Source organism: Carica papaya, chromosome 7, assembly GCF_054855325.1.
Source record: "Carica papaya isolate Zhongbai chromosome 7, ASM5485532v1, whole genome shotgun sequence".
Lineage (NCBI taxonomy): Eukaryota > Viridiplantae > Streptophyta > Magnoliopsida > Brassicales > Caricaceae > Carica > Carica papaya.
Window position 1 is genome coordinate 1,723,463 of NC_142315.1, and position 60,948 is coordinate 1,784,410.

General features: G+C 33.2%; 7 protein-coding genes and 2 pseudogenes across 43 annotated transcripts in view; 8 read left to right on the forward strand and 1 right to left on the reverse strand.

Moving 5' to 3' along the window:
* The window catches only part of LOC110817928 (SMAD/FHA domain-containing protein), a 3,407-nt gene extending 1,278 nt beyond the window's left edge, over positions 1 to 2,129 (forward strand). For both annotated transcript variants that reach the window (XM_022046649.2, XM_088208092.1), the window contains exon 3: positions 1,013 to 2,129. In XM_022046649.2, the coding sequence (XP_021902341.2) occupies positions 1,013 to 1,835 (823 nt within the window). In that variant the 3' untranslated portion in view covers positions 1,836 to 2,129. The remainder of the gene's footprint in view (positions 1 to 1,012) is intronic.
* A 10,833-nt stretch (positions 2,130 to 12,962) lies between these two features.
* Positions 12,963 to 20,647, forward strand: LOC110817883 (Phototropic-responsive NPH3 family protein). Of its 16 annotated transcripts, none has more exons than XM_088207626.1 (8): positions 12,963 to 13,073; positions 13,423 to 13,504; positions 16,716 to 16,809; positions 17,334 to 17,468; positions 17,554 to 17,623; positions 18,284 to 18,688; positions 18,820 to 19,560; positions 19,960 to 20,647. In XM_088207626.1, exons 4-8 carry the CDS (start codon positions 17,410 to 17,412, stop codon positions 20,500 to 20,502), a joined length of 1,818 nt encoding a protein of 605 aa, XP_088063752.1. In that variant the 5' UTR covers positions 12,963 to 13,073; positions 13,423 to 13,504; positions 16,716 to 16,809; positions 17,334 to 17,409; the 3' UTR covers positions 20,503 to 20,647. The 16 variants fall into 16 exon arrangements, with proteins under 16 accessions (XP_088063752.1, XP_088063751.1, XP_088063748.1 ...); XM_088207625.1 differs by having other exon boundaries at positions 16,744 to 16,809; XM_088207622.1 differs by lacking the exon at positions 16,716 to 16,809.
* A 1,000-nt stretch (positions 20,648 to 21,647) lies between these two features.
* LOC110817931 (calcineurin B-like protein 3) lies at positions 21,648 to 27,842 on the forward strand. Its single transcript, XM_088208415.1, has 9 exons — positions 21,648 to 21,875; positions 23,893 to 24,047; positions 24,343 to 24,425; positions 25,212 to 25,271; positions 25,462 to 25,570; positions 25,883 to 25,935; positions 26,185 to 26,265; positions 27,151 to 27,263; positions 27,465 to 27,842. The coding sequence occupies exons 2-9, from the start codon at positions 23,924 to 23,926 to the stop codon at positions 27,520 to 27,522; spliced, it is 681 nt and encodes a 226-aa protein (XP_088064541.1). The 5' UTR covers positions 21,648 to 21,875; positions 23,893 to 23,923; the 3' UTR covers positions 27,523 to 27,842.
* Positions 27,843 to 29,732: 1,890 nt separating this feature from the next.
* LOC110817786 (DNA-directed RNA polymerases IV and V subunit 4-like) lies at positions 29,733 to 38,225 on the forward strand. Of its 12 annotated transcripts, XM_088208408.1 has the most exons (11): positions 29,744 to 29,844; positions 30,119 to 30,269; positions 31,817 to 31,888; positions 32,031 to 32,099; positions 32,186 to 32,284; positions 33,319 to 33,430; positions 33,511 to 33,588; positions 33,718 to 33,751; positions 33,827 to 33,895; positions 34,727 to 34,826; positions 35,754 to 35,906. In XM_088208408.1, the coding sequence occupies exons 2-10, from the start codon at positions 30,218 to 30,220 to the stop codon at positions 34,799 to 34,801; spliced, it is 660 nt and encodes a 219-aa protein (XP_088064534.1). In that variant the 5' UTR covers positions 29,744 to 29,844; positions 30,119 to 30,217; the 3' UTR covers positions 34,802 to 34,826; positions 35,754 to 35,906. The 12 variants fall into 12 exon arrangements, with proteins under 12 accessions (XP_088064535.1, XP_088064534.1, XP_021902159.1 ...); XM_088208409.1 differs by lacking the exon at positions 35,754 to 35,906 and having other exon boundaries at positions 29,733 to 29,844; positions 30,195 to 30,269; positions 34,727 to 35,213; XM_022046467.2 differs by lacking the exon at positions 35,754 to 35,906 and having other exon boundaries at positions 30,116 to 30,269; positions 34,727 to 35,213.
* A 454-nt stretch (positions 38,226 to 38,679) lies between these two features.
* On the forward strand, positions 38,680 to 44,540 carry LOC110817921 (E3 ubiquitin-protein ligase RGLG2-like). 4 transcript variants are annotated; one of them, XM_088207767.1, is made up of 13 exons: positions 38,680 to 38,813; positions 38,972 to 39,048; positions 39,734 to 39,972; positions 40,236 to 40,461; positions 40,547 to 40,660; positions 40,746 to 40,843; positions 41,015 to 41,091; positions 41,184 to 41,289; positions 41,373 to 41,500; positions 41,597 to 41,762; positions 41,889 to 41,945; positions 42,042 to 42,135; positions 44,011 to 44,540. In XM_088207767.1, exons 3-13 carry the CDS (start codon positions 39,802 to 39,804, stop codon positions 44,043 to 44,045), a joined length of 1,272 nt encoding a protein of 423 aa, XP_088063893.1. In that variant the 5' UTR covers positions 38,680 to 38,813; positions 38,972 to 39,048; positions 39,734 to 39,801; the 3' UTR covers positions 44,046 to 44,540. The 4 variants fall into 4 exon arrangements, with proteins under 4 accessions (XP_088063893.1, XP_021902333.1, XP_021902331.1 ...); XM_022046641.2 differs by having other exon boundaries at positions 38,758 to 39,048; XM_022046639.2 differs by lacking the exons at positions 38,680 to 38,813; positions 38,972 to 39,048 and adding an exon at positions 39,108 to 39,289.
* Positions 44,541 to 45,185: 645 nt separating this feature from the next.
* LOC148252869 (uncharacterized protein At4g26485-like) lies at positions 45,186 to 46,682 on the forward strand (annotated as a pseudogene). The gene is made up of 5 exons (XR_015813379.1): positions 45,186 to 45,234; positions 45,280 to 45,444; positions 45,531 to 45,534; positions 45,895 to 46,119; positions 46,249 to 46,682. The product of XR_015813379.1 is annotated as an uncharacterized protein At4g26485-like (transcript).
* Positions 46,683 to 48,054: 1,372 nt separating this feature from the next.
* On the forward strand, positions 48,055 to 49,620 carry LOC110817882 (uncharacterized protein At4g26485-like). Its single transcript, XM_088207752.1, has 4 exons — positions 48,055 to 48,103; positions 48,161 to 48,309; positions 49,032 to 49,264; positions 49,350 to 49,620. The coding sequence occupies exons 1-4, from the start codon at positions 48,055 to 48,057 to the stop codon at positions 49,618 to 49,620; spliced, it is 702 nt and encodes a 233-aa protein (XP_088063878.1).
* A 1,656-nt stretch (positions 49,621 to 51,276) lies between these two features.
* LOC148252870 (uncharacterized protein At4g26485 pseudogene) lies at positions 51,277 to 53,244 on the forward strand (annotated as a pseudogene). Its single transcript, XR_015813389.1, has 3 exons — positions 51,277 to 51,916; positions 52,622 to 52,820; positions 52,965 to 53,244. The product of XR_015813389.1 is annotated as an uncharacterized protein At4g26485 pseudogene (transcript).
* A 229-nt stretch (positions 53,245 to 53,473) lies between these two features.
* Positions 53,474 to 60,623, reverse strand: LOC110817740 (O-Glycosyl hydrolases family 17 protein). Of its 5 annotated transcripts, XR_015813308.1 has the most exons (4): positions 60,108 to 60,623; positions 58,422 to 59,374; positions 55,232 to 55,382; positions 53,474 to 53,972 (listed from the first exon to the last, which is right to left on the reverse strand). XR_015813308.1 is itself a non-coding variant. In XM_088207565.1 (3 exons), exons 1-3 carry the CDS (start codon positions 60,458 to 60,460, stop codon positions 53,968 to 53,970), a joined length of 1,311 nt encoding a protein of 436 aa, XP_088063691.1. In that variant the 5' UTR covers positions 60,461 to 60,623; the 3' UTR covers positions 53,474 to 53,967. The 5 variants fall into 5 exon arrangements, 4 of the variants coding, with proteins under 4 accessions (XP_088063691.1, XP_088063690.1, XP_088063693.1 ...); XM_088207565.1 differs by lacking the exon at positions 55,232 to 55,382; XM_088207564.1 differs by lacking the exons at positions 53,474 to 53,972; positions 55,232 to 55,382 and having other exon boundaries at positions 58,069 to 59,374.
* Positions 60,624 to 60,948: the final 325 nt, after the last annotated feature.

Genomic DNA, 60,948 nt, shown 5'->3' on the forward strand with positions numbered 1-60,948 from the left:
TATGTATCAAAGTGATAAGAAGATGAATCGAAATAGCAAGCTTGTGTGCAGTTTAATGATCTAGATGTACTTGTTGATGATCTCATAGTATTTTAGAAATATAACAGAATTTTAGAAACCACTTCCATAATTCAACCCCCTTACTATATTCCATCCCTCGGCAGTCATATTAGGGTTGGTGATTCTATGGCCCCTTGGTGATCATATGGCCAAGTTGTGTAAGGTGATCTCATAGAAAAAGGGAGAAATGAAAAGAACAAAAATGCATCATAAGTCTCTTTCATATTGTAGTTCCCTTCTGTTGAATTTGTCTCAAATTATAGTTCTATATAATTGAAATAGGAATATAATACAAATATGATAGAAATTTAAATGAAAATAGTAGTCTAATTTTGAGGCAATTTCATATCCAATTTAAACTATGTGTTCCTGTGGCTCATTTTTTTTTTACTAGTGAGAATGTAAAATCCATGGTTATGGAATTGAAGATAAGACTGAATTTGTTCTAATTTATATATCAAATATGTGAATTATGACTAACTTCTGCAGAACAAATTACTAAGATATAGGAGTTTAAAAGGATAATAGATTTGAACAAAAATGCACCGTTATTACTTTCTATGCCTAAGACTAGAAATTTTTTGGATATAGTCAATGTTGACTAAGAAACTTGTTGAATGGTTAGGATGAGTGATCATATCTGCCAGTTGTGTTATGTGATCTCATAGAAGTACGAAGGAATGAAATGAAAAGTAGAGATGAGAAATGACTTCCATATTGTCAGGACCTTGTTATTTTCTATGACTCCAGAGTGGGGTTTCTCCCCTTGTAATCAGTGCTGATGAAGACACTAGGTTAATGGTTAGATTATCAGCTTAAGAAGTGACCTAATCGTGCTGCTTGGCAAAAACATATATATTATTTTTTTTGTAACACATGATTTGGCTGTTTTAGTTTTAGGAGCTCTTTGATAAACCACGTGTAATTTACAACCTTTTAATCATTTCCACAGCATATATGTGATTGATTTGGGATCGGCACATGGAACATTTGTTGCAAATGAGCGTTTGACCAAAGACACCCCTGTTGAGCTTGAAGTAGGGCAGTCTCTGCGGTTTGCTGCATCAACAAGAACTTACATCTTAAGAAAGAACAATGCAGCTCTCTTCCCTCGTACCCCTCCACCCACAGAGATTGATATACCCTCACCTCCTGATCCTTCTGATGAGGAAGCTGTCGTGAACTATAACACACTTCTCAATCGTTATGGTCTGACCATGCCAGACCTACTGGGAAAATCCACTGCATCTAGGGGTTCGTCAGATCACAAAGTCGATGACCAGCAATCAGAGAGAGCTGCTAAGAGGATAAGGAAACAAAGAGTTACCTTCAAGGATCAAGCTGGGGGAGAACTGGTTGAAGTTGTTGGATTTTCAGACGGGGCTGATGTAGAAACAGAACCTGGTCCATTAGGCGTGAAAGAAGGGAGTCTTGTTGGAAAATATGAATCTCTTGTGCAAGTCACAATAATACCCAAAGGTAAGGAACAAGCCTCAACAAAGGATGAAAATGCTCCACAAAGAGGTGTGACTGATAAACTACAACAGGTCCTGAATAAGGTTAAATCTACTCCAACAAAAAGTGGGATCTACGATGATCTTTATGGAGAACCACTTTCTGGCCAAGTGGGTTCTTCGTGGGCATATCATACCGTTGGTTCTGAGGGCAAACCGGCTTCACCAACGAAAGATGGAGAAGGAAAGAATGATGATGCCTCAGGTGAAAATAACACCAGGTCTTATGATGAAGACGATGATGATTTATTTGGTGACTAGTTGAAGCAAGCCGAAATACTTGTGCCAAAACTACACTCTGAATGTGCAGGGGGGGGGGGGGGGGGGATGAGTGGAATAGAAACAGTGAGAAGCCGCAATATTGTGGGTGCAGCAAACTTTTGTTTCCTTTGTAAATGAGATTTTTTTTTTTTTGGTTGTATTTTACTGGCATTCGTTTTTTTTGTAATGACTTACCCAATTAGGGGTTTTTAACCTCAACCAAAATGAGGATTGGCTTGAAAATCCTGTGTTACCCTGGAGGAAATTGGAACAAGTAGCCAAGATTTTGTTTAACTGGTTATTGGATTATCAAACTCTGGTTGTCAACTGCTCTGGGAGCCAATGAATATGAAGTTAATCACCAAGCTTCTACTTAAAATTTCTTTTAAATAAATAAATAACTCTTTTCCACCCTTAAACAAAGTTAATTACTTGAAGTAAAATCATGAACAAATCATATGTTTAACATGAATTGAATATATAGGTTTGTATATTTTGAAATGTTATGCTTAAAAATGTATTTATATATGTAATGTTTTATATGGTAAACAATTCTCAGTCAAAACCTCTCTCTTTTTTAAGCGTGCTTGGAATGACATTATTATTATTATTAGTATTATTATTGCTTAAAAACTTGGCTTTTGACTTTAATCTACTTTTAAGTTTATTGTACATTAAGTAATAAGAGTGTCTGCATACACACATATATACATACCTATTATTTGAAAACTTTAAATCAAAGGGACTGTAAGTGAGCTGTAAAATCAGATCATTTGATATATATATATATATATATATTACATATGTAAATAAAACTTGTTCTAAATATTTTCAGAAGAAGAAGAAAAGAGATGATTCAGTAGCTAGCTGAGTAAGATTCAACTATGGCTGAAATGAAATCTGCTGGGAATCATGAACAGTTTCATGTCCAATTTGAAGCCAGCTCAGGTGGCCCTTTGAATTCAACACCTTGCAAAACATGAACAGACATTAGTACCTTTTCTTTCTCCATTACTCACTCATTCAACAAAACATGCTCAAATTTTCTCCTCCAATCATTCATTTTGATGACTTCTTCATCCCATCACCAAAACCATCTATTAGATATACACCCCTATATATATATATATATGCATATATGAGGATTCATAATTATCTATGTACTAATATAACATAATCTAACATGTTACACAAATATGATCCTGTTTCTCTGCTTCATGCTTCGGTCATGTCTGATATGAGAATCTGCAGTCATTTATATGATGTATGTGATGTTTAAAGTAGAAATTCATGCAAATTATTAAATTAAGTTACACATACACGTCAGTCACAACATAAAGTTTTAACAAATACATACAGAAATATAAAGTCCGACTCAAATCTACAATTTCTTATAAAAAAAATTAAATACTAACAATCGGAATAATTTGTTATCTTCTTAGTCATACCATAAAATTTTAACGGATACATACAAAAACATTCAAGTAAACTCAAGTCTACGTACATATCTATCACAAAATAAATTTTTAAAAAATATGTACAAAAACACATAATCCGATTCAAACTCACAATTTTTTATAAAAAGAGAAAAATATCAACCATCAAATCGATAAATAATTTATTATATTCTCAATTTTAATGCTATTGATTTTGTTACTTTTTGCTCCTAACCTTATAGCTCAAGATAATCTGTAACTAAGAAACCTGTTTTCTTGGCAATTGGTTTCACAGCAGCCTCGCGGTTCTTGATTCCGGAATCTCTCATTTCTGCAAGCAACTTCTGCAGAATCCTTTTTACTATCTTTATTCTTCTTGTCACCCATCTGTTGACACTCTCTCCAAACATTCCTCAAAACATTCATTAGGATATAAGAATACACCACCCCTCCATTCTCAGCTGACATTTCTTTGACTTCCAATTTCGCAATTGAGTATTTTAAGAACGATGTTACCATTGATTGATACTATCATCATCATTATCGCAAATTTCTTGAAACACTCAATTGCGAAATGGAAATCGAAGAATCTCTCAATCTCCCTTACCACAATCTCCTGACTCCTCAACTTTTGCTTCCTTTGATTTGATTATTTCATGGCCCAAGAATTTATCCAGGTTGATTGGTGTCAATCAAGTTTGTCACTCAGACAAACTCCAAGAGTGTTTCAATGTAAGAACATCTCTTTTAATTATTAAAATCTTGCCTCAGTATGAATTGTGAATTCGACAGTCGAAAGACTAAGCATGAAATTCAATCTAAAATTTTCAATTAGTTACATAGATTTCTTAAATAGAAAACCATTTAGAAGATTGATTGGATCACTTATATTTTAGTGATCTTGTGGTTAATAATTATATATTTATAGTCAGTGTTCTAATAATGAGATATCGAATTCAACAATTAGTCGAGAGAGTTTTCTTATTCTTTTTAACTACAACTTTTTTAAATAAAATTTTTACTTCGAGAAATTACACCACTCACATTTCAGCAGAATTACAACGGCGAATTCAATAAAAAAGTTATGAATTAACTTTTTTTTTTTGCAAATACACCTACTCAGGCCATAAGATTTTTTGAAGTTTGATTAGATAGAGGAATCTTTCCTGTTTGAAAAGCTATATGTTTGTCACACACAAAACAGCAAGGAGAGAATTTCCAAATTAGTTCTTTCTCTTTTACTAATTTATGGTTTTTATTTGGTTTCGCTCATTTACCATTTTAGATGAAACTGTATTATTCAAAAATTAGGTATAATATTTTATATATGAAGTAAGTTACTCTTAAATCGAATTCAATACAACTTTTTTCGTCAAAATAAGAGTTTAGGGTTGAGTTTAATCTTTCAAAATTGGTTAGATCTGGTACATTTAATAGATTGTTACTGTAATACTCAAATTTTACATTACAAAATATGTATTTATTGAGTTTTATAGAATGTCGTTACTATTAACTTGAATTTTGAGAGTCAGTGATTCGACCAAAAAAAAAAAGGTTTAGTAAATGATGTTTAGATTCAAGATATCGAAGTTAATAAAAAAAAAAAAAAAATCCTCCCAAATAGGAAAAGAGTGGAAAAAGAGAAATAGGGTAGGAATGGGTCCATAAGGGAAGTGGAAAGGGAGGTGGTGGGACAAAATGAAAATCCTACTCAAGAAGTGGACCATTTGGCAATTGCAGCATATTATACTCACAAAAGCAAAACATCTCCTTTTTATGCAGAGAATTTTCTCAAGAGTTTTTTTTTTTTCACCTTTGGATTCCCCCTAAAGTGGGATTTGCAAACCAAATGAATTATGAATGGACTTGGTTTTAAACACCATCTGCTGGTTCCAAAATGCAAAACATTTGAAACCAAGAAACAAACACTCACTCTCCATCCCTCACCTTCCCAAAGAATCTAATCATACACACATATATGTATAATCATTTAAGATACAAATAACTTTTTCGATTTAAATATCGATCAATCTAATTCGTCCAAACCCAGAAAATAAAAGTTTTAACTAATAATCAATTGAATTTAAATCGAATCACATTCGAGTTTTCAAGAGTGAGTATGAACAATAATTCCTCGTGTGTATTTATATATAATGGAGATAGAGATAGAGAGAGAGATATGGGTCTAAATGCCAATGTGGTGTCACCAACTAAAAACCCTTAAGACTCCATGCATACCCAATTAACCAACACAACCAAATGTCTTTTGTTGTTGGTTTTTTGTAGGCCCATCCATATGCCATGCTTAATGGAGTGGAGATTTGACTATTCCCATCTTGAGGAGCTACCCATCTATCACCTTAATTGCATTGACATTAATCACTTCTCTTTTGGTTGCCCACAACTTCCATCAATTGTCTTCTTCATACATTTCTTCTTCATGGGTGAACCTTGTTTTCTTGTATGCCAATTTTCCATCACTCATCTTTACATTGTTTTCTTATAACAATCTTCATTATGTTCTTAAGCTTAAATTTGATTGACACATATTGATTTTATGATTCCCAAATTTAATTAGTTGATTTTTTTGTTACTTTAAACTTTTGAAATAATTAATTGTAATCAAGTATTGTGCATAGCATGTAACACCCACCAAAACTTTTTTTTTTTTTTCCATTTTTTATTAATAAATATAATTATTTATTTATTTAAATTAATTTATTATATTTTATTTTAATAAAAAAATAGGTAAATTTTATTAAGAATTAAATTGAAAATAATTTTGAGAAAAATAGGTGAAAATTTAGTCGGAGGATATTTTTTTTTTTAAAAAAATTGAAAATCAGATGTCAAAATATAATTTAAAAAAATTTTGACACGTCAGCAGCCCTGACCAATCAAGACGCGCCAAGTGGCAGAGACGCTGATGCAGGAGACCACACGGGGAGAGCCACGTAGGCGATCCACGTGCACGTGATCGAACTACTGAGGTCCGTTCCCGCGTGCACGTAGATTAAATTATTTAATTATTTAATAAATATTTACTTCAAAAATTGAATAATAATAATGATAATTTAAAAATAGTATTTACATTGATAGGGATAATTAAATTAAATAAATATTTTAATTTAGTTTACACGACAGCATAACTAAGTTCGATAAATCTCAATATTTGTTATTCGGTGTTAGGACTGTTGACGTATAATTTTGATTAAATAATTTAATTAATAAATTAATCACAATAGTAAATATTTTTTAATAATTTAATTTAATTAGTAAAAATCATTATTTTTGTTCCACTTTTGTTGATTTTGATTGTTTATAAGGAGGAATGAAACATGTTACATATATGTATACATATATATGTATTTAAGGGAGTTTTTATATTAAGAAAAATAAAAGATGCACTTTAACCTAACAACTGTTTATTTGAATAGTTGATGCAATTTTTTTATTTTTTTTATAAAAGATTATTGGTTCGAGTCAAACTTTATTTTCGTGTATATTCTTATTTAAACGTTATTTATATTATGTTATAATTATTGTATATTTATAACTTAATTGATTAATATATAATATATACATTCTCTAGTATAAAAAAAATAAGATTACAATCTTAGGTTTCACATTGTTTTCTTCCAATGAAGGAAATGAGATGGGAGTTTTTGCAAAAGTCAAATTAAGGAAATAGCTACATAATTACTTCATGAAACCTTACTGTCTTACACTCAATTATTACAGCTTTGTATTGTAAACACATATATATATATATATATAACCTTAGACAAAGGGAAAAGCAGTCAAAGTTTGGGAACAAGATTTGGGCTACCAAGCAATAAGTGAACTTTCTTGCAATCACATTTTATAAAAGAGTGTTTGAAATAGTTATAAAAAAAAAAAGTGTAATTTTCTTATGATGTTATTTTATTTATTTATTTAGAAAAATTTGTGTGTTTATTTAAAAAAATAATAATAATTACATGTTTAAATATAATCTAATGTTATATTGTATTTCAATTTAACGTAAAATTTATAACTTTACAAAAGTATTATGAGTTGAAGATAATCGGTATATAATATTTAATTTAGTAGAACTGAAATTTATTAATTCACTAATATATTTATAAAGTTATAATGACTAAGTTGATTAAATCTCAACAACGAATTTATCATATTTTTAAATAAAAATAATAATAAATAATTATTAAATTTCTTTGTTAGAGCAACCATAACAAGTTAAAAATTTGACTAAATCTATTTTATATGACTAAATAACAGTATGTAATTTTATTTTTTAAAAACTTATCAAACTTAATATATCTAACGCGAGATTTTTTTCTTATGATATTTTATTTTATGTGATTTATGCAAATAAAATTTGGGTTTGAGATAGAGAAATTTAATATTGTACTTCGTAAAATCTAGATTAATTGAACTAAATAAAGTTTATCTACTTAATTATTTTAATTTTAAATTAACTTATTAAATTACACAACTTTAATCCAGAATTATTGAAAAAATAATAATATTTTAACCTTGATGAAGTACTAAAAAATAGGGGGGAGTTAGAATAAAAAATGATGCACATCTTTTTCCAAAAAGAGATTAGTTTAATTAATAGATGTTTAGTAATGATGGCACAATCTGATTTTAGAAACTGAAAAAGCCATTAGTGGTAATGATGATGATGATGATGATGATAATTCATGTTATTAACATCATGATGGATGGACATCATCATCATTAATGCCCTCATCATCATATATTATTATAGTGTTTATATTAGACAAGAATATGAACACAAATAATTTTGTTTACCTTCAATTTCAAAAAAGAGAATAATATCATATATAAGAGAGAAATATGTTTGATATTTATAATTATTTTCTAAATGAAAACTTCTTATTTTTAAAAAATATATATATATATATATTTCAATGTAGATTTTTAATTTAAATGTGAATTGAAGTCGATTCAACTTTTTTTTTTTTTGTGACGCACCAAGAACATAGTTTATGCATAATATTTTAGTATTGTTTTTTTTTTTAAAGATAATTAATAGATTATTATGATCAGAAAAAGAAAATAGCATAACAATTCTAAAAGTAACAAATCACATACTAATACTAGGCGTTGGCTAGGAATGTGAGAAGACTTACACTAGAAGAAGTACATGAGCGTAAGCAAATCACATACTAATTGTAAAAGTTCGGAACTTTAAAGAAAAATTAATTTATAAAATGAAATGCGAAAACGATTAACAGACTTAGAGTTTACATTCTTTATATAATAATTTAGAATGTCTGATAGGGTTATGAGCATGTCTCTTCTAAAAGTCAAATGGTAATTAAAGAAATAAAAAGAAGAGCGAATACAAAAGTATTCTATGACAACCTTCACTAATATTTGATGAGAGTTCGGGTGATGAATTACTCACAACCTTCTTACTGATCGGGATCTGGATCCTAATCCTCTTGATATGAAATAATTAATGAAAGAGTGAGTTACACTAACCCAGTAAGAATATCACACTAATCACAAATACAGAAAACTGAATATTGGTAAAAATAAAATAAAAAAACTAATGGAGCCCTTACTTATTTAAATCCCTTAAACTTGAAGATGTTTGTTTGATAGTTACTGTAACAAGTTTTCCAAAAGTAACCTATGAAAGCTCATATCCATATCACTTTTTACTTTTATACATAAAAGAACGAGAGACAATAACTTTTATTTCTTATCTACTTACTAGTACCAATGGAGGTTCATAGGGATGTCTCTCCTATTCGTGAACCTAATATCTCATTTTACAATTAACCGGTCGTCTCATACCCCGTCCAGTAATGGGCACCAAATATTTCATCGTATCAATATCCCGTCTGGTATGATGGTGAACCATATCTCTTAAATCTTTCCGGTAAGAAACTTCCCAGTCCTATCCAACTAAGATAATGTTTACGATATGGTCTCCTATGTACCGGGCTCGTCCATCCTTTCTTTTGGTAACCAGCAAGTCTTTCACATATAGATTTTCATCAACAAACAACCAACAAATGCATACTAATATCTCATATTATATTTACAGATCAATTAAACTACATTCATGCTAACGGTATACAATCAAAATAAACAGATAAGTCGATAAGATCATTGAAACTATAAATTAATAACATGTACTATGGAAAATCAAGCAAGTAGGATAGTACAAGAAAATAAACATAAAATAAAGACAATTGTGAACTAACCAGTTCCGCCTCCACTAGTAAACTATAATTATTTTTAGAATTTTTTAAATTTTTACAAAAATACGAAATTATATATTGTTAAGCCTCAATTTACCGTAGCAGAGAATAGAGTGAGGGATCCTTATTGAGATCGGTGTTTCGATACGTTGCGCTGTCTACCACGCCTCCTAATAGGTACCGAGTTTTCTGAACTTTTCATGTGGAATTCAAAACACTCATCACGTATATAAAAATATATCAAAAATAAAAAATAAGTGTCCAAAACTCTTTCTGGGCAAATTTGGAGTTCCGGAACGACGATGCCGTCGTGTTTCAGCATCGGCTCCGCCGCCCATGGCGGCAGTCTACCTCGGCTAGGCCGATTTTTTGCTAATTTTGGTCGGCTTTACACGTATCCCTATAAAAAAATATTATGGGGCCTCAATTGGCCAAAAAATCAATAAAAACACCAAACCTACCGATGGGGGTTCACTGAGTGCGGCGGCTCCACCGGTCCTCCTTTATGGCTGGAATTTTTTATTCAGCTAACTTGCACAGAAAAGAACAGTGAGTACAATGATTGAAAAATCGCGTAAAATGAGAAACGAAAAGGGGCTCGTCGGAGGAATTTTGGAGTTTGGTCGCGGCAGCTCCGTCGGATTTTGCTCGCAGTTTCTGGCTCACCCACTGTCTCTTTTACTCTGATTTAGCCACATGGGTGCTCGGAATCGAATTTCGAGTGGATAGAAAGAATTTTTATCTTTTTTGGCGGCCGATAGTCGGCCTCCTTCTTCAGTGCCTAGTTCTTCTTCTCCGGTTGGGGCTAGCAGATAGGGTTTGGATTTCTGTGTAACACAAAATATTTATACCCATCATGCGTCGATATAGATATCGTTCATCGCGATTGATATTCGTTCATCCGATTGTGCCTAAAGAGAAAATAAATCTAGATCGTTCATCACGATTAATCTCGACCGTCTAATCACACCTAAGAGAGAAATAAATCCGGATCGTCCAAGCGTACAGGATCGATCCTACGGCCGCCCGATCACGGGGCACACGTATCACCCACGTGGCCTCCCGCATGGCACCGACGTCAGCATACCTTGTCATGCGGAGTGCTCCGGTTCATCGGGACTGCTGACTGGACAGTTCTACGTGGTCGAACTTTTTTTATTTATAATTTTACTCTATATTTTTAATTTTTTTTAAAAAAATACATCCTAAATTTAAATTTTCACCCATTTCTTGTAAAATTGCTTTCAATTATATTCATAACATATTTTTTTCAATTAATTAATAAATTAAGTTAAATTGATTTAAAAAATAATTTTTTATTTATTTTTTTATACTAAAATTTGATCTCAGATCAAATTTCGAGCTTGGGTATTACACTAATACTAGGCATTGGCTAGGAATATGAGAAGACTTACACTAGAAGAAATACATGAACGTAAAAAGTATGATGTTCTTATAGTTAAAAAGTGAGAACTTATATAAAAGAGAGTAGAGAATGTGAAATTTAGCCTTAGGGACAAAGGAGATGCCAAACGAGGAAGGATAGACAAATTCTTGTGCGAAACACTAAGTCTATAAGCACCCAAAGAAATAATATACTATAACCCATTGAACATATTTCATTCTTAAATCCTAATATAGATTGAGAATAATAGTTTTATCGAATAATCTCCACAACTAAAGATCAAATAACAAACTAAATATATCAAAATATTGTCTTTTATAATGGTTCGACGTACATTATGAATAAGTGTAAGGAGTAAAAAGGCGAGATCAAAAATATCTTCTAAAAAATGAGTAAATTAAGTGATAAAAGGTAAGATTTAGATAACTAACCTCAGAAATAACTTTGACTATTAAATACTTTATATAGTATTACATTATAGTATTATGTATTGGAAATGTTAATATTTTTTGATAAAACCATGCATTTTCTCATCCAACGAAACTTTTAGTCTTTTGATCATCTTAACCAGTCATGTTGTTTTCTTCTTTTCAAAAATAAATGACAAGATACTAAGCTTACCTATAAAGTAACGTTACGTAAATACACGGTTAAAGATTAATAAATCAGGGAGAAGAATTGGGTACCATATAAAATTTACGGTAGAGAAATTTAAACTCTTGGGTCAGACAAGAAAGTATTTGGCATATTCGAGACACAATATTAATTCTAAGAGTAAATTATTTTAAAAATATTTAACTAGTAAATTTTTAAAAATTAAATTTTACCACGAGTAAAACCGTATATTATTTAACTTTGAAGCATATAATACTTTTGAATATTTTAGTAACTAATTTTTACCGGCGGTTGAAACATCCCTTTCGAAGGGGGGCTTGAACTCGAAGCCTCTCTCTCTCTCTCTCTCTTCTGCCCTTCAAAATCAAAACGGGACCCACAACAGCGACACACGTGTAAATGCACGCGCACGCACGTAAACTGGAAAACAACAACAAGGAGACCAGTCCCATCAGAGTTGATGTGGGAGCACCCCAACCAACGGTACACGACAAGACACGTGGCCGGCAATGAAAATCAAAGGCTACCATTTCACTTACAGGTCAAGAAGAATATACCCAAGGTAGTGGGGATTGCTATGATGATCATCATCTTCCTTTATGGGGACCCACAAACCCCCAATACTACCATTACACTGACTTACCTCCTCCTGTGAAGGCCACTTCCCACTTGCATTGCATGCCTTTCAATCATACACCACCATTTTCAATATAATCATCTCTTTAGATATCTCTAGACAACAGGCTGCTCCTTAATTTTTCTTCTCCCCCTTTATATATATATATATATTTATATAGGTCAAATATGCTAGGAATCACCATTAAAAATTGATCGACAAATATTTTACTGTTAATACGATAGTTTAGTTATTAAAATTTTTATGATATTTTATAAGTTTCTAACGAGTTAACAGTGATCGTTTTATAATATTGAATATTATAATAAGTCATGATATTTACGATCATTCATGTAATACTTTATTATATTATTATATATAAGATCTATTTATAAAAATATTATTAAATATATTTTTAAAAAATTTTGTATAGTTTGGAAAAGAACAAAGAAAACGTTTTGTGGTAATAGAAAAATTTGAAATAATCACGAATAGATTACATAATTTTTTTCTTTTTTTTTAAATTTTTATAAATATTTCTTTAATTTAATTTATTTTTAAATATTACGGTTAAATTTTTTTATTAAAATTATTAAATCCTTTCATTTTATTCAAATTATAATAAAATTGAATAAGAAATTTCATTCATCATAGTGCAAATCGAGTATTTTATCACAAGAAATAGATTATGATTTATCTCTTGTTACGATAAAAAAATATATCGGGTTAAAATCTGAGTAATGATTTGAGAAAATATATTTGGGTTATTTTTTTATAAATTAATTTGGTGTTTTATTGAATTTGTAATGAGGAATTTTATGATAGCATGCTCTTAAGACAAATTACATGTTGAATAATTACAACCAACCACTCTCTCTCTCTCTCTCTCTCTCTATATCTATCTCTATCTATGTTGGAACACAGGTAAATCCAGTTACCTATACTTATGTGTTTGTCTGCTTCATTTCCTCTTTAAACACAATTCATAACCTTTGTTCCTATCTCTCTTTCTCTCTCTCTGTGTGTTTTAAAAAGATTTAGATACAGCCATATTTGTATACACACACATATAAGCATATAAACACATACATATATGTATATACATGCATGAAATGACCACCGCTATTTTCCTTGTGTACCCAAGTAGATGCTCAAAAGCCGGTGCCTATAACATATATGATTTAATGTCTCAGAGAGTGTTTGCTGCCCTGCACTGCCCTGTTTTGCTTTCTAATAGCTTGCACTCAGTTGAATTTAAAGGCTAAATTTGCAGCTTTTTAGGGGGAGAAAAAGAGCAGGTTGGAGTTGTATGCTGCTTGGGATTGGATAAACAAAATAACATCAAGATTTTGTAGGTAGGTTGTTAATCATTTCTCTCTTTGAAATTATTACAGTTTCACCTTCTTTCCTTTTGGATGTTTGTGTGCGAGTGATTGTATATGTGTGTGTATCTTCTTTAGCTGAGCCCCACTCGTGTTGGTGCTTGATTCTGTTAGTATATGAGGGGGATGATATTGATTGGAGTGGTTTTGATTCAAGGAGATCTTTTTCTTGACTTGTTTTTGTTTGCCAGTATTAAAATGAAAAAGCCCAACAAAAGCTTCTTTTTCCATTTTGTCATGGTGGAGTGAGTATATATATATATATATTTATATTATATAATCTAGAGATTCTGCTTTCTAGGTGATACATCATCTATACATATGAAAAGGAACATTTGCTGTAGGCTTTTTAATTGAAAAATTCCAAAGAGAATCTGGACAAGAAGAAGAATCTTAGGACCCTTCTGGGTTATAGTGAGGAGCTCTTTATAAATTTCAAAAGTGAATTTTGACACAAGTAGTTAACCTAGAGCGCCATAAGAAAGAGTGTATTCAATTACCAACAAGAGTAGAGAGGCTATTGATTTGATTCTCAATGGGAAAAAAGAAAAAGCTTGAAATAGGTGAATGGTATATATATTTATATTATATATATATATATATTTGACGATTGTTGGTGTTGGGATCTAGGTAAGCTTTCAGCTTTTTAGGGAAAAAGTTTCTGTTATATTTTTTTTGTTAGGAAGAAGAACCTCAAAAACCTTTACTACAAGTACTTTTGATTCCATGCTACATTGGCAATATGCTTCTCTCTTTTATTTTGCCTTTTCTTTTCTCCCCCATTTGCCTGTGAAAGCATAGACCAGTAGGTAAGATTTTTCAACCACTCAATAATCTGATCAAACCCAACTGGACCAACATCACCATTATTTCTTTCCTCATTACTGCAATGCTTTTCTTTTCATGAGCAAGAGGAAAGAATTCATAATGATCATATCTTCTTCTTCCTTCTTTTTCTTTTTTGTTTATCTTTTTTATATTATTGTATTTTTCTTGGTATATATTAGAAGTGTATACTGATACTCTAATCTCAAAAGCATGTGTGACAGCTACGTGAGCAGATCTAAGCCACTTATTATAGATCTTTTTTCATGAAATAATAATAACAGTAACAATAAATAGAAAGAAATATGTACTAGTCAGACTTCTATATTATGCTTTCCCTTTCAATGTAGTACATCAATTGCATTAAGAACATTTGGATGGTTAGTTAGGAAAGTTAATCAATTCTTATATCCACCTATATCTAATTGAGATTTGATTCCTCATTTAGAGGATTTAGTCAGATACTCCTATTGTTAAATTGTAAATATATTTATTATAGGTTCTTGCCATCATTCATCTTTTCACACGGGGTAAAAGTCTAATTCTAGTATAAAATCTTCCTGCGCATTCAGATTCTATCCTTGGTGAATCCTTTATCATTAATGTTGCAATCGAAGCACCATTGTGGTTTTGCTATAATTTGATTTCACCAAAGTTTAAAGTTATCTTACTGATTTTTTTGCATTCTCTCTCTCTCTCTCTCTTTCTATCTGTTTATCTGTCTTTTTTTGTTTTATATTTCAAAGACTTGGTTACGTTGTTCATACTACCGCCATCATTTCTGGCAAGGGTTTCACCATTCAGGAAAAGTCTGGGCTTAATTAGGTTTGCATTTCACTACTTATTCATGTGCTAATATATATCAACAGGGAGACATTCAAGTAGCTAATTGATGATCTTGTTATAGTGATGTACCATATTTGGCTGTTTGATTTTGGATGAGTTTTTAACTTTGAAAACCCAGCCTCTTTCCACTTGAAATGATTTTTCTTGACTACTGTCAAACTTAATCCTAGATGTTGCAACAGTGACCCTTATGATCAATATGATCGATAACCCACATCGAATTTGGGGTTCACTTCTTAATTCTGAGAATTTAACAATGGATCTTTTACTTACAAGCTCTGCAATTTATGTATCTACACGAATTAGGGGATCTGTTAAGGTGATATGGATAAAAAATTCTTTTGAACAGTAAATCACTGTCATGGGTTAATTTAGATGGGTAAGTTTATGAATTGCATAGGGTGAACGTGTTTATCATTTTTAGGACAGTAGGAGCGTAGGTAGATCATTAATGGCTTTGTTTACCGTAGACTTGTGACTTTCAACTTTCTGTAGAAAGATTTTTCTATTTGGAAAATTAACTTCAATTGAGATTTAATTCAACTATATCCAGAAAAAATAAGACAGAGCCAAATGGTAATGCTGTTGACCATGTGCCATAGCTGTTGACCTTTATATTATGAGATCAGCAGCTAGTTTGCACATGTACCATGAGATAAAACTCATTAATTAACAATACCTGTTTTTATTTATACATAATTAGGATTCCTTTTTACTCTAGTCTAAAAGCTGTTGAAAATGTGAAAGCTTGCTTTCTGGTTCTCACCATCATCTAACCAGTGTTGCACTATGGATCTGGTAAGAGGGTTGTTGTTGTCCCTGCCACATACTTAAAGAAAAGGTTTTTAGGGGACATTCATGTAATTCATTATTAGGTAACATATAGACACTAATCATAATACAATCTCCTTGACAAAAGTTCACAGAAAAAAAAAATATATATAACTCGAACTTGGAAGAGTTTTATTGGTATTTATTGCTATTTACTCGGCTTTTTCTCTCTGATGCCATTCTCTTTAGGCTTGGCTTGTTAGTACGACTAGGGATATATATGATTGTATATGAAAGCAGATCTGGGCTGGATTTGACATTAACTCTCAATTAATGATGATTATCTAAGGAGGGCTTTTCATGAAATCTTTTTGATTGAAATCCAGATTCTCAGGTTTGTTCAGTTTCTTCTTAGTAAAAAGGTGTCAGGGATTTGGCTTTGGAAAAAAAAATTATTAAATAGGACTTTATGCCAAAAGGCTGATATCATAATGAACTTCAACTGCTTAATTAACTCTCGTTGAACTCCTAAGAACGTTACAGTCAAATTTGCATGGGTTGTAGGATAGACTCTTAAAGAAGAGAGAAAATAAACTGCTGATGTCCTCTATCTTCACCTCTTTCTCCAGTGCTTGACAGGAAAAAGTTTTGTGATTTCTTTTCTTTTCTTTTCCTTGTTTCTTTCTTTCTTTCTTTTTTTTTTGGGTTCTCTCTTTCTCTTTTTCCCATTTCCATTGTTCAGGCTCAGATACCTTCTTCCATATTTAAAGGCTTGTAGGGTTACACAGAGGAAACAGCAGGGAGGGTGATGGGACCCTTGTAGGACAAAAGGTGAGGTGAGGAGCCTATTTCCTAATTTTATCTATACATTGAGGAATGCTTTGTCCTGCTCTTCTGCAAATTGGTTTCAGCAAACCCTCTCCTTTCTTCACCCGTCTCCTTCTCTTCTATTCTCTTCTTCTTCTTCTCCCTTCTCCTTCTTTTCTCTTCTTCTTCGTCTTCTTCTTCTTCTTCTTCTTCGTTTTATTTTATTTTTTGCTTCTTGTTGGTCATCTGAAGTGAAAAGAAGCAAAAAGAAATGTCACTGATTACAACAGGATGATGGGGTTTAAGTCATTTACCCATGTTTGTCAAATGTTATAGCTGTTAGATTTACCTTTTGCCCTCTTAGAAATCTTTCACTTGTAAGTATGTCCTCACTCCTGAGAATTGCTTCTTCTCTTTTTCCTGGTTTAAATTTTAATTTTGACATTTCTTTCAATTTAAACCATGCTTTGTATCTTCCTTGTTCATCCGCAAACTGTGGCTCAGAGGTTCATCTACTAAAAATTTCATTCATGAAATTCTTTTTCTTTTTCAGACAGTATAAGAGCAGGGTATGTTGCATACTGATGAAGTGAAACTTGGTCATGTCCTTGTGATCAGAAGAAGTAAAAATGAAGTTTATGAAACTTGGGACAAAGCCCGACACATTTTACACAGAAGAGGCTACCAGGTACCTTGTTCTGTTCTGCAATTTTTATGCTGTTATTGTTATTATACGCCCAAGCAAATGGTTAATTAGTTAATTGGTGATGCAGGACTTTGATATCAGAGATACCAAGTGATCTTGTTATACGAATTAATAATATTAGTTATCTTCTGCACAAGGTATGAGTTTGTACAAAAAACTTCCCAGTTATTTTCTTCATTGATGCATACTTTCGACAATATGATTTTTGTTAATGCGATTTGATTTTGGAAATATTCTGAGTGTATTTTGAGAATATTTCCATGAAAATTCTAGTAGTTTGTTTATATAAGGGCCTACAACTCTATCAATGATGTACTTTCAATTTTCATCATAATAGAAAGTTTCTTCTTGGTCTTACCCAGTGATGTACACATCTCTGCTGAATCACGTTAAATTTTATGTTTTTTCTCATTTTGCTCTTTATTATGTGTGATTGTGTGTATGTTGGATATTTATCTTCTCAATAGTTTTATTTCGATTAGTTGATAGTAAGTTTTTCGAAGTGGATAACAGTAAGGACATGATGAGAAAAGAAATGAAGAGAAAATGATAGAATCATGTCTTATGGAACAGGTTGATATAGCCATACTTCGCGTTGAAGGTGCTTAGTAGAAAAGTCCTATAAGAAGTAACCTGTCTTGTTCCTTCTGAAAAATGAGAATTATATCTGTGACAACTAGATTTGAAATCATGGTTCTGCAATGGCTAATTCAGAGGGAAAATAGCATAATCATTGTGCAGATAGCTTTTTATCAGTCAAAGGAAACTTAAACTCTTGTTAATTTTGCTGCTCTTAGCTGCAGTTTCCACTTCTTCCGAAGTGTGGCCTCCTGCAAAGACTTTGCTCGGATTCTGATGATTCTGAAAATGTTACTATTGATCTCCATGATATTCCCGGAGGGGAAGATGCTTTTGAGCTGTGTGCCAAATTCTGCTACGGGATAGCAATCAATCTCAGTGCTCATAACTTTGTGGCTGCATTTTGTGCTGCCAAGTTTCTTCGGATGACTGAGTCGATTGAGAAGGGAAATTTTGTGCTAAAGCTTGAGGCTTTCTTCACATCATGCATCCTAGAAGGTTGGAAGGACACAATTGTCACGCTACAAATGACTGCCAAGTTACCTGAATGGTCTGAAAATCTTGGAATCATCAGAAGGTGCATAGATTCAGTTGTTGAGAAAATACTCACACCTCCTGCCAAGGTTATCAGATTGATATCTATTATTCATGATTCATTCATTCCACCAGAGAGCTATTTTTATACTTTGTATAGTACCTCTCTTCTATCAGACAAAGCCCTTTTCTTCATTTGAAATTTATGATTCTCCTGTAGGTCTCATGGTCTTATAAATATACTAGACCAGGATTTGACAAGAAGCAGCATCAATCTGTTCCGAAGGATTGGTGGACGGAGGACATTTCCGATCTTGATTTAGAATTATTTCGATGTATAATCTCTGCAGTCAGATCAACATTTTTGCTACCACCGCAACTTATTGGTGAAGCTCTGCATGTATATGCTTGCCGTTGGCTACCAGAAACTAAAAGGTCTAGGCGACCAGAGAGTTCAGTTTCCCAAAGCGAAGACACTATGGAAAAGCATCGAAAGATTCTTGAAGCCATTGTGGGTCTGATTCCTTCGGATCGAGGATCAGTTTCAGTAGGATTCTTGCTAAGACTTCTTAGTATTGCTAATTATTTGGGAGCTTCTTCATTGACCAAGACAGAACTCATAAGGAAAGCTAGTTTGCAATTTGAGGAGGCAAGTGTAGAAGAGCTACTATTTCCTTCATGCTCCTCCTCGGATCAGCCCTTTTATGATATAGAATTGGTTGTGGCAGTGTTAGAAAGTTACTTGCAGTTATGGAGAAGACATTCCCCAGCACCTGCAGAAAATAATCAATTTATAAGATCAATTAGAAAGGTCGGGAGGCTAATTGACTCTTATCTCCAAGTGGTTGCCAAGGATTTCAAGATGCCAGTTTCAAGATTTGTGTTTCTTGCTGAAACTTTGCCAGATATTGCAAGGCAGGATCATGATGGCCTTTACAAAGCAATTAACATATATCTCAAGGTATGCCTACTATTCTTCTCATGACATTCTGCTGTCAATGCAGTATAGTTTTTTTAAAGATAATATTAATGTATATATACATATTGACATGACTTGATTTTGTGTATATTCTGAAGAATACTATGTACATATTTTCGGAATATTTTGAAAAAAAAAAAAAACCTAATATTTTGTTTATATAAGGATTTACAATTCTAATGATGATATACTTATTTTTCATCATAGTGAAAAGTTTCTTTCTGATCTTACTTATAAACGTTGGCATTTTTACTGAACTACGTTAAATATTTTGTATTTTCTTATTTTACTCCTTACTTTGTCTGATTGTATGCATATTGATGATTTATTTTCTTAACATATATATATATATATAACTCACATGTCAGTACTTCCAAGCAGGAGCATCCTGAGATAAGCAAAGCAGATAAGAAGCGTCTTTGCAGAGGTCTAGACTGCCAGAAACTCTCTTCCGAAGTACGTGCTCACGCTGTGAAAAACGAAAGGCTGCCATTGAGAACAGTTGTCCAGGTCCTGTTTTTCGACCAAGAAGGCAGTTCTAGAGCTCCTAGCCAAAAGCAGCCGGCAATGGAGCTCTTGTCCAGAGGAAAACAGACAGACAAACCGGGTGTCGAACATGATATAAGTAGGCTGCAATTGGGTTCAGATGAAAGAACCAACAAGGCAGATGGAACAAGGAGAAGTTCAGTTCCTGAAACCAGTGCAAGAGACAATCATCACAGAATGAAGAGAAGTGATGAGAAGATGCTGCTGGTAGAAATGGAAAGAAAGATGATGAGAGGAGAGATTGATGAGATTGAGTTTGAAAAGGGAGTAAGAGAAAGTAGAGGAGAAGGTAATTCTGGGATCAAATTGGACCCAAAGAAGATATTACAGAGGGGAAATAGATCAGACCAGGGCCATGAAAAAGGCAGAGACAGATAGTATAAATTGAACAACAAATAACCCTTCTGTTTTACTTTTTTTTTTTTTTTGGCAATTTGTACTAATTGCAATTCTGGTTTTCTTCTTTGTGTTAATAAATTTTCAATTTGTAAAACCAATTGAAAAACAAACCCATTGTGAATTATTAGTGTAGAAATCCCAAAATCAAATAATTATATAATCAATTTAAAAAAATTATATAATATATTTCGATTCAACTTAATATTTTTATAAAAATAATAAAAATACTAACTATTCAATAAAAAATATTTTTAAAAAAATACTTAACATTTCAATAAAAACAAATATAAAAAAATAATTCAATTTAAATTTATATTTTTATAAAAAAAATAAAAATATTAATATTCAATTAAATAAAAATACAAATAAATATAGAAATACAATTCGATTTAAAATTACATTCTTTTAAAAAATAAAAAACAAAAGTATTATGTAGTCAAAGAATGTTTAAAAAAATAATAATAATCAGTCGCTTAAATATAAGAGAATAGTTCGATTTAAATTTAAATTTTTATAAAAAAGATAAAAATATTACGTAATTGTAAAATATTTAAAAATAATAATAATTAATTTTCAAATTAAAATAAATATAGACAAAATTAATTACTTTTCAAATAAATTTTCTAAAAACTAAATTTATTTAATTAATAAATAACTTAATTACTTAACAAATTAGCTTCCAATTCTTTAAATACAACGGTTATATATATATATATATATATATATATATATATGTGTGTGTATGTACATATTTATATACACACAGCAAGGCATGCTGACGTCACAGGGTCAAAACACAAAAACCCATGTAACTGCCTTCATAAGAAGCAGCAGGGTGCGCGTGTTTCTTTTTGGAGTGAGAACACATGAAAAGCACAGCACAAGAAGACATCGATACCAGCTAGAGTATAAATGTTTAGTACCGTTTAGACATGCGTTAGAATGATCATGACCGTCCATCAAAACGATCACAGCCGATAATCAGGATCCACTAGCTGCCACGTGTACATGAGATTTCCCCCACCTTGGCTTCCATTTTTAGCTTGACAGAAAAAACCTGCCTTCTTTTGTAATTTCACAATTTCCTTGGCCATTGGCAGCAGCCATTTTGTGCTTCATCATATATATACAAGTATGTGTGTGGGTGTGGGTGTGTGTGTGTGTATATATATATGACTAATCACAATCATTCACCCCCGTTAGGAGAAAACCAAACCCCCTTCTCTGCACTCTGCAATAACAAGAAAAAGCTTTAAACTTTTTTTTAAAAGAGCAAAAAAGAAATTGGCAGAAATGTATCGGAAACTTGACTCCCTTCTCTTCCTCCTCTCCTCTCTCTGGTTTTTCTAAAGGTAAAGCCTTTTCTCCATTTTCATTCGGTTTTTCCTTTCAAATTTGCTTCTTCCCGTAAATTATAATCTCTTCGTGAAATTTTCGTATCTTTACAATTTGAAAGATTGATCCTTTTTCGTTTGAAGTTACAATTTTTATGGCTTTTATTGATCTAGTATGGGTTAAGGGTTTGTCTGATGTATCTGCCTCGTTTATATCTAAATTTTTCGATTTTGATGGTGGCATTTGAGAGTTATCGAACAGGGGAATTCGGGTTCATGGATCCGTTTCTGTAATGCATTGAGCTTTTTGGTGGTCCGAGTTGTAATTTCGTTTCGTGTTTGAACCCTTAGTGTCGCATGCAAGATTGATTATATTTGTATGTGTTAATGAGTGAATTATATGTTTGAAGTTAGAATTTGGGTTTTGTATGATTCTTGATTGCATTAATCTTGGTGGCTTTACACAATGCTTGGCTTGATAGATCATTATAGATGACTAATTTTATTTTTGAGCTTGAATTGGGCTGCGTCTAATGGTGAGTGGTTGATTATTAATTGTATGTTTAAATGAAGTTTGTGAAGAAAGTAATAACCTTTCAAATGTTTGAATGAAGATATGAAGTTTGTGAACCCTTTGAAGCTTTAGATATGACTTTGGATATTTAACATTGGATTATTGTTTAGGGCTACAAGATCTTGATTATGATAGGGGGGGCCTAGACATTCTTGTTTGTGTTGATATAGAATTTGTATAAATTGCAATGGTGGTTAAGATATGTAGACAGCTCTCGACATGGAATAAAATTGATTGGTTTCAACTTATGCAAACGATGGTGGTTTGAGATTGCTGCAATCCACTTTTTGGTAATCAATCGATCGCCAGACTTACGTAGTTTAATAGATGTTGTTTCAGTATCATTTACTTCCTGGTGTTATATTTTTATATCTTTTTTAGTGCAAAAGTTGGTTGAAAGTGTTTGCGTGCATGCATGCATGTCTCTTAGGTTCTTTTTCCTTTTCGGATGTTACTGGAATTTGTCGTTTTTCATTAATTGGTTTGTTTGTCGCCTCGTGCGAAGAGGAAAGGATCTCTGCAATCTTATAAGTATTCAATGTTAGTAAGATTCTGACGTTTCCTATCTTTTAACTAACTGGATGGCGACAAAAGAATAATAAATTTGGAAAGGCAAGACAAACCAACCGTTGATAACGTCATTCTTGTTCCATGTTTCTCTCTGGGAAGCTAGAAACAAAAAAGATGGAAAAGTAAGAGATTCTTACAGCCATTCAGGTTTTGATCGAAGCTGTGATGTTCTGATATCTCTTCTTTTTCCCTCTCTTATAATATTTTTTGCTTGGAATGAAAATACAGTTAACAAAACTATTATATATATACGGGTAATGGAATGAAATACCAGTGTATTTCGAATAGAGTTTTACGACTTCTGGGGAAAATTTCTCTGAGAATTCCATATTTTCTTAATTTTTTAAACTTCCATTGGCTGTCCTTTGAATGTGCCAACTTGACAGCAACAAAATTATATTTCAACTTTGTCTATATTAGTCTGAGTCTATAAACAGGACATACATTTAACATGATGTAGAATGCAATTAATTTACCTATATATTTGTCTTGCAAAAAGTTATTCTGAGTTTACTGCTTTCAAGATTTAACAGACATCAGTTTCCATTTTTTTAATTATTTAGACTTTACCTCCCAAGAAAATCCAACGCAACAATGCAATTTTTTCTCTTTTGGGTTGTGTTACATGACAGTTTGCCGTGACTTGCAGTATAAAATTCTCTGTGATATGTTCGGGCTTTTAAAATTTGGGGATTCTTCTTTGCAATTTTAGAGATTTCAAACTACTTATCCTTACTATTGCTTGAGAATTTCTCATGTGCCCATTTCTGTCAAGGACTAATCAATGCATGCATCTTTTGGAGAAGCAATTAGTTAACTATATTTGTTTTTAGTTTCTTTTTAAACAGATTGTTCTAAACTTAAGATTTGGGTTCTTTTCCATATATGTAGTTATGGAGTGTTTTGCTGTTCGGAGAAGATCATGGTTCAGTGCTTAGACGGATTAAAGCATTTGTGTGCTAGTGTGGTGAATTGTTGTGATACCGAATTATACAAGCAACCCAAGGGTCTGGAAGATCCAGAAGTGATTGCTAGGGCAACAGTCTGTATGTTCCCTTTATTTTATATCTGGTTTTAGATGTCATGACCAATGACTTAAAAGTGAAAGAAGCTGTATTTGCATTCTTACATGCATACTACAGTCTTGTGATTCTTGGGGAAAATAAGTCATCATTCTACATGAGTGGTTTCATCTTTTAGGAAAAGAGGTCTACTATGGCCTTTACAGCCCCTCATTGTTCATATAATGATTGCTTGATATGTGTACTTTATCTTAAATATACCCATTGGGCTTTCTAAGTTTTATTTGCTTTATCACCATCTTCTTTGCATCCATTGCAGTTAGTGTAAGTGAAATTGAAGCTCTGTATGAGCTGTTTAAGAAGATTAGCAGTGCTGTAATTGATGACGGATTGATCAACAAGGTAAGAGAAGCTATTGTTGTGAGTTGTCTTTTAATGGTAATTTGACTACCACAATTCTTGTATCATAAATGCAGAATGTTTTTTTTTTCATTTTATCTTAACATAATCTTGTTGTGGCATGAAACTTATTTTAATTCAAATATCAGTTTCTCAATGTTTAATTGTCACGAACCTGATACATGGTTCAGATCTGGAAGATAACTACTTCAGGTTTAAGAGAAAGGGAGAGAGAACAAGAGAGAGGGAGAGAAAGTTAGAAGGCCGAGAGAATAAAAACAGTGAAAGAGAGAGAGAGAAAAAATTTTAGGGAGATAATGGAAATATACTCAAATAATTCATTCCATGCTTACATATTTGAAAATATGCGATTATATACAGAAAAGAGAGCAAAAAATGCTCTGAATTTACCATTGTTCCGTAAAACATGAGAGTCAAAACAAGGGAGAACTCTAATCGGCAGGATGAACTGGCCAATTCCCAAACCCTAATCGTAATTTGTCTTAAATACCACTGGAGATCGTTGTCCACATTTTCAGACTGAGGATCGGATGGCCAGGATCTTTCCCTCAATTTTCTGTTTTTCTGTTTCTTATTCACCTAACTCTGACCCTAATTTGTTCTAATGAAAAGACAAAGCTATCACTGTATAAACTTTACAATCTTTACTCTTTATATTATTTACCTATTCCCTACTTTATCTTTGGTTTCTTACGTTAATATGCTTTAGCTATGTGTATCTAACTCCGATTTATACTCTTTTGAAATTTTCAAAATTTTACTTTACAGGAAGAATTTCAGTTAGCATTGTTTAAGACAAACAAGAAGGAGAGCCTTTTTGCAGATCGGGTATATATGGCAAAACACTCAAACCCTTGAGAATTTTTAGCTGGGTTTCATTTCTTTTTCGGTATCATACATTTTGGGTACTGTTGATTGTGGTCACAAGCAGGCATACCATGCATATAATCATGCTATTCATTTGCACTTAAAGAAGTTCCTAGACTATTTACATCCATCTGTATCTTCAACCTTGTAGGTATTTGACTTGTTCGACTCAAAGCACAATGGAATACTAGATTTTGAAGAGTTTGCAAGAGCTCTCTCTGTCTTTCACCCGCATGCGCCACTTGAGGATAAGATTGATTGTAAGTCTTGTTCGTTTCTGGAAATAAGGTTGCATGTTAAGCTTTAAATCTATGCCCCACTCCCCAGTCTCCCTACCCTGAACTAACAGGGAAAAACAATAAAATAAAAAGAGGGAAGTAAAAATGTAAAAGGAGGCTGGTTTAAGAATTTGTTGAACGCTTCCGTTAGGAGGAAGGGGAGCCAGTTTCTTGTGGATGTTTGGAAATAGCTATTTAATATATTCTGCCATAGTTTTTGTTTATTTCTTATAGCTTAGTCTTAAATACTCTGGTCACATAAGTTGATGTTACTAATGAACATTGGCAATGCAGTTTCTTTCCAGCTTTATGATCTCAAACAGCAAGGCTTCATTGAGAGGCAAGAGGTATTGATGGTTCTTATTTACTTTTTAGAGAAATTGGTTAATATTTTTGAATAAAGTTGGAGCCTTTTGATAAATTGTTTTGTGGGTTAAGTTGTGTTTGGTGTTCTCTCTATCGTTTTTATCTAGACTGCATTTTTCTCTATATTCCCTTTTAAATTTACTCTCTTGAAAGAGATTTAAATGTGAGTTATTTCTATAATTTTCAGGATCTTATCCACATTATTTCATTCTTAAATTTAAAATTAACAGGTAAAGCAAATGGTAGTGGCGACTCTTGCTGAATCTGGTATGAATCTCTCGGATGATGTGATAGAGAGCATCATTGATAAGGTAATGCCTTAGCTTGATTGTTCTAGTTAATATGTGAGCATGTAACCTCATTCAATGATAGATTAATCACTATGGTTTAGCTGTTGGCTTTTTTTTTTCTCAATTCTCTTCCTACTCTGATTTATTAAGTGAATCTACTAAAATTTATTAACTAGATATCTTGCAAGATTCTTCTCTGTGCTCTTCTGTTTACTTGAGAACTGAGGCAAATATTATTGGTCGTTATCCCGTAGGCATCCTAAATAAGTCCATATACTCGCTTCCAGTTTGATGTCTGGACTTGTTCCTACTATATTATAAGATTTTCTTGTTCCTACTATATCATGCTCTGCTGGTAGTAAATTCCAAATCCTTCAAAATTTTAAGGGTTGCTAATTTGGACAGAACAACCCAGATGAAATTTCTGAATTCATGTATTTTTACTGCACGTTAACTGTGGTGTGCCCTTGCTGTTGTCGCTTGATGTATGCTAATTTCACGTTATTTATCATTTTTCTTAGTCACGAACCTGATTTATAGTTTGGATAGGAAAGAGAGAGGAAGAAAGAGAAAAAAAAGGAAGATAAATACAAGAAAGAGTCGGTGAAGTTTGAGAGAGAAAATATCTTCTGATTTCAATAAATTTTTTCCATGATTTCTCCTTAAATACATGCCAATATATAGGTTATAAAGGCAGGAAGTTGTAACTGCCTGAATGGCGGAATGATGGTCCCTGTCTTCCTCTCGTTTTTTGTTTATTTGTGTTTCTTCATTCATCTAATCCTAACCCTAATTTGTTATAATGGAAAAGAAAAAACATCTTTGTACAATTTTTACCTTTTTCACCCTGCATATTATTTGCTTATTTCATAATTTATCTTGGGTTCCTTATATTCTTTGTTCTAGACCTTTGAAGAAGCTGACACCAAACATGACGGGAAGATTGACAAGGAAGAGTGGCGAAACCTTGTGCTGCGGCATCCATCCCTTTTAAAGAATATGACTCTTCAATATCTCAAGTGAGTTGCTACTTTTAACCATTTTGTATTCCTACTACCATAATATCGCGTATCCATGATAGAGTATTCTTAGAAGGCCAAAAGAAGACACTTTAATTAGCTCGGAAATTTAGTTGTCGTTCTTATTAAATATTACCTGCAACTCTTATAGAAAAATTTGGCTTTCGCAACTGAAACGAACTTGGTTTTTTCTTTGTTCAGAGACATCACCACCACATTTCCGAGTTTTGTGTTTCACTCCCAAGTTGATGATACCTGAGTTTTGGCAAACTTTCAAGGTATAAGCCTGGGAAAAATGGAGATGGGTTTGGTTTTGCTTGGAGAATGTGGCATATTGTTGTGCAAAAGGCTAATAGTTTAGTTAGAGAGAAATTGAGTCTCTTGATTTACAATGTCAAGGTTAGAACTTTTTGGTCTTCTCTCATCTCAATAGATGAAGCTCTGTAGCTATTGAACTTTTTGGTTTGTGTTTGTTTGTTCATTTACTTGGTTCATTGGGAAGAGGAGGTGAAGGTGTTGAGATTTCTGGTGTTTATCTGCATATATATATATATATATGTATATCATTCTGTTCATATATATCATAATCTTTATGTTGTGAAAATTGAAATGTCCTCTTTGCAATTTGAAATGATCTTCATCAACCAATCTTAACCAGAACAAATTTGTTTTTTCTCTACTTCCCCATATACAATCTTTGGAAATCCTTGGTTATATATCTATCATGGGTATTTGGATTATCTCAAAAGTGAATCACTCAAGATAAATCCCATGATTTCAAACTTAACCAAAATGGGTTCTTGTTCTTGTTCATAAATACATAGATAATGTAAATAATCCAATTTGTATATGGAGTTTTCAAGTTCTGATATTGTAAACAAGGTAGTTTATTCATGGAAATTAATTTATTTTCTTTTTATATTTGATTTTAAATTTACTATTTTGAATGTAATTAATTTCAGCGCGGAATAATTTTATTCTTATTTCGGGGTACGTTTATTATATTTCTTAAATGATAGACACGAGAGGTTTAAATTTTAAAAAAAGAAAAAAATACTAGGATGAAATTGTAACTAAGTGTCAAATTTTTTAGATTAATTTGATTATGAACAAAAATAAGTTGAGAGCTTCGTTGTTTTTTCGTTTCGTGAACTTCATTCGCATGAACTTCATTTCACTCAAATAAAAAGACATACCCAAAAGGGGGAGAAAGTGCTTCACGGGTGTGGAGCACAACTACCACTCTCTTTAAACATAAAAATATAGATATTATGATAAGCGGGGACATATTCTTAATGAGCAAGTCTAACGTACACAAAACGACAATCAGACAGTGCGTAACATAGAGAGTCTTTTAATAAACTTGAAGTAAGCCCAACATTCCCAAAACACTTTCATAACAAGTGTCAAATTTTTTAGATTAATTTGATTGTGAACAAAAATAAGTTAGGAGTCTCGTTGTTTTTTTGTTTCGTGAACTTCATTCGCATGAACTTCACTTCACTCAAATAAAAAGACATACCGAAAAGGGGGAGAAAGTGCTTCACGGGTGTGGAGCACGACCCGTGAAGCACGACTACCACTCTCTTTAAACATAAAAATATAGATATTATGATAAGCGGGGACATATTCTTAATGAGCAAGTCTAACGTACACAAAACGGCAATCAGACAGTGCGTAACATAGAGAGTATTTTAATAAACTTGAAGTAAGCCCAACATTCCCAAAACACTTTCATAACAAGTGTCAAATTTTTTAGATTAATTTGATTGTGAACAAAAATAAGTTAGGAGTCTCGTTGTTTTTTTGTTTCGTGAACTTCATTCGCATGAACTTCACTTCACTCAAATAAAAAGACATACCAAAAAGGGGGAGAAAGTGCTTCACGGGTGTGGAGCACGACCCGTGAAGCACGACTACCACTCTCTTTAAACATAAAAATATAGATATTATGATAAGCGGGGACATATTCTTAATGAGCAAGTCTAACGTACACAAAACGGCAATCAGACAGTGCGTAACATAGAGAGTCTTTTAATAGACTTGAAGTAAGCTAGCTCGTTAGTTTACTGGAAGCCCATCATTCTCGGAACACTTTCATAATGGGGGGTTGATAAAAAAATAACGCGAAATATTTTGCATTTACTTTATTGTCCCCTCATACCCGATTCATGATGGGTCGGGTTGAGCTGAAAATTATTAATTAAAATAAAAAAATTAGAAACATAAAGTTTTTACTTAGGAAAAATTTTAAAAATAAAAAATTAATTCAGTGGGAATAATTTTTTTTTTATTTTTTTATTTTCTAATATATGCTATTATATGTATATTACATTAAAATAATTCTATACGTTTACAAAAATAGAATATAAAAAATTTTAAATTTAAATAATTCTGTACGTTTAATAATAAAAATGTAAATTACAAAATTTTTTAAAATTTAATTATAATACAAAAATAATAATATATTCTCTATATAATTGGGGAAAAAAAAAAAAAACCTGTAGTAGTCGAGTCCTCTTCCCCCTTCCCCACCCCCACTGGTCGCTGAGTAGTTACTGTTCTTCCTTCTCGATCGCAGGTAACTTCTTCTTGCATTGTACTTATAGTTTTCTTTCTCCTTCAATTTAAATTTGTTAGTCCGGAACAATTTGAGTTTTGCTTAGGTTTCTCCATTTATTTAAGGGAAAAACGATTCCTTCAGCGTTGATTTTTGTTGAGCTGATATGATTCGTACGTAGTTTTTTTTTTTTTTTTTTTTGGTATCGAGAAATTTGATGTGAATTGATTACGAGTTATGCGTTTTCGTAAAAATTCCATGAAATGCCGATTCTGTTTCTTCGAATGAAAAGTAGGTTTATGTTCGTTTGGCGTATTTGGTGTTATTGATTAACACATATCTGCTCAATGCTTTATGTGGAGTTGCGGAAGTAGGTGGTGGTGGGTAGGCACCAATGTCGGAGAAAGGAGGAAAAGGTTTTTCACTACCATCTAAAGGAGCCAAATGTAAGATGGTTTGAACTTCTCTGGTTTTACTCGCTCGTTTTATCGTTTCATTTTGGTTGTGTTCTTTCATAGCCTGTCGGTTATGAGCTCTGATCTTGCTTTGGTTCAATTCCTATTTGATTCCCAGTCAATTCCTAGTTCAAATTTTTAGATTAGTGTTATTATCCATAATTAGTACATAAATTGTTTTATTTAAGTTATTACTATACCATCTTGAATTTCTTGATCGTAGGAATTTGAATTTTAACCAACGAGGAATTCAAGATGGGTTGGACTTGCATAATCAAGGAATTCAAAACAGGGGTTGTGGTATCTTAAAGAACTGCATTTAATGTTCTAAGTATGCATAGAAGATTAGTATGAGAATTATAACTATGACCTGAATGGAAATTGAACCAAATGCAACATAAGAAAGATGTTTGTCATTTTTAGATATCTATATTCCTGAAAGGAAATTCCTGCAATCTTGTTGATAAAAGTTGGTTCCCAATCAATGTGTCTGGTTTTCATATGTTCCTATTCTTTGTAGCAAAAGATAAGGATCAGTCTTTCTTTAATGTGTTATGATGACAGGAACATATTAACTTTAGCCATGCAAGATACTGTTTCAATTTTGTGCTCAAGGCATTGAAAAAACACAACATAACTGTTGTGTTTAAGTACCACCACACCACCTTGAATTTTCTTGATTATGGAAATTCCCATCCTACTTTTCAAAGTGCTTGTTGAATTTTAACTAACAAGGAGTTCAAGGTGGGTTGGTTTTTCATAATCATGGAAATTCAAGGCAGGGGAGGTGCTATCTCAAAAAAACTACATGTTATGTTGTAATTGTGCATAGAAGACTAATATGAGAATTAGAAGTACAAACTAGCTAGAAATTCAATGAGCATTGAACCAAATGAAACATAAGAAGCCTGTTCATTACTTTTAGATATCGATGTTCCTTAAAAGGAATTACGTTTTTTTATAGTAATTGGTTCACCATTGCTGTATCTTGTTTTCATATATTTCCAATTGTTTGTCAACTCTAAGTTTCCACCTATTTGTAAAAGAAAGAGTCAGTTTCTTTCATGTGGTACAATGTCAGGAACATATTAGCTTTAGCCTTGCAATGATGCTGGTTCAATTTTGTGCTCAAGGCGTTGAAAAGCCAGAAATCACTGAGCTCTTTCCATGTGGCGCTGTGCTAGTAATAAGATGGTTGTTCTCTGAACTTTGGGTCATAATTTAAAGTACCTCGTGAGCTTTGATGGTTTGCCTTTTTGTTCTGGTACTATTAGTTCTGTTTGACTTAGAGATCTTTCTAGAAAAGCAGGAATCTTTCCTTTTCCCCCCTCTGGTCTAGAGGTATTAACATTTGTGGCTGCTATTTATGGTATTTTTTTGTTCATTTAGTATCTGGCAATTGGCCATAGAATCTGTTGTTGTTCGAGGAACCTATATTGTTTCCTTCTTCCCTTTTAAAGCATCGCTAAAATTTCTACAGTTTTGTTATTAAAGCACCATACTTATGTTTATTGTTTATTTCTTTGTCTTTGGTGTAGCATCATTGAAAGGGAAGGATGATAGTTCGGCTAAGTCAAAGAGGGGAAGGAAAGTTCACTTCAATGCTGAGGGTTCTCTTCTTCTATTCAATTTTAAATCTCATTTATGTTTTGGTTCTCTTTAGGAAAATCTCAACAAGTTTATGCATGCTTTTCATGAGGTTTATCATTCTTCCACCTTTTTGGCTTCATGGTTGTTCTATCTGCACTTTAGGTTTGTCCGAGCCCAATTTGAGTTCTCCGTTAAGTTCTGATGGAAAGTTTCAAGGTCTAGGTGGTAATGGTATTAATTTGTTCTTTTTATCATTGTCTTCTGTATTCTTGTTTGCTATCTGATATCCTGTCATCGCAATGGTTAAAACATTGAAGGTGATAGGATCAAAGTCGGAAAAGGAGACAAATCCGTAAAAGGAGGAAAAATTTCTGCAGTGAAGGAACCCCAGCCACTAGAGCTCAAAATTGGGGCAGGTTTGTACCTAGCTACTTTCATATTATTGACACAAACTTTATTTTGTTTTAAGATATATTAGTTTAGCTATCATTTGTCAGAATGATATGGAGTTAGCATCTTCCAATCCAATAATTGTAATATATTTGTTCTTCCTTATATTTTCGCTGGTGCTTGTTGGCAATAATACCTCTTCTTTCTTCTGTTTAATTGCAAACAGATGCAATGCTAACCCTTTTCCAAAGAAAAATTTCATCTTGGTGCTATATCATATTCTTAAGGAACATGTTCTGCAAGAAAATAGTTAAAATCAGAAAAAATAAAAAGTTATTCCCTACAGATTGTCTTAAATGAATTACTATGGAGGAAATATTCTAATTGGAACTTGTTTATCAAATTTCTCCTTGCTTCACTTGTTTTTCTGTGCATCGGCTTTATTTTAGTAATTGTGAGTCTCTTAGTGTGTTGACTACTTTGCTTTTCTTTTTTCAGTAACTTTATTAGAGGATAACATCATTAAGGTGTCTGTGATGGCTATTTAGTGGTTGCCACTTTTTTGTAGAAGATATGAGTCACTGGTTGTTGAAATGAGGCAGAGCTGTATTTGTCGTTTTTACTTTCCCAGATTTGCATGATGCAGCTGGTAAATAATTGATGTGCATTAACTGCAAATTCTTCTGTTTATAGAGATATATTATTTTCTAGATAAGAAAATACCATAAATTAACGATGCACCCAGGTGGTGGGGGAGAACCCAAGTACAAAAAGGAAATATCTACAGAGAAGGAAATATCTACAAGACTCTCAGAGACAAGAAATCGGATAAATCTACAAATAAACACCATCCGAGATGGGCTTGCCTTTGAGCAAAATATTAAAAATCCTAAACTAATGGTTACTTATCTCAGCAGAAGAAGAATTGCAATAAAATATTCTCCTGTTCCTGTACTTCCACATATAGAGATATATTATATCTGTTTTTTTCATACATGTTGGGGCATTTCTCGACTTGGGTGATATTTTCTTATTATTGTTGTTTTGCAATATTTTACAGAACTTCCAGAAAATGCTAAGTGCCTGATGGACTGTGAGGCTGCATTAATCTTAGAAGGAATCCAGGACCAGATGGTTGTGTTATCTAGAGATCCAACAATTAAAATCCCTGTGTTAGTAACTTACATGCACCAATTTTGTGTTTAAGTAAATCACTTTTTGACGGCCTCTAAAGTCTGTTGTCTCTATGCAGATCATTTGACAAAGGACTGCAGTATGCAAAAAGCAAAAACAATTTTACGGACCCTCAGCCCGTTAGAAAGCTTCTCGAGTATCCTTGTTTCATTATACTTCTCCATATGAATTTTCTATGGAGCATTGTGTGTACTAGCTTAAGTATTATATGACCTCTGTTTGAATTCTCCAAGTTGGTGTTTACATATTTTAACTCTAATATCAGGACTCTGACAAATTATGGTGTCACTGATGGTGAGGTAACTTAAGTTATTAACTTTGAATTTGAGCTATTATGGCATTTATTTCCTCCTGATACAAGTGTCCTGATGCAGATATGTGTGATTGCCAATGCGCATCCAGAAACTATTGATGAGGTTTTCGCTCTTGTTCCATCCCTGAAGGTTCGTTTTTACCTCAGTAACTTTGTGATAATGGTATTAGATTGTTAGGCCATTATTAGAAATAGATAAGGTCAACTTATAACCACTTTATTACGTTAAGGTTGCATTTCATTTAAGTTTCTGTTCTATTGAGTAAGAATGAGAATTTTGCATACGGGCGGTACTCCATTAGTACTATTGTTCATAATAATATTTTTTTTTAATTTTTTTTTTAAAAAATGAGTAAGAATGAGAATTAAATACAAATAATGTAAAATTTTCGGCAAAATATCATCCTAATTTGAAGTATAAATTCAATTTATTTGCTTTCATAATTCTTCAAATATTATTCTAATATCAAGTCAATTCCATGTTAATTTCGATTTATTTATTTTTGTAATTTTTGCTTGGACAGGCAGGAACACAAATTCATCATTGTAGAATTTAAAATACGAATAGAATTTGTTTAGTTATACATAAAATATATATATATATATATATTACTACTAAATTCTACTTATTTTAAGAATATAAATTATAACCCAATTGACATATCAAGTAGTTAAGATTAAGAAATAGAATGGAGATTGAAGGAACTTAAATGATTTGAACAAAATGGAGTGTAATAGACGTATACATTTCTATCTTCTCAGTTATTTTATGCTCACATAATTTGCTGATAAGTGTAGTCTCAAAGCCAGGGATGAAATTTTCATATGAGAAGCATTTTATATATGTTATGCATTGGTGGTGTTTCAGTAATCTGCTGCATTTCTTGCGTATAAATAGCTTCATATTGTATTTATGGGTCAAGATGTTAGTGGGATTTTGAAGCATCTGTAATCTTTCCAGGATAAAAGAAGCTCCATCAGCAAACCCCTCGAAGGGATACTAAGTGGGTTAGCTAATCTCCGAAATTCCAGTTGAATCCTCATCTCTCGAAGATGCTCGAGTAAGATATTTTGCTGGCTTCTTCAGTAACTTTTAGCTCAATGTGGTCTAGTATATATTGCCGGTGTAAGTGGGACGAAAGATGGAGCTTTTTTTAGCCTTGACACTCACGATGTGCTGCCTTCACTGAGTCCTCAACTTCTTATACACTATCTTTTGCATTTTATTTTCGTTAAGAAAAAAAACGGACTAGTATTTGTCGGTGTCTTTGATCTGTATCAGAAAAATATATAATTACTGACTCACAATGTGAATAGTTCAGTCATTATTGTTCTGAAAATGTTCCTTTTGAGCTCTGTATGTTGGTAACATTTTCAGCCTGAGTAATCTTTTGATCTTTCAAAAGGCACAAATGGGCTAGAAGGTATTACAAATGTGGTTTATTTCATATTTTTTGGTTAATTATATTTACCATATTATTTATGCTTCTACAACAATTAATAACTCATTTCATTATAACATGGTACATATTTTAGAAATTAAAATAATAACTTATTTGTCTCTAGTACTATTTAAACAAATCATATGTGTTAAACACTTGATTAATTATTTCAACTTTTGTGTGTAAGAAGGAAGAAGAAAATAATTGAAGGTAAATTTATAAACCCTATGCCACAACTATTTTGTAGGTATATATAGATATATATCCATTTAATAACAAGTTTAGTTACATATGAGACCAAATTTTTACAATAGAATAATCTTTCAAAAAATATAATATAGAATTAGTTTAAAATTAAAAAAATTTATTTTAGGAAAATCAATATTTGAATAAAACTCATCTTACTTTACCTTACTGGGAAGCGGTGAGAGAGAGAGAGAGAGAGAAAGGAAAGAAGAAAAAAAGTCGATTTGTTGCTTTCCCTGTCTTATGCTGCTGTTTGGCTATTTCCTTTATTACTGGAATTCCCATTACTGATGCTTACAGAGAAAGGAAGACCAACGATAGTCAATGGGGAAAGATGATTATGAAGTAGGAGAAGAAGAAGTAGAATCTAAAGAGGAAGAACTAGATGAAGATGGTGATGATGATGATGATGACGACGACGACTGGGATGACGAAAAACCAGGAGCAGAAAAATGGAGAAAACATTACTCATCAAAGCATCGAATCTTGTTGGTTGGAGAAGGAGACTTCTCTTTCTCCCTCTGCTTAGCCAGAGCCTTTGGCTTTGCAGGAAACATGGTCGCCACTTGCCTTGATACCCAAGGTTATTTTTTTTCTTTCTTCTATTTTTTCAAACCTGAATAGATCTCTTTCCTGGGTTTTCCATCAAAATGGATTTCGTTGATGGGTTTTTGATAAAAACATGATATTATTTCACCTTCCAACTGACACAGTAGCGTATGTATTTATATGGTGCCACTTGCCTTGATAGTGAACGTTTTTTCTTTCTTCTTTTTCTTCCCACTATTTCTCAAACATGAATCGATTTCCTATCTGGGTTTTCCATCAAAAAGGATTTTGCAGATGGATTTTTGATAAAAACTTGATACCATTTGATCTTTGGACTGATGCATTGGTGTGTATTAGTTAGTGTGTTGTGTGTTTGTGTTTTCCTCAGTGGGTTTTCCATCAAAATGGATTTGGCAGATGGGTTTTTGATAAAAACATGATCTTGTTTCATCTATATATATTTGCTTGCTGAAGAGATGAGGATTGTTTATTTGACACAGAGAACTTAAGTAAAAAATATGGAAATGGATGGGGGAATGTGAGGGAACTTGAAGAGAGAGGCTGCTTGGTGTTGTACGGAGTGGATGTAAAAGATATGAGCCAACATTTCTTTCTCAGAACCCAGAGATTCGATCGCATCATCTACAACTTTCCTCATGTTGGTTTCTTGTATCGTGAGGATAGCTTCTGCCAAATCCAGTTATGAGTCTCCTTCCCCCAATTTCATCTCAGTTTTTCTTCATTCCTTTATAATGATTACTTCAGCATAGTATCAGTTTCAGTACTTATTTCACTATTTGGAGTCATTCTAATTTCTATTTGCAGAACCTAATATATATGCATACGTATAGACACACACAGTACACATTAGTTTCAGGGATAAGACTATGAGCAGACCAGTTTTCACACAGTGAATAGGTCCTCTGCGAGACTGATTATAGGCACACTGCCTTTCATCACCCGGTGCATTTGAGATTATAATGTTACATAAAAGAATTGATGAAAGTAGAGAGAATTCTTCCTTTTCACTTCTAGAAATAAGATTAAGTAATGAAAATAGTAACCATACTTGTCAGCAGAACTAATAATCATCAATTCTAATTTGTTATATCAAATGAGTGCTTATACCATCAATATAGCTCAAATCTTAGATGAGTGTGCTCTCTATTCATCATTCAATCATATATCAAATGAGTGTTTCTACCATCAATATAGCTCGAATCTTAGTTGAGTTATTTCTCTATTCACTGTCCAATGTTATATAATGAGTGTTTCTATTATTAATATAGCTCGAATCTTAGTTGGGTTTATTCTCTGTTCATCGTCCAATGTTATATCAAATAAGTGTTTTTACCATCAATATAACTGGAATTTAGTTGGGTTTACTCTCTATTCACTATCCAATGAATATCTGCTAACGGGAGATAATATCTAGTTTTCTGCTTGAATCTTATAAAATTTGGTCTGGAAATACTCTTATTGCTAAAGAAAAGTTACCATTTTGTTTGTTTTGGTTTTATACAAAAGGGAATCAGAGATAGTATCAGGTAATGGGAGATAATATATTGAAGTCAATGCCACTGTAACAAATATGGCTGTTCATTTTCATCTTTAGTAATATATGTCTATTTATATACCTTGGAGATATCTTCAGTTGATAGAAGTTGGAATGATGAATTGATATGTGTTATTAATGGTGTGTAAATAGGTTGAACAAGAGATTGATAAAGGGTTTTATGGAGAATGCTAGAGTTCTGTTGAAACAGGAGAAAGGTGAGATCCATGTGAGCCATAAGGAAGGATATCCTTACAACAGATGGGGATTAGTGAAGAACGCAGAGAAGAAAGGTCTGGTTTTGCATGAGATTGTTCCCTTCAGCAAAGATGATTACCCGGGTTACCACAACAAACGAGCAAATGGTACTCGTCCTGATTTACCATTTTCTCTCGGCGATTGCAGTACTTATAAGTTCAAGCTCAACCATGCTCCCAAATTTACTTGACTGCATTGCAGGAGCTCACAGATATCTATATATGTATGGAGTTTCAGTTCTTGGTAGATGGGGAAATGTAAATAAAACTAATAAGGGCTTATTGGTTGATTCTATGTTGAGAGACATTTTGTGTATGAAATTGAGTAGTCCATTGATCTCACCATAGAAATGCCTTGTTCAATATTTTACTAATCTATGATCATCAAAATCAAATGCTTATGTTATTTTATTTTATTTTTTTCAGTTTAAAATTTTTTAAAAAAATTAAATTTTTTTAACATATCTATTTTTTACTAAAAAAATTTAATTATTACGGAATATTTGTTTTATCTAAAAATATTATTATTCAATAGTTTAAAATTCAACTTCATCGTTATAAATTGATCAAAATATTAATTAAGAAGTTACGATCTTATTAAATTAATTATTAGTTAATTACTGTATAACTTATTGATTCAAGTATATATATTAAATTTTATATGAATCTAAATCTAATTTTTATTATTTTAAATAAAATTTTTATTATATTTTAGTTAAGATAAGTATGAATTTATAAAAAAAAAAAAGTTACATAAATTTTAAATTTATATTTAAAAAATTATATTATAACCAAATAGAGACATATATATATATATAACATAACCACAGTAAGATTTTGCCCATGTTCTTTTTTTGTAACCAAAGTAGTTATTTTTCTTAAGTTAAAATAAATAGAGAGGATAATGAGGCTATGAACACCAAATTGGAGCATGTAGTCAGTCTATATTTTCACTTTCCATCTTGGTCATTTTAACATTGTAGCCTAAAGTAATCTTCAGTAGGTGTTCATGATGCTCCACATTATTTAATTTCATTTCCATTCAAAGTCAACCTTGACCTGTCCTTTTCCCTTTCTTCTTTGCAGTGTTCTTGGCTTTTTTCAGTGATGGCGAAGTTAATCCATTTCTTTGTTTCACTCGTTTTCTTTGATTTTAGTTACATTGCAGCCATGGGAGTGGGTTCGTTCTTGGAAATTTCAATTGGGAATTCTTTAACAAATTCGAATTCACGCGGTGAGTTGATAACGACTAATGTACTGTATATACCTCCAAACTTCCATGAAATTTTCCTTCTTTTTCCGAAAATGTTTATTGGGTTGACCTTTTTCTTTTTTTTTTTTGGATATAAATTAAGTCATTTATCTGAAGATCACTATCTTTGTTTCTCACCGAAGCTTGCCTTACATCTGTGTCTTTGTATGGCATCTGTTCTTCCGCTGCATCCCCTTCTGGTTGCTTGAAGTTGATTGAGCTCGTATGTAGTACTTACTAGTAGTCAATTTTCTATTATGTGTTGTCTTTCTGGAATAGTATCTGAATTTGTTTTGTTGTCTTTTCTTTAATCGTATATTGGGAGAAATAGTGCCAAATCTTGTTCATAAAATGCATAACAATGATGTTGTAATTAGTATTGTACAACTCAAACTATTTCTCGTTTTGGGTTTTTGATTGCTAAGAAGTTGGTTAAGAATATCAGCAAGCTTTTTCAGAAATTTTTGTTGATCTCTGATGAAATTGAGATGTGATTTTTGCAGTGCCAAGAAAAGATTTCATAAAATGCATGATAATGATGTTGTAGTTAGTATCTATACAACTCAACCTTTTGGGTTTTTGATTGCTAAGAAGTTGGATAAGAAATTAGCAAGCTTTTTCGGAAACTTTTGTTGATATCTGATGAAATTGGGATGTGATGTTTTAGTGCCAAGAAGTAGAAGGTTGTTGTTATACTGTAACACAGAGATTCCTGCCTGACAGAAGATCTCAATCATGGGAGGCAAACAGTCTACTCGACAGAACACTGTCTACACTTGTTGGCCTTCATCAGTCCCAAGCTCTCCATCTTACTCTTATTACTCTGTCAATTGTATTGACAATGATCAGAGTAAGGTACAGTCTCGATACACAAAGATCAATGATGATTATCACTCTCTTGAACAGGTATTATGCATTTTCTTTTATGCTAAACTCTCTTTCCTTTTTGCAGCACATGTATATTCTATGCTTTTCACAGGAAAGACTAAAACATGAAACATCTTTGGATATCAGACTGTAGGAGATGGAGTTTGATTTTATCCTCTTTGTTTACATTGTTAAAGAACTCAAAGTTGTCAAAATTGAGCTTTGTTTCTTAAGGACATGGGGTATTTGCTTATATTTGCTGCTGGAACACAGTAATGAAGGTCTATACGTATTTTATGCAGGTCAGGGAAGCTATTGTTCATGCAGGAATGGAATCTTCCAATCTTATACTAGGTATTGATTTCACAAAGAGCAACGTATGGAAAGGTAAAAAGTCTTTTAATGGCAAGTGCTTGCATCACCTTGGGGATTCCTTAAATCCATATGAGCAAGCAATATCTATAATTGGAAGAACTCTTTCTGCTTTCGATGAGGATGGCCTCATTCCTTGTTATGGCTTTGGAGATGGTTAGTAGTGTGAAATCTGCTAAAATTTCTGATGGAAAATTTCTTAAGGGATTTATGATTTAACATGTTCAGTTGAACTTTGTAGTGAGTACACATGATCGAGATGTTTTTAGCTTCTACCCAGATAGTAAGCCATGCAATGGCTTTGAGGAAGTCCTCACTCGATACAGAGAAATTGTTCCAAACCTGCAGTTGGCAGGTTGGTTTAAATGATTCTTTTCACTTCATATACTCCTCGTGATTAGCAGCTACCACCCAGAATTTGATTGTGTTCACATTGTCAGGACCGACATCCTTTGGACCAATTATTGAAACTGCTATTGGGATTGTTAACCATCGTGGTGGCCAGTATCATGTTCTTGTAATAATTGCTGATGGACAGGTCAGTTTCTTCATGCAAGTGCGATGTGCGTGTATATATGTTTCTACTTTTCCTTTTGACTAAAGCCTCTTGTAACTTGAGGATTTATGTTATGTTTGGCAGATCTCTCTTCGCTTACTTTCTCTGTAAAATTTTCTTTGGCTGATACTCTTAATTCGCATGATATGCAAGGTTGCAAACGTGGACATAGCTTGTCAGAACTCAACTTCTCAAAACCAAAGTACCATTAATGCTATTGTGGAAGCAAGGTTGCAACTTCTTCTAATATAAACTCATCCATCTTGGAACACTTCAAAATTTTTTTCTGTGACAAATTCTGAAGAAGCATCCATATTTGCAGCAAATATCCTCTGTCAATAGTTTTGGTTGGTGTTGGAGATGGACCATGGGACATGATGCACAACTTTGACAATGACATTCCTTCCCGGACTTTTGACAATTTTCAGGTTTCAATGGTTAATCGAAAAGTTTATGGAACTAATGTTCATGTAAACTTTAATTCCACTTCCTAATTATATGTTGAATGCAGTTTGTGAATTTCACCGAAATTATGTCAAAGGACATACCTATGTCCCAGAAGGAGACAGAATTTGCACTTCGTGCATTAATGGAAATCCCATCACAGTATAAAGCGACACTAGACCACCAGCTTTTGAGGTATCATCTCTATAATGCACTTCAAAAATTCAAATTGTTGCTAAATAGAAGCATACTGAAGGAAAAGGGCACTCAGGGTCTTGTTGTTATTTTCAGTTGTCCAAAAGAAACTTCTGCAAGGTTGCCTCTTCCTCCTCCACTAGGAAACACTGTCAATTGCCATCCAAATTATATGCAGCCAACTGAGCAGACCAAACGAGCAACTGGATTCAATTACGCACCTTCTCCTGTTTCTACCAGCATGAGTTGTCATCACAACAAGGTAGAAATCTAATCTCATTGTGTACTAAATGAATACTTGCACTCTTTTGCTTTTGCCTATTAGCTATAGCACAGAAAATCTTTTGTTTTTAGTTCTATATATTAGAAATCTCCTTATGCTTTGCAGAAATGTTCTCTGTGTCTCTGGAGCAATAAGGATCTTGTATTTGGTTGTGGACATCAGGTAACTTGAAACAAAAATGAGAATTTTCAAGTCGTTTTATTTTCTTTTGATGGACAGTACTTTTATCTTCTTATTATTGCATTTTAATATTTTCAGACATGTTACCAATGTGGAAGAGATTTGTTCATGTGTCCAATTTGTCGCACCTTCATAACCACAAGAATAAAGCTTTCCGAGAATGAGGTTTCAGGTTAAGATTCCATCTGTGAAGTCTGCAATCTTGCTTTGGATCATTGTTGTACTGCTTGGCTCCCAGAAATTGCATTTCAGCTATCTTCATTGCTTCTATGTCATGATTGAATTGAGCTCTTAAAATTTTTTTGTGGATTTCTTTTTGTTTCTGGGTGGAAGCAAGTTTCTTTTAATTGATTTTATCTTTTCTCTGGAGAAGCTCTTTATTGTTTTTTTATCTGTGTTAATATCATAAGCATGTCATATGTCGCTGATTATTACGGGGACAATCAATCTGGTTGAGTTGAATTGATTTTATCTGTTCATTGATCAACAACAAACCATCCTGTGAATGCAAGGCAACACCAACTACCTAGATCTTAACAATGGCTATCAGATCAGCACATTGGTTAGACCGTACACACTGAACTCTGCTCAAGGGTTTATCTCGCTCAAATAAGTTTGATACTAAAGTCAGCCTACAACTTAGTTACTGGCTTATAGAAGCCATTAGTATCTGATGAATGCTGCTTACAAGGTTTTCATGCCAAGAAATTTCAGGGAACTCAACCAAGCAACACCTTTGGAAATCAAAGGTGTCTTAGTTTGACCCTGAGATATGGTTCCCCAAGGAAATTATTTCAGGCTGGAGAATAGGCTCCATATATTACCGAGTTTAAAGGGGGTTCTTAAGCTGGATTCAAAGAAGTCAACAACGGAAACTGCAATAGCAGACAATTCATGTCAAGATTGATGATTAGAGATCACATACTGTTAACTATGCCTTTGAATTGCATGGTACTGATAAGACCTAATTGTATTGGAATCTCTTATTTATGTATACCATAAGTATTTGGGTAATAGGATTTATGATCCTATGAGGCTTATGAGTACAAGAAATTTCTTTTGCCCATGGCTGTTACACCCACAAGTATCTCCCTTACATATATAAGACGTCTTATGGGAGGAAATTCCTAGGTTTTAAGAGTGAGGTTGGTTGTTGGGAAGTTTTAGGCAGCAGAAAGTTGTTATATGGAGCCTTTGTTTGCAGTTCTATACAATCCTGGCATACTACATGTCTTCATAGTAATATCTTGTACCATACTTGGTATTCTAAATTATGGAACTAAATAAATTTTTGTACTGTATCTTGGTTATCAAGTTAAACTTAAGGAGAAAAATCTTGGTTACTAAGTAAAACATTGGGATAAAAGTTGTATCTTGGTAAAAAAAACAACTTAAAGAAAACTCTTATACTACTTGGTCTGGGAGCAGTCTCAGGATCCTGGCATAGTTCTAGGATCCTAGAGTAATTGTAGGATCCGGTGTAGCCCTATCATCCTTGCAAAGGCCTGGGACCCTGGGGATGTCTTGGGACTCTTTTGCTGTTCTGGGACCCCAGAGCTGGCCTGAAATCTCAAAGCAATCCATAAACATGAGTATTCCGGAGACTCAGTGTTCTCATAGAACCTTGGTGCACTCCTGAAACTGTATGTTGACTGGGACCTGAAGCTATCTTAAGACATGGGCTTAGTCCTAAGACCCGAGAGTTGTCAAGGAATCTCGATGCTATATTTAGTTAGTTTATTATTTTTCGAGATAAATACTAAAGGATTAGACTCATTACTTACATTATTCTTGGTTCAACAAACAAATTACACTAGATTTTTTTATTCCTTGCTTACATTATACTGTAATATTTGTCAGTATTGTGCTATAATGCCCATCAATAATCTTTGTACTAGTGATTTTTCCTCCAATAACAGAAATAGTCATAATGTTTGTGCAGATTAATTTCTTTGTTCTATATTTGTTCTTGTGCTTAAATTTTGCAACAAATTGATATGTAGGAGTATGTTAACTGAACTCAGCACAAGATTGGGAATGTTAATAGGTACAAGAAGGCACATTATTAGGGAATCATCCTGATCAATTCGGGAAGATCGTTGCAGAGATGAAGACTAAGTCATGATTCTTATGTATTCTTCTCTACACTCATGTGATCAGTTTTAGGAATGTTATTCCACGACAGGGATTGTCTGCGAACAAAGAGGAAATCTTAAAACTTTCAGGTACCAAAGATCAAGGTTACCAGAAAGAGCAAAAAGCTAGGTGAGGAGTTACAGATACAAGCCAGGCGAAATGAAAATAATGAAAACAAATCTAATAGACCTCGAGTTTTCGATCCAAATTGAGGCATAGCATTTAAAATGCCATAATTTCTATGAAGAACTTCCTTCATATGTATTGTCTGTAGATCAAAGCAACAACAAAAGACAATAAAGAAAAGAGGATGAAACCCCTAATTCTTTTCACCAATGTATGAAAGATTACAAATTATGAGTAAACTGTAATAAAAAATATTTTGAGAACTAATTATGAAGTAAAGTGATGATTTGTCCAGATTAAATTATTGGCTGAGTACAGAGCTCTTGATGCAATTTTCATTCTTTCTTCTGATTTCTCATGTCTACCTCTCTTTTATTTATCCTACATATTCTCTCATTGAAGAAAAAGGAGACCTATTTTTTTTCAATTAGTGGTATCAAACATTAAACTATACATACATGCACATGTTACACATATATAAATATATGTATATCACTTACGCAGGAATCGAAGTGGAAAAAGGGAGAGTAATGGTTAGAGTTGGAAATTGAATGCAGTTGGTTAAAATGAGCAAATACTTAACAGACAAAACTAAGAGTCCCTGCAATTAATTAGTACATACTAAACATATTCAGCTTATAATTCTGAGTTAACATCCTCTTAAAAAATAATGGAAGTATGAACTCTATTCAATAAGTAGAAACAAATTATAAAAATAAAATCTAAAATATACAATAATTATACTTATACATTTATTAACTCATCTGTGATCTTTTTTTAAAGAAAAGACATGTCATTTAATACAATCTCATCATAAGTACATACAGAGCACATTCAGCTTCTAGTTAGAATTAACACACTCATAATGAAAAACAAAAGTATGCACTGTGTCCAATAAGTAGAAATAAATTATAAAAATAAAATGTAAAATATACAATAATCATACTTATACATTCATATATGAATACACAAACCGGAATTCCCCCATCACAGATGAAGAGAAAAAGAGGTAGGAAGACCAAACAATGGTCAGTAGGGAAAGAAGACTAAGAAGTAAAATCAAAAGAGGAAACAGAAGAAGTAGAAAAGTGGATAGAGCATTACTCATCAAAGCATCGGATCTTATTGGTTGGAGAAGGAGACTTCTCTTTTTCCCTCTGCTTGGCCAGAGCTTTTGGCTTTGCAGGAAACATGGTTGCAACCTGCATTGATACCAAAGGTTGTTTTTCCTTTTTAAAAAAAAAAAAATTTCTCGAACCTGAATGAATTTCCTTCCTGGGTTTTCCTTAAAAATGAATTTTGCAGATGGGTTTTTGATAAAAGCATGATGTTATTAGTGTGTGTATATATATATGGTGCCCCTTGCCTTGATAGCGAAGGTTTTTTTCTTTCTTCTTTTTCTTCCTACTATTTCTCAAACATTAATAGATTTCTTGTCTGGGTTTTCCATCAAAATGGATTTTGCAGATGGGTTTTTAATAAAAACATGATACCATTTGATATTTGGACCAATTCATTAATGTGTATTATTTTATATATATGTATGTATGCTCTCTGAAGAAATTTCCTTCGTGGGTTTTCCAGCAAAATGGTTTTGGGTGATGGGCTTTCTGGTAAAAACATGATATCATTTCATCTTGGGACAGATACATTAGTGCGTGAGCTGAAGAGATAACGATGGTCTGTTTGACGCAGAGGATTTAAGTAACAAATATGTAAATGGGTCCAGTAATGTAAGAGAACTTGAAGAGAGAGGCTGCACGGTGTTGTACGGAGTGGATGTAGAAGAGATGAGCCAACATTCGTTTCTCAGTACCCAGAGATTCGATCGCATCATCTTCAACTTTCCTCATGTTGGTTTCTTGTTTCCCGAGAATAACCCCTACCAAATCCAGTTATGTATTTCTATCTATTATACTTCGGAGTGGTTGATACATACAAGGTTGAATACTCATTTCAACTGATACATACATAAACGTATACATATGCATATTGTTCATGGTGTTTGTGTTTATATGTATAGGTTGAACGAGCAATTGGTGGAGGGTTTTATGGAGAATGCTAGAGTTCTACTGAAAGAGGATGAAGGTGAGATTCATGCGAAGCCACAAGGAAGGATATCCTTACAACTGTTGGGGATTAGTGGAGAACGCAGAGAGGAAAAGTCTGGCTTTGCATGAGAAGGTTCCTTTCTGCAAAGACAATTACCCTGGTTACCACAACAAAAGAGGCAGCGGTGACTTTTCTAACCCGTAAATTTAAGCTCAGCCTTTCAAGAACTTTTAAGTTCAAGCTTGACAGTGATCTCGTTAAAGATTGAGTCTTCCATGGAACAATGAGCTGACTCTTTTGTTATTTCAACTCCAGAATTATCTGTTTACTATTCTTTTTTTAGTATTGACAGCTTTAGGTAGTAAGCTGTCAAATAGAAATTGAGCTCCTTTACTTTTCTGATTTAATGATGATCTGCTTAAGAGTTGGTAGAATTCATTGGTGATTTAATCTGTAAATTTTTCCCTCCATCTTGTATATACATATATATATATATATATATATACATGTATCAAATTAATGGAAAAGTGTAGGTCATTAAACACTTTTCCAACATCAGAAAACTCTTATTTTTCCTGCATTTTTTTCTCTTCACTTTCTTCCATATTTTTTTTCATTTTTCAGAAATTTAATCAACTCATAATCTCCCAACTTTAACTTGCAGAAGCTCATGTGTGTGTGTGTATATATATATATATATATATATATCTCGTCATCACGACTATTCATCACTCCTCAAATAACTCCCTGAATTCTACAAGTTAAATTATTACCCCAGTCATCAATGATGCTATTTCTATACACTTTTTACTTGATGCATGCAGTTACGTTATTATCTTATAAATGGCTGTAAGTAAGATTTCTGATATCTTTTGTGGTCTCTCTCATTTTCACATCATCATTCTCAGTGTACACTCCTCTAATGTCTTTAAATTATCCCTCCGACTCGTTTCAACTTAATAAAATCTATTTTCTCATTATAAATTGATACAGTAGAAACATACTCATTATAACATCTCCATCATTGCAATGTTCAACAGCTTCTCAGCATGCTTTATCATTGTTCAATAATCTTAACCATTCATCTCCTACGCTCGTTCTAAACAATAACCAGTATATTCTAATTGTAGTTGTATATTCAAGATCAACTACAAAATCTTTCAAGATCTTGAACCATCCAAACTGGTTAATATCAATCTTTGTGTAAAGATTTTATACAAAAGGCATATTAATATATATTTAATCTAAAATGATATTAGTTTGGTGTATGACTTGCTTATTAATCATCTAATGACCAGATATCTGTATTATACATGTACATTATGCATGTATAGATTGTCGTAAATAACCACCAAAAGTTATCTTAGTTTCATGGCATAATATATGACTATACTAATCTAAAACACACATACATATACATATATAAGGCTATAGGAAACGAAAATTAAACAAGCCCTAGACTAACAGGAATTCCATTAATTTTAAATTTTTTGCTTTTTCCAAGCAGGTATTTGTCATCTCGATTTTTTAATTTCTCAACTACGTAGCGTACCTCTTTCTACTCTAAATTAACTTGTATACTCTTAAATGTATAAAAGTTTTTTCCATTACGCATAATCTGTGGTGCATGACATATGTATAAAAGTGTTTTACGAAAAAGAATCACAGAAGAGCTAGTAAAATGTAAAATATACAATAATCATACTTATGTATTTATTATAGCTCATCTGTGATTTTTTTTCATGAAAATAAACAAACAAAAATCATTCATATATGAATGGTGGCACAAACAGGAATTCCCCCATCACAGATGAAGAGAAAAAGAGGCAGGAAGACCAAACAATGGTTAATGGGGAAATAAGACGAAGAAGTAAAATCACCAGAGGAAAACGAAGTAGAAAAATGGAAAAATCATTACTCATCAAAGCATCTGGTTTTATTGGTTGGAGAAGGAGACTTCTCTTTTTCCCTCTGCTCGGCCAGAGCTTTTGGCTTCGCAGGAAACATTGGCGGCACTTGCCTTGAGACCCAAGTTATTTTTCTTTTCTTTCTTTCTATTTTCTCAAACCTGAATAGATTTCCTTCCTGTGTTTGCCTTCAAAATGGATTTCACAGATGGGTTTTTGATAAAAGCATGGTATTATTTCACCTTCCCACCGACACATTAGTATGTGTATATATATGGTGCCACTTGCCTTGATACCCAAGGTTGTTTTTCTTTTCTTTTTTCTATTTTCTCAAACCTGAATGGATTTTCTTCCTGGGTTTTCCACCAGAATGGATTTCGCAGATGGGCTTTTGATAAAAACATGATATTATATCCACTGACACATTAGTATGTGTACATATACATGGTGTCACTTGCCTTGATAGGGCGAAGGTTTTTCCTTTCTTCTTTTTCTTCCTACTATTTCTCAAACATGAATAGATTTCCTCTCTGGGTTTTCCATCAAAATAGATTTTGCAGATGGGTTTTTGATAAAAACATAATATCATTTTATCTCTGGGCAGATACCTTAAGTGTCTAATATCATATATATATATATATATATATATATATACATATATATATATATATATGCTTGCTGAAGAAATTTCATTCGTGGGTTTTCCATCAAATGTTTTTGGCTGATGGGTTTTCTGATAAAAACATGATATCAATAATCTCTGGACAGATACATTAGTTCCTGAGTGTGTATATATATATACGTATATATTCTGGGTAAAGAGATGACAATGGTCTGTTTGACGCAGAGGATTTTAAGTAACGAATATGGAAATGGATCGAGTAATGTGAGAGAACCTGAAGAAAGAGGCTGCTTGGTGTTGTACGGGGTGGATGTAAAAGAGATGAGCCAACATTCCTTTCTCATTTCCCAGAGATTCGATCGCATCATCTTCAACTTTCCTAATGTTGGTTTCCCAGTTTCCCAGTTTCCCAGTTTCCCGATGATGCCCCCATCCAAATCCAGTTACGTATATGCAATGTTAAATAATCGTGTGAACTGATGTATACATAAATATATATATATATATATTGTTGATGGTTTATATGGATACATATAAGTATAGTTTGAACGCGGAATTGCTTGCGGGTTTTATGGAGAATGCTAAGTTCTACCGAAAGAGGATGATGGTAGAGATTCATGCGACCCACAAGGTAGGATATCCTTACAACAGATGGCGATTAGATAAGAGCGCAAAGAAGAAAGGTCTGGTTTTGCATGACACTGTTCCCTTCTGCAAAAAAGTTTACCCTGATTACCAGGCAGCCGTCAGTCTGCTAACCCTAAGTTTAAGCTCCGCCTTTGCAGCACTTTTAAAAGTTCAAGAACGATCATGATCCCAACTTTAACATGTAGGAGCTGATATAATATACATATACATATTTACATATAGAGTTTCAGTTCTCGGAACGCATATTCCAACTCTTGACAAAATTGAAATTTTCCATTATGCCAAAATGTTAAATTAAACAACATCTAGACCATACCCGTAATCAATATAAATTTAATAAGGTTAAGATAATTTTAACAAATTTATCACTTTTTTAAATAATTAGGGTTTAAGATACTATATTATATTTTACTGATATAAAAACACGATTCATATGATAATTTTACTAATACATAACATCATCCCTCTTTTTATGAAGAATAATCTTTATACCGACAAAAATTTTATTTCATGATATAATATGTGGTTATATTAATCTAAAACACGTAGATATATACATACATGTATGAGGTATAGGAAAAGAAAATTAAACAAGCCCTAGATCGACAAGAATCCCATTAGGGTTCCTCTTTCTACCCTAAGTTAACTTGTTATACCCTTAACAGCAACTTCATTCTTTTCGTTATAGTGTGTAGAAGTTTTTCCCATTGTGCATAGTTTGTGGTCTATGACATAGTAGATTTTTGGCTTTAATTGAGTTATGGGCATGGAATGTGTAGGTTGAGTGGAAAAACTACTTATGGCTTATTCTACTTGTAAAATTTTTGGGTTATGTGGAAAAATAAAAAAAAAAAAGAGAAACATGAGAGTTTGTAAACAAACAAAGGGTATTGACAAAATTCGTAAGAGATGATTTTCGATCATTGATTTTTTTATTATAGATCAACCTTCGTATTATCCGAAAGATTTAGAAAAATTGAACGAGATCTTTTCCGACCTATAAATAATTTTATACATTGGTTAGTATTCCTTTAGAGTTTATATACTTGATGATACATATTATATTGGTTATTAAAAAAAAAAATAGTGTATAGAAGTTTTTATATTTCATCTTATTAAAATTAATCACACGAAAAAATAATGTACTTATTACGAGAAAAAAAAAATTAATTTAAATTGATTAGTTCCTATATCTTAAAATTCAGAGATTTAAAATTAAATTGTTAGTTTTGTATTAATAACATAATATCACATAACTTACATACACTTAATATTACATTTAATTTTTCTAATCAAACTAATTATTAATCAATTTTCCCAAAGCAAAATTATGCCATAATGAAGAGGTCTCAATTAGACCACTTAGTTCCTTTGTTAAATCGTGTTCCATGTAATGAACACAGTAAGCACCTGTTTGTGTTCTTCCATCAGAATGAGCATCTATGTTGTGTGTGTGTGTGTATATATTGTTGTAAATAAATAGGAAAAAAGAACTTCATTAATGAAAATATGTGTGTATGTATAGACACAGGAATCGAAGTGGCGCAGAGGGAGAGTAATGGTTAGAGTTGGAAATGGAATGCGACTGGTTCATATGAGCAAATACTTCATACAAAAAACTAAGAGTCCCTGCAGTTAATTAGAGTAAAAAGTATTGATTTACTAAGTGATTAACAAATAATTTAAATCAATAGTCTTTAAAAAATAATGGAAGTATGCACAGTATCCAATTTAAGTAAAAGTAAAATGTAAAATATACCATAATCATGCTTTATACATTTATTAGCTCGCCTGTGATCTTTTTTCGTGAAACTAAACAAGTCAAGATAATTCATATATAAATTGTGGCACATAGAGCAATGGATATTGTAGGAAGATCAGACAATAGTCAATGGGGAAAGAAGAAGAAGAAGAAGAAATAAAAACAAAAGAGGAAGAAGAAGAAGAAGAAATAAAAACAAAAGAGGAAGAAGAAGAAGAAGTAAAACCAGGAGAGGAAAAAGAGGAAGAAGCAAAACAAGAAGAGGACAATGAGGGAGAAGTAAAACAAGAAGAGGAAAGAGAAGAAGTAAAGGCAGAAGAGGAAAGAGAAGAAGAAACAAAACAAGAAGAGGACAATGAGGAAGAAGTAAAACCAGAAGAGGAAAGAGAAGAAGTAAAACCAGGAGAGGAAAAAGAGGAAGAAGCAAAACAAGAAGAGGACAATGAGGAACAAGTAAAACCAGAAGAGGAAAAAGAGGAAGTAAAACCTGAAGAGGAAAGAGAAGAAGTAAAGCCAGAAGAGGAAAGAGAAGAAGTAAAACCAAAAGAGGAAATAGAACAAGTAGAAAAATGGATGAGTCATTACTCATCAAAGCAACGGATCTTACTGGTCGGAGAAGGAGACTTCTCGTTTTCCCTCTGCTTAGCCAGAGCTTTTGGCTTCGCAGGAAACATGGTTGCTACTTGCCTTGATACCCAAGGTTTCTTTTCTTTTTTCTATTTTCTCATACCTGAATGGATTTCCTTCCCGGGTTTTCCTTCAAAGTGGATTTCGCAGTTTGGTTTTTTGGTAAAAACGTGATATTATTCCACTTACCTACAAACACATTAGTATGTGCATATATGTGTTGCCATTTGCCTTGATGCCCAGTGTTATTTTTCTTTTCTTTTTCTTATTTTCTCAAACCTGTATGGATTTCCTTCCTGGGTTTCCATCAGAATGGATTTCGCAGATGGGCTTTTGATAAAATCAAGAAAGTTTTTCACCTTCCCACTGACATATTACTGTGTGTATATATACATGGTGTTACTTTCCTCGATAGGCCTAACGTTTTTACTTTCTTCTTTTTGTTCCTACTATTTCTCAAACATGAATAGATTTCCTCCCTGGGTTTTCCATCAAAATAGATTTCGCAGATGGGTTTTTGATAAAAACTTAATATCATTTTATCTTTGGACAGATACATTAGTGTCTATTATTATATATACCTATATACATATATATATATATATATGCTTGCTGAAGAAGTTTCATTCGTGGGTTTTCCATCAAAATGGTTTTGGCTGATGGGTTTTTTGATAGAAACATGATATCATTCATCTCTGGACAGATGAATTAGTTCGTGAGGATATATATGCATGTATATATGCTGGCTAAAGAGATAACGATGGCCTGTTTAACACAGTGGATTTAGATGAAAAATACGATAATGGATTGAGGAATGTGAGGGAACTTGAAGAGAGAGGCTGCTTGGTACTTTACGGAGTGGATGTAAAAGAGATGAGCCAACACTGGTTTCTCAGTACCCGGACATTCGATCGCATCATCTTCAACTTTCCACATGTTGGTTTCTTGCGTCCCGAGAATAACTTGTACCAAATCCAGTTATGTATTTTTATTTATATACTTTGGAGGTGTCTTGAGTAGTTGACATAGGATATACAAGGTTGAATAATGATGTGAACTGATGTACATAATTATATGCATACATACGTTGTTTGATGGCGTTTATATATATATAAACGTAGGTTGAACGAGGAACTGGTGGAGAGTTTTATGGAGAATGCTAGAGTTCTACTGGAAGAGGATGAAGGTGAGATTCATGTGAGCCACAAGGAAGGATATCCTTACAACAGATGGGGATTAGTGGTTAACGCAGAAAATAAAGGTCTGGTTTTGCGTGATGCTGTTCGCTTCTGCAAAGATGATTACCCTGATTACCACAACAAAAGAGGCAGCGGTAGCTTTTCTGACCGTACATTTAAGCTAGGCCTTTGCAGAACTTATAAGTTCAAGAAGCTCAGCTAATATATATATGTACATGGAGTTTCAGTTCTCGGAAGATGGACATATGTGTAAGACATGGTGAGAGGTGTGTTGGTTGAATATTCTGTGTTGACTATCAAGATTCTGCTAATCGATTATTATCCTTAATTAATGTCGCCTAACTAGAAATTTATATATTTTATTAATTTTTTGCAAAGTGAAACATTTGTTTAGATTGCTGTAAAAAACCGTGAAAATTAAGCTTAAGTCATGGCATAATATTTAATTATATTAAGATAAAACACAGTTATATACATATATAAGGCTATGTAAAACGAAAACTAAACAAGCTATAGACCAGCAAGAACCCTTATTAAGTTCTAATTTTTTGCTTTTAATTTCTCTAGCAGGTATTTGTCATCTCAATTTTTTAATTTCTAGGGTGATATGAGATCAATAGACTACTCAACACAGTATATACCTCATCATGTCTTATACATATCCCTCTTTTCCAAGAACTGAAACTCTCTATATTGTGGAGCTTGAACTTAGGACTGCAAAGGTCAAGCTTAAGTGTACTGTCAGCAAAGGTACCGTTACGGAACGGAACAATCTCATGTAAAACCAGGCCTTTCTTCATTGCAGTCTCCACTAATTGCTATCTGCTGTAAGGATCTCTTTCCTTATGGCTCCCATGAATCTCACATGCATCCTCTTTCAGTAGAACTCTAGCATTCTCCATGAAACCCTCCACCAATTTCTCGTTCAACCTATATTTACATATGTACACCATCAATAATATATATGCGTATATATTTATGTATATATCAACTCATATGATTATTAAACCCTGTGTGTATCAACTACTCAAGACATCTCCAAAAGATAATAAATAGAAAACATAACTGGATTTGGAAGATGTTATGCTCGTGATACAAGAAACCAACATGAGAAAAGTTGAAGACAATGCGATCGAGTCTTTAGATTCTGAGATAGAGATGTTGGCTCATCTCGTTTACATCCAATCCGTACAACACCAAACAACCTCTCTCTTCAAGTTCCTTCACATTCCTCGATGCATATATGTATATATGCTGGTCGAAGAGATAACGATTGTCTGTTTGATCCAGAGGATTTAAGTATTATGGATCGAGTAATGTGAGAGAACTTGAAGGGAGAGGCTGTTTGATATAGGATATATGAGAGATATCATTCCCTTCTCAGTACCCAGAGATTCGATTGCATCATCTTCAACTTTCCTCATTTTGGTTTCTTTTATCCCAAGAATGACCCCTACCTAATCCAGTTATGTATGTCTATTTATTATATTTTGGAGATGTCTTGATTAGTTGATATATACAAGGTCGAATAATCATATGATCTGATATAGACATAAACATTATTGTTGATGGTGTGTTTGTATAGACACATAAGTTGAACGAGCAATTTGGCGGAGGGTTTTATGGAGAATGCTAGAGTACCACTGAAAGAGGATGAAGGTGAGATCCACGTAAGCCACAAGGAAGGATATGCTTATAACAGATAGAGATTAGTGGAGAATGCAGAGAAGAAAGGTCTGGCTTTGCATGAGATTGTTCCCTTCCGCAAAGACGATTATCCTGATTACCACAACAAAAGAGGCAGCAGTAACTTTGCTGACTATCCATTTAAGCTCGGCCTTTGCAATACTTATAAGTTCAAGCTCCACCATACACAGAGAGTTTCAGTTCTTGGAAGAGAGGGATATGTATAAGACATGATGAGGTATGTTGGTTGAATATTCTGTGTTGGGTAGTCCATCGATTTCATCTCACCTTAGAAATCCCTAGGGTCAATGTTCTGCTTATCAATTATTAACCTTAAAATCATAGACCCTAGATTAACAAGAATTCAATTAATTATTATCCATAGATCCTAGGAGGAAATTTTTGTGGATTCTAGGAGGAAATTAGAACTAGAAATCATTAGGAAAAAGAATTAAGAACTAAAAGAAAATTTTGTCCATATTAAGTGAAGACAAGAAATGTACCCGAGAGAGAGGAAGAGCAAAAGCTGCACAATTTTGAGCCGTGGTTTTGGTGAATTCTGACCAGGTTTTTGGGAGCAATTTGGAAGGGAATTTAGCTTGAATTTAAGGTAAGTAGTGTACCATGAATTGATGTGCAATTGTTTGACTTATCCTGCAAAAAGTTTGAGTAAATGAAACTGTAAATTGATGATGATCATCATGCATGGTGTTGCCAAAAAATGCGAGTTGTGCGTTCTGTTTTGGTTTATAAACTTCCAGAATTATTTTCAATAATTTGAGCATGAAATTTTTATGTTTTTAGGCCCTAAACATCATGAGTTTGATTCTGGTTTTAGGGAAAAATTTTCGACAAAAATTGAAAATGAAGAGGATGGTGGTTTCAAGGGATAAAAGTGAGTGTGTGGGAGGGAATTTTGAAATAGTTTTGGGTTTTGTTTGGATTCGGTTTTGGGGCAAATTTTTGGACAAATCTACATGTTCTCATTTCTGAAATTTAGGAATTTAATCCCACAATAAGGCTGGTAACGAATGAATTTAGGAAGTGGATATGTTTTCGGACAAGTGTTTGAATTTGAAAAACAGTGAAGTGTGTAAATTATTGTAATTTGGAAACAATTCATGCTTTGTGACATCTTGACATACTTGGAATTCTAGGAGCTTGGAAATAAATTTATGATAAGTGTGATTGTCAAACATTCAAACTCAGGTGAAAGTGAAAGTGAAAAGATAATTTCGGCTATACCTCACCACTTGTTTGAGGAGTTTGTTGTTACTCATCCAAATATGTTTAGGGTGTATTAGTACCTTGCATGATCAGGGTTTGTGTAACCATGGAGTGTGTTGGTACCTCTCATGAGCAAGGTTTGTGTATTCATAGGGTGTGTGTGTACCTATCATGATTAAGGTTTGTGTATCCATGGAGTTTGTGTACGTATTCATATAGATGAGTCTTGTACATCCTCTAAGTTGATTATTCTAAAAGTTCTCAGTTGCTATTTGCTATTTAGGGTTTGTGTAACCATGGAGTGCGTTGGTACCTCTCATGAGCAAGGTTTGTGTATTCATGGGGTGTGTGTGTACCTATAATGATTAAGGTTTGTGTATCCATGGAGTTTGTGTACCTATTCATATAGATGAGTCTTGTACATTCTCTAAGTTGATTATTCTAAAAGTTCTCAGTTGCTATTTGGTTATGGTGTGTACTATTTACTGAGATTGTAGGATCTCACCGCAAATTTCTATCATTTCAGATCAAGGTCAAAACCAGAACCAATAATGGAATCAAGATATTTTGGAAGTCTAAGAGGCGAATCATAAAGAGAATATTATTTTGAATTAGTTTTGTAAATGCATTCAAACTCATTAGAGTCTCGACTCTATATTTCGATATAAATGGATGTAATATTGACGCTTCCACAACACTCGGGACGTTATACTTTTGGCTCGATATATGCAGTTAACTCGTTACCATCTAAAGGGTCAACTATAAGAGTTATGATGTTTTCTATGATATATCTCATTTCTAAATCATCACTTTCACCGTACACATCTCTAATGTCTTTAGCATCTCCCTCCAACTAATAAATTGATATATATATATATATATGTATTTTATTGTAAATAACTATGAAAAAACAAATTTAATTATATGGATCCAAAATACATAAATAAAGTTGTAGGAAACAAAGATTAAACAAGCTCTAGACTAACGGCCACCAATTTTTAATTTTCTCAAGCAGGTAAATTGAATTCAAGAGAGAAGATTACTTGCAGGTCTGTTGAGGTTGGATTTTAAAAAAGAAATCTTTCTTGGATGTGTATTGTTGCAGAAAGAGGGAGGAAGGCAGAAACTTGTCGAACACAAAAAGTCTATTTGGGTTCCCTTGTCACTCTTGCAGAACAAAAAGTGGAAGCTTGATTTTTTTACGTCTCAAGCTACAACGTTTTTCAACGTCTAACGGCAAGGAGGAAGCCTTTTTTATGTATTGCGGCTTCTCTTCTTGTTGCAGAACAAGATGTCTTGCAGAGGAAGAAGAAAGCGTAATGCAGCGAGAAAGGATGAAGCTTGATGAAGCTTCAGGTTTTTGCCTCTGGTCTCAAGCGAGCCTCAAGTGTTCTGGCCTTCATCTTCGCCTTATTTTCTAGTTGGAGTTTCGACAACTTTTCTGGTTTTCAAGTTCACGGCAACTACTCTTAGGTTTTTGTCTTTGCATGTTCTATGAAGAATCAAAGTTGCAAAAGGAAAGTAAGGGAAAGAAAGGGGAGAAGAGACATGTAATCTGGTTTAAGATGGTTGTAGAGATGAAGATCTAAGTCCTGATTCTTTTGTATTCTTCCCTACACTAGTGATCAGTTTGACAGATCATTATTCCACGACAAGGATTGTCTGTCATCAAAGAAGCAATCTTAAAACTTTCGGGAACTGAAGATCAAGGCTACCAGAAAGAGCAAAAAGCTATGTGAGGAGTTACTTATACAAGCCAGGCAAAATGAAAAGAATGAAGGGAGTCCCTTTATATGTGATTGTCCATAGCTCAACAAACAGGTTATAGAAAGCATAAAAAGAACCATTATGGAGAGAGTTTACTGTATATTGTCCAACTCGTTAAGAATTTTTTATGTTCATAACTAGACTTGCCCTGTTGGAGGCAGAGGATTTTCAAGATTCTCTTCTTTTTTTCTTGCTGGGGATTCTCTAGTTTCTCAGTAGTGGATTCTAAATAGTCTAATATAACTTTACACTGTCAATGCATTCATTATATTCTGTTTATTGTTAGATTCATGAAGAACATGTTTCCATAAACATCAATTACACAACCAAGATCAAGAGGAACATATAACAATCAAGGAATATAAGTTTCCATGTAATTTTTCATTGTACATCTACTACCAAGTTGATACAACGACTATCTTCTCATTCTATAAAATCCTGAAATAATGCTGATCACATGTAAATAACTGTAGTATTCTAATCTTTCACCCTTGGTTTAACTAGTTTTATAAGAGGGGACACTGAAAAACCCACTTGGAAAACTATTTTACATCATAAAAACCGTCCATAGACCCCATAAAATGAAAGCCAAGATAATCAACCACCTTCTGTTTTTTTGAGAACCAGCTGAGCTGGTTTCACTGACACCAACAAGAAACCTACAATCACCTATTGAAGGGTCTAGGAAAGTAATCATACCAAGTCCATCGAAATCACAGCTTCGTTCGTTTTGCATTTGCAGCTGATAGTAACTGTTGAATGCGTATGAGACATTTCCCTTTTCACCAATTTCATTGCACGATCCTCCATAGTTAAGTGTTGAGCAATCTGCAACACTGCAGGCAAGTCTCATGTGATTTGTGACATCAGAAAGATCCGTTAATGGGTTTGCTACGCACCACCTGAATGGAAGATACTGAACATTCTTCGCATTCTTTAATTCTTTGTTTCCCAGACCTAGGTTCAGTCGATACTTAGCCTGCCCGTCAAATGAGAAAATCCCCCAGTGCCTCTCGAAGTTTCCTGGAAGTGTACTCTTTGCGCCTTCATCAAGTAAACTGAATAAATAAATATCCATGGGAGGAACACCAGGCCTCAACGGTGTCCCTTCTTTTCTTAGAACATGATTTATGAGCCCCTGGTTGAAAACCCTGGCTGCAGTGAGGTTTGCACCCAAAGCTCCATCTGTTGGCCAACCTATCTCCCCAATAACTATTGGCATTTGACCATATCCAAGTTTGGTGAGGGCCGCAACTAAAGTGTCAAAATTTCCATCAAATGCATTATAATAGACATTGGGTCCATCCGTAACAGCATGTGTAGTACCTTCAAAGAACGCATACTCTTGTGGGAAATCGGAGTTCCCATAGAGACTTAGAAAAGGATATATATTGACTACAAAAGGAGATCCATTTGAGTTGAGGAATGAAACAACTTGAGTCATAATTTGGGTAAGTTCGGGCCGGAATGCCCCTTGGGAAGGCAAATCAGACTCATAAGCATCAGCATTGCAAGGAACCACCAGCTTTACATAGCCAGCAAGATTTGCCTTTGCCAAGGATTGTTGCAGATTGAGCAGTGCAGGGACTACATAGGACTGAAACTGACCTGAGTAGCTCGAAAGGAATGGCTCATTTCCTACTGCAACATATCTGTCATCATATGGTATCAATTGAAATATTTCTCGAAAATCTAGAAACAAATACAGAAACGTATCAAAGAGACTGTAAGGCTATCTCAAGACATAAGAAGCCATAACTGTGTTGTAAAACTTCCATTGAATAACTCAAATATATCCATCATTCTGGTTGTAACCTTCAGAATTGATAACAGGCAAAAGGCTAAAGAGAGACTTAAATTATGTCATTGACTTCCCACGAAATTGTGATTATATTGTTTCCTGGAAGTATTTGTTTATTATCTGGACTACCCAGGTCCAAGAAAGATCAGCTTACCGGATAGAAAGAAAGTTTACACAAAGTGCCACTTGTTGAGTACAGATCTACACATTTATTTAGATGATACAGATGTAACTTGCAGAGACATTACCTTAATCAAAGAACACATTGATCACACAAATGATATACAGAGTTATCTGGAACTCAATCTTGTATATCCTGGTATGAAAAACCTATAAACACTTCCTGAAATTACTCGATAAGAAACTTTGAACAATCCCAACTCAACCCCTTCCCGGAAAGCAAAACCAAAAATGAAATATGATATTAAAAAAGACCAACTTTTCCCTTCTCCTTTCCCTATTTAGCTCATCAACCAAACAGAAAAATACTAAGAAAACAAAAATAGAAAGCTTGGATAAAAAGAAAAAAATAATAATAAGTAAGAATAAAAGATCTTGAGAGAGAGAGAGAAAATAAACAGTACCTAATATCAACACCACCTTTAACCAGGTATCTGGAAACATTCTGGCGAACCCACAAATCAGCAGCAACAGTTGAGGAACTGAGTGGAGCCAACATTTCATTGGGGATTCCAATCATGACCTCAATCCCACTCCCCACCAGAGCTTCAAGAACAGTTGGGTCGGCATCAAAGATCTTAACTTTTTGTATCTTGTTCTGCTTCAAGAGATCCAGCACTGTTGAAGGATTCAGCTTGAGAAACGACACCGTTCCCCAGTTCACTCCAATGGCTGATTCTGATACTTGAACAGAGACCAAGACAAGAAGAATCATAAGACAAAAGAATGGTGCTTTGAATCCAAAGAATGCCGCCATTATTGTCGGCCCGACAATGAGAGTGTTAGTGGGTTTCTTCCTCGATTACCATTTGAATGTGGGGAATGGAGAGAGAGAGAGAGAGAGACGGTGAAAGAAGTGTGTGGAGGAAATGTGAAAATGGTGGTGAAGAAGAAGATACTCCAACTGCAGTGTGTATGTAAATGTGTATATACACATAACCGCTTAAAAAGAGTAAAGTGGAATATAAAATTAATTAATATTTAAATAATTAATAATTAAAACTGAAATCTTTGTTTATTTCAACTCTGTGAAATGACAAAAATACCCTCCTCAAATTCGGATTACTTAAATAAATATTTGGAATATCCTTCCTTCTAGATTAACACTTATATGTATATATATATATATATATATATATTTTTTTTTTATATATTTAATTAATAAAAATATACTTTTTTAATTAAAAAAAGAAAAATAGATGGTGGGGTTCATTTGAGATGTAAAGAAAAAGAGAAAAGAAAAAT

Bases quoted from the DNA above. Each gene is read 5' to 3' on its own strand.
- LOC110817882 (XM_088207752.1), top strand. From the start codon at position 48,055: ATGGTGGCACAAACAGGAATTCCCCCATCACAGATGAAGAGAAAAAGA. The intron at 48,104-48,160 runs GCAGGAAGACCA...TAAAATCACCAG, and splicing joins ACAGATGAAGAGAAAAAGAG to AGGAAAACGAAGTAGAAAAA. The intron at 49,265-49,349 runs GTTAAATAATCG...ATATAAGTATAG, and splicing joins TCCAGTTACGTATATGCAAT to TTTGAACGCGGAATTGCTTG.
- LOC110817786 (XM_022046464.2), top strand. From the start codon at position 35,778: ATGGGGAAAGATGATTATGAAGTAGGAGAAGAAGAAGTAGAATCTAAA. The intron at 36,037-36,502 runs GTTATTTTTTTT...TATTTGACACAG, and splicing joins CACTTGCCTTGATACCCAAG to AGAACTTAAGTAAAAAATAT. The intron at 36,702-37,710 runs GTTATGAGTCTC...GTGTGTAAATAG, and splicing joins GATAGCTTCTGCCAAATCCA to GTTGAACAAGAGATTGATAA.
- LOC110817931 (XM_088208415.1), top strand. From the start codon at position 23,924: ATGGTTCAGTGCTTAGACGGATTAAAGCATTTGTGTGCTAGTGTGGTG. The intron at 24,426-25,211 runs GTAAGAGAAGCT...TTTACTTTACAG, and splicing joins ATGACGGATTGATCAACAAG to GAAGAATTTCAGTTAGCATT. The intron at 25,936-26,184 runs GTATTGATGGTT...TAAAATTAACAG, and splicing joins GCTTCATTGAGAGGCAAGAG to GTAAAGCAAATGGTAGTGGC.
- LOC110817883 (XM_088207626.1), top strand. From the start codon at position 17,410: ATGAAGTTTATGAAACTTGGGACAAAGCCCGACACATTTTACACAGAA. The intron at 18,689-18,819 runs GTTATCAGATTG...ATTCTCCTGTAG, and splicing joins TACTCACACCTCCTGCCAAG to GTCTCATGGTCTTATAAATA. The intron at 19,561-19,959 runs GTATGCCTACTA...ACTTCCAAGCAG, and splicing joins CAATTAACATATATCTCAAG to GAGCATCCTGAGATAAGCAA.
- LOC110817740 (XM_088207564.1), bottom strand. From the start codon at position 60,460: ATGGCGGCATTCTTTGGATTCAAAGCACCATTCTTTTGTCTTATGATT. The intron at 59,375-60,107 runs GTACTGTTTATT...ATATGATGACAG, and splicing joins AAAGGTGGTGTTGATATTAG to ATATGTTGCAGTAGGAAATG.
- LOC110817921 (XM_088207767.1), top strand. From the start codon at position 39,802: ATGGGAGGCAAACAGTCTACTCGACAGAACACTGTCTACACTTGTTGG. The intron at 40,661-40,745 runs GTTGGTTTAAAT...TCACATTGTCAG, and splicing joins TCCAAACCTGCAGTTGGCAG to GACCGACATCCTTTGGACCA. The intron at 41,092-41,183 runs GTTGCAACTTCT...CCATATTTGCAG, and splicing joins AATGCTATTGTGGAAGCAAG to CAAATATCCTCTGTCAATAG.